Source organism: Homalodisca vitripennis, chromosome 1, assembly GCF_021130785.1.
Source record: "Homalodisca vitripennis isolate AUS2020 chromosome 1, UT_GWSS_2.1, whole genome shotgun sequence".
Classification (NCBI taxonomy): Eukaryota; Metazoa; Arthropoda; class Insecta; order Hemiptera; family Cicadellidae; genus Homalodisca; species Homalodisca vitripennis.
In genome coordinates this window covers 2,457,043-2,529,131 of record NC_060207.1, presented here as the reverse complement: position 1 = coordinate 2,529,131, position 72,089 = coordinate 2,457,043, and positions in this window count along the sequence as shown.

The following is a 72,089-nucleotide window of genomic DNA, read 5'->3' as shown; positions in this document are numbered from 1 at the left end:
AGTATGCTGACATACGAAAATTTATAAAAAGAGTTTACCAATAATTGGTTTTTTATTTCTACATGAAGAGAATACATATTGATACATAAGCCATTTGGCATTTAACCTCAAGACTGAAGACAATATCCTTCTGGTAACCCAACTTTATTCTCTTCTTTTATTCCCTTTTTTTTGTTTTTGAGTTTGTTCGCCCTACCTTATATTTTGTTATTGCATTTTGTTGTATATCTTTCTTGATAATATGAATAGTGGAAAATCCTACACAAGTTTGATGAACCAATTCAGATATATTTCAATGAAAGTGGCCAAGCTAAATTGTCATATTGCTTTTATTGGTACTTGTTTGATGTTAGGACTATGCCCGAAAGGATTTAACGTTAAATTACCTACTTCTGGATTGCCATCTACACTTCACCGTCAAGTAAACTTACTTGTCTTAAAACAGGATTTCAGTTCTCACATTTTGTGTTACAATCTTATAAGACTGTTTGCAAAGAACATTCTGAAGAACTTAGAAGCATTTACCGAGAATTGGTTACTAAGTTCAACAATAAAAACCCTGTGTTAGAAATAAACCAATTCCTGACAAAAATTTATGATTTCATGAACAAGAAGATGATAAACCTACAAAAAAAGCTTAGAGGGCTGTGGGAAAAGACAAAAGACTCGAACATTGACTTTGATATCAGACGCCGAATTATTTTAGAATTACCTCAAACCATATTACTTTCATCAGACAATACATCCGCAAATAAAACATGTGATTATCATGTTCCTGTAGAAAACCACCAGCCTGATTGTGATCCATTGTATAATTCTGGTGATTCATGCGACACAATCAACCTTGTTGAAGATAACCATGCTAACATTTAAAACCTATCTAATTATGACCTTTCTGGTGATGAAATATGTGTTTTGTCAAAAGGTCTCACTTTTTGTCCTACACCGAAATTTGATCAAATTAGTTTAGTCGAGGACACTTTAAATTTTGCGCGTAATGTACGCATTAAACATTATTTTTCAACTCACGAATCTGAACCTTCAAATCTACCTGAGTGCTTGGAAAAATTTAAAGAGCAAAGCGACTGGGAGCCTCCACCTTTATCACCTGATCATCCCGTTGAGCAATTTATTAATGTTATCCTCTCAAATTTGTCAAGCTCATCTTTCCAAAATTCGCTAAAATATAAGAATAACTTAACAAAAAATGAAATTAAAGCTATTAAATCGCTCAAAAACAATAACGATATTATTATTCTACCAGCAGACAAGGGTAACAAAATTGTAATTCAAAACATTAATGATTACTGTAACGAAGTACAGAGACAACTGGCTGATGATGAAACTTATCAACTGCTGCAGACAGATCCAACCAAAGAATTTAACGAAACCATAAAAACGTTTTTGGAACAACGAGGAAAAGACGAAGATTTATCACAGAGAACTATAAGCATACTAACACCAAAATTCCCCAGAACACCAACATTTTATACACTTCCGAAAATTCATAAGGATGTCAGACCACCACCAGGACGTCCAATTGTTGCCAGTTATGGAAGCCCGACTGAAAGAATATCAGGTTACATTGACGACCAACTGCAGCCTTTTGTAAAACTACTTCCATCTTATGTTAATAATACTAATGATTTTATTGCTAAACTCTCCCAAATTACCCAACCTTTACCAAATAATTTAATCCTAGCCACAATTGATGTCACATCACTATACACCAACATCCCCCATGATGAAGGCATAAACGCAACTAAACATTTCCTTGATACCAGATCAGTACATTCAAAGCCCTCTACTTCTTTCCTTTTAACACTAATAGAGTTTATCCTAACAATGAACTGTTTTAAATTCAAAGATGATTTCTATTTAAAAATAAAAGGTACAGCCATGGGAACACGAATGGCACCCTCTTATGCAAATCTTTTTATGGGCTTCTTTGAACAAAATTTCTTAAATACCCAAAATAAACTACCTCTGATCTGGTATCGTTACATAGATGATATTTTCTTGATATGGCAACATGGTGAAGATCTCCTTAAAGATTTTCTATATTCCCTAAACAAATTTTCAACATTAAATTTCACTTGGAAATATTCCCACACAACCATTACCTTCCTAGATGTTGATGTGTTTTTAGAAGAAGGCTTTCTTAAAACAAAAATTCACGTTAAAGATACCAACACTATGAATTACTTAAATTATACTTGTTGCCATCCTACACATGTAAAAAAAGTATTCCAAAAGTTTAGCCATTCGAGCAAAGAATTTATGTAGCAAAGAGTCTGATTTCACAAATTATATTAACAAATTAACAAACACATTCAAAAATTTAAATTATCCCGACAAACTTGTAAAAAATCAAATTAATAGGTCAAAAAATTTCACTTACAACAAATCTTTTCCCCTAGATGAACCTAAATTTACTACCAAATTCTACCCCGGACTTAACAAAATAAACCCTATAATTAAAACTGCGTTCCATATTCTACAGTCATCATCGGAAACTAAAGATAAAAAGGAAAAGGACTAAAGGAACAACTGATTGTAATTCAAATAATATAATATATCAGCTAAATTGTAATTTTTGTAATAAACACAGTAGTAACATAACGAATAAAACGTATCCAATTAAAGGAACAATTGATTGTAATTCAAATAATATAATATATCAGCTACATTGTAATTTTTGTAATAAACAATATATTGGCCAAACCTCTAACCCTCTTCGTATCAGAATGACAGGTCACCGTTACAGTATTGTTCATGGAGATGACAAGCCCCTCGCTGTACATTCCAGAGAACAAAATCAGGACAAAATTGAAAAATGTTACAAATTTAAAGGCATCAATAATGTTCCATTGCATGCCAACGAAAATGTAAATAGGTTTAATTTGAGAAGGAGCGAAACTGCTCATCAACTTGTTTTAAGGTCAAAATTTCCTTTCGGTTTGAACATTCGTTAATTTCTTAAAATTTTTTACTCTTTGGTATTTGTGATGAAACATCAGCTGTGAGGTATTTTTCCCCTGTTTATTATTCTATTTCAGTTCATTTTCTTGTTTGTATTTAGTTAGTTTCATTATTTAATTTTGTAAATATTTATACACTGTTATCTGAAGAAGTATGCTGACATACGAAAATTTATAAAAAGAGTTTACCAATAATTGGTTTTTTATTTCTACATGAAGAGAATACATATTGATATATATATATATATATACAGGGTGATTCATGAAGTTCTCCCTCCACTTCTACAGCACATTGTACTAGTAAAAATAATGAAAAAATGTCATATAAACATAGGTCCGAAAACGCTTCGTTAGCGAGTTACAGCTAGCGAAAGATTTCGCCTGAATCCCTGGGTAAAGAGTAAAATAAAGCCATACTGAACTTTTGGAAAGGTTAATAAGTAAGAAATATCGTGGATTATTATGTATTTTTACCTGATAAAGCTAATAAAATAGGTTTCAGAACTGTACCTGTAGTAGTTTTTGAGGGATTCAGGGTTAAATGCAAAAAATTGAGGCACGAAACAATGTTTTTTTAAGTTTGATGTACAATAACTTTGTTAAATTGGTAATAAATACATACAATCAACAAACATTAATTGTAGAGAATTTAATTCTGAGAAAATTGATATAATCAAAGTCTAAAATAAAACAGAAATAAGTACCAAAAAATCGATTTTATTCAGTATAATACATTACTAGCTGTAAAGAAATACGGTACGGTATTTAGTTAAAATAAAACAAAAACAAAAACAAATTGAGAAAACAAGATTAACTGTTAAATAAATTTGTTTGTAAATAAAAATATCATGTTTTATTACGTTGTATTTTTTTTAAATAATAATTTACATCAAATGTTCGAAAATAAATGAAGCAAACATTTTCCCATTATTGTTTACTAATCATCGAAATGCAGTTTTTTGTTTTATTAATTTCTAAGTTGGTAACGCACGAATAACAGCTGATCAACAATGGTATTCTGTACTGTTACGTTAGAACTGTGTATTAGTGGTGTTTTGCAAGCTACAGCAGGAGATCGGGTTCTGTGAATCGTGTTATTAAATGCAATTTTTCTGTGAGTTATAATTCGATTGTTTATTCAGCGAAAAAATGCCTTACTTATTTACATCAGAGGAATACGCTGATATGGTTTTTATTTTGGGTTACTGTAATGGTAATGCTAGAGCTGCTGTAGAAGAATATGAACTACGTTACCCTAATAGGGGGATTCCAGATACCAAAACAATTTCAGGAACTTTTCGTACTCTTCGGGAAACAGGATCACTACCAAGTACTAGAACCAATTATGAACGAGCTGTCCAACTTGATGATGATATTGTTATTAATGCTGTTCATCGCAGTCCAGGTGTAAGTACACGACGTATTTCTAGGCGGATAGGAATTTCGCAGTTAACGGTGTGGAGGTCACTTAATCGAAACAAATTTTATCCGTTTCATAAACAAAAGGTTCAACATCTACAGCTAGGGGATGGGCCGCTTCGCTTGGAGTTTTGCAACTTTTTGAATATTAATAATCAACTCTACAAGCGTATTTTGTTTACGGATGAGGCACAATTCACTCGGGATGGTGTCAATAACTTGCACAATGAACACTCATGGGCAGAAGAAAATCCACATGAGGTAGTGGAACAGAACTTTCAACACCGATTTAGCGTCAATGTCTGGTGTGGCCTTTTGCACAATCGGCTGATTGGACCTTTCATATCACCTGGACGCCTAAATGCTGAGTTCTATTTGCATTTCCTTCAAGAATAGTTGCCGCAGATGTTAGAGAATGTTCCTTTACATCTCAGACAAATTTGTACTTCCAGCATGACGGAGCACCTCCCCACTTTTCACGTGCCGTTTCTGCTTACTTAAATCATCAATTTCCTGGACACTGGATTGGTCGTGGAGGGCCTCACCCTTGGCCACCAAGATCACCAGATCTATCTCCATTGGATTATTGCATCTGGGGATGGATGAAAGACATTGTATACAAGACAAAAGTGAATTCTCGTGATGAATTAATTGCCCGTATTATGGATTCAGCTGTGCAGATACAGGGAAGTCCTGAAAAATTAAGAAACGCAACAAAAGCAATACACAAACGTGCTGCAAAATTTATTGATAATGATGGCCTCATTTTCGAACATCTATTATAAAAAGGTGCGTACGGTTGGCCCAACCTGATTAATTTTGCTTAAAACTAGTAATGTATTATACTGAATAAAATCGATTTTTTGGTACTTATTTCTGTTTTATTTTAGACTTTGATTATATCAATTTTCTCAGAATTAAATTATGTACAATTAATGTTTGTTGATTTTATGTATTTATTACCAATTTAACAAAGTTATTGTACATCAAACTTAAAAAAAACATTGTTTCGTGCCCCAATTTTTTGCATTTAACCCTGAATCCCTCAAAACCTACTACAGGTATCGTTCTGAAACCTATTTTATTAGCTTTATCAGGTAAAAATACATAAGAATCCACGATATTTCTTACTTAACCTTTCCAAAAGTTCAGTATGGCTTTATTTTACTCTTTACACAGGAATTCAGGCGAAATCTTTCGCTAGCTGTAACTCGCTAACGAAGCGTTTTCGGACCTACGTTTATATGACATTTTTTCATTATTTTTACTAGTACAATTTGCTGTAGAAGTGGGGGGAGAACTTCATGAATCATCCTGTATATATATATATATATATATATATATATAGAATCATATTAAATATAATATTATATAATATTATAATCTATAATTTCAATAAACATTGAATCACAAAATGTGAGGGCTCTGGGGTGTAATGGTAGCATATTCACCCGGCAAGTGAGAGATCCGGTTTAGAGTCCCGGCGTAGCAAGTACTTTTTGTGATACAATATTTATTGAAATTAAATTAGGCTATTGTCACTACACAAATTTAATGAACGTATATACGTACGCGGTGTAATAATAAAGAAATATTATAAAATTGCAACAAACATTATTATACAGTACATACCAAAATAAGTGTTTTCTGAAAAACTTACTCGTGTATAAGCACTTTTGTTAAAACTTTTGAGCTTGATAAATAGATCACTGCCTTTTGGAGAAATCATTTTAGTATATTTCAATGATATATAATTTAATGAACGATATATATATATATATATATATATATATATATATATATATATATATATATATATATATATATATTATATTGACTAGCAATTTCTATGATAGTTTTATTTTCATAAAGTATGTTGCTACGTAGAAAATGTATAGTACATGTTGGTTTTACATATAAGTAACTTTTTCATATATAAAAGAAATGCCGTAAACTTTTTTGCAAATGAAATAAACTTAAATATATGTTCCAGAATGAAAATCATAATTGAATCATTCTTTTTAGTCTTTTATGTAGAATTTTAGGATTTGAAGACTTTTATTATCGTCTATATATATATAGACGGTTAGTGAGTTTTCTATTGCAATTAATGTGTAACAAATTTCATATTTCGTTTTTTATATAGTATATATATATATATATATATATATATATATATATATATATATATATATATAGGATAATATAAGAATACTAAAACACTTGCATATAAAATCAAAGATATTGTGGAATTGTTCAATAATGTATTAGTAGTGTTGCTACAAATATCAACTATGTTTTTATGACACATTAAAATGTACCGTTTCATTGCTCTTGGCAAAGGCAGATCGATTCTGCAGCTTTGAAGGGAAGCGAACCTGAAATCTCGTTCATGAATATTCATTAGCGCGACGCATAGTTCATACTGTACGTAAAATAATTCTAATTGTTATGGAATTTAAAATACATTCCTCTGCACAAAACTTAAGCAAAATGTTTTAAATTTGCAGGATACTGCAATAAGAATAGTAAAATTTTTTACCGTTTAATCTACAAATTTAATTTTTTTACTGACAATTATACAACTAGGCTGTGAGAAATATGTAAGACTAGATCACTTATGTTCTGCTCAATAAATTCTTTTTTCAAGACATGTTTCAATCTTTCAATCGTTAGCTTTTTGGTCATATGGACCATTAATCAGAATGCATGATTGAATCGAAATATCTAATAAATAATAAATAACATGTTCCTAAAAGTCACAACACACAACGAATTAATAAAATCAACGATACAAAATTCAAGATATTTTACCTTAAAAAAAAGTATTTTAATAAGTGTGGTGACGATTGTACATTGATATCTCAATCCGTTTAGAATCCATACAGTGATGTATGGACTTATTTTACACCCTGTATATATATACTGCAGTTTCTCAATGCAATCCTAATGTATGAATACGCCACACAGGCTTCGCTCAAGTTAAAAGGAAAATTTCAAGTTTAAAACTCATTTCATTATGTAAAATGTTTTCCTTTTTTAAATGGCGTACAATTGTACACAGTTTGTCTACAGATATGGTTTCTGTGATTATCTTGTACCAATCAAAGTTACGCATACAAATCAGTGAAAATTTCACTAACGGTCAGCCAAATCCTATGAAGTGAAATATAACTATTGACCTCGATATTGTCTATATACGAACGATTCTTAGAAATTTGAAGTCTATAGGTAAATTCTCAGATATCATGTAAACAAACATTATTTCTTCCTTTCCATTGAGTAATAACAATGATAGATGTTTATTGCGTTCACAATTCAAGAAAAGTGTATAAAATCGCCAATATTTTTAGCTGATTACAGTTTAGAACAGAACTAAAGGATTTGAACAATTAGTTTCAAGTTTCAACTAATTTCAAATTTGATCCCAGCGGCCCATCATAAACTCTTCCATAGAGTAGAACACCCTCGACACCATAGGTTTCTCAATCAAGCATTGAATTTTATACTGTCATTAACATGTTTTACCTCATCAGGGAGCTTATTTATCAGTGTAACGCCAACCTCGGAGAGTAATAGTCTTTCCTAACACTCAGCAAAAAAGCCGTACATTGTGACTACTAAAATGAAGATGTTCATTCATCAACCATAAATAATCCCTCTTATGAGGCATATAATCCTTTGTTGAGCTAATTTTTCAAAATAACTATTATAGGATATTGCTTTTTGAATAATGCGTTCTTAAATCCAGTGAGAAAAAAATTTGGCAAAATACTTTCAAGTTAAAATTGTAGTCTATGTACCTGTTTATCATATTGTTTGCTCCCATATCTATTTTACTGGGATATAAAAATTTACTCAGTGTTCTATAAAAGTTTACTCACTCCTACTGCAACTATTATGCTAATGAAATGATAAGCTCATTATTATTAATATTGCAAAACACAAGTAAAATATGTGACAGATATAATCACGCACGTACCCACACACATACACACACAAACAAGCGCGGGCGAGTATATATATTGTTTTACTTTTGCTAATATTTCAATAAAACGTGTTAAAAAGTGTAAAGTATAACTCATTTTGTACTTGTTAATATCTTAACTTTGCTTTAGAATAGATGAATATCCATGGCAAGATTTTATAGATGTTTTGGGTGTGCAGTTTCAGACTTGGTGTTGTTGTTGGACGCACATGATATATATTCAATATATTACGGAACCAGAGTTGATATTTGTGGCAGCCTTTTCCCTTTTAAATCTCGCTTTCACAGAATTGCAGATTTTATAGATGACTTGTGTGTGCAGCAGCAGACTTGGTGTGTTGTGGGACGCTCATGAGCCGATACATATTCAATATATTACGGAACCAGAGTTGATATTTGTGGCAGCCTTTTCCCTTTTAAATCTCGCTTTCACAGAATTGCAGATTTTATAGATTACCTGTGTGTGCAGCAGCAGACTTGGTGTATTTTGGGACGCACATGAGCCGATATATATTCAATATATTACGGAACCAGAGTTGATATTTGTGGAAGCCTTTTCCCTTTTAAATCTCGCTTTCACAGAATTGCAGATTTTATAGATGACTTGTGTGTGCAACAGCAGACTTGGTGTGTTGTGGGACGCACATGAGCCGATACATATTCAATATATTACGGAACCAGAGTTGATATTTGTGGCAGCCTTTTCCCTTTTAAATCTCGCTTTCACAAAATTGCAGATTTTATAGATGACCTGTGTGTGCAGCAGCAGACTTGGTGTGTTGTGGGACGCTCATGAGCCGATACATATTCAATATATTACGGAACCAGAGTTGATATTTGTGGCAGCCTTTTCCCTTTTAAATCTCGCTTTCACAGAATTGCAGATTTTATAGATTACCTGTGTGTGCAGCAGCAGACTTGGTGTATTTTGGGACGCACATGAGCCGATACATATTCAATATATTATGGAACCAGAGTTGATATTTGTGGAAGCCTTTTCCCTTTTAAATCTCGCTTTCACAGAATTGCAGATTTTATAGATGACTTGTGTGTGCAACAGCAGACTTGGTGTGTTGTGGGACGCACATGAGCCGATACATACTCAATATATTACGGAACCAGAGTTGATATTTGTGGCAGCCTTTTCCCTTTTAAATCTCGCTTTCACAGAATTACAGATTTTATAGATGACCTGTGTGTGCAGCAGCAGACTTGGTGTATTGTGGAACGCACATGAGCCGATACATACTCAATATATTACGGAACCAGAGCTGATATTTGTGGCAGCCTTTTCCCTTTTAAATCTCGCTTTCACAGAATTGCAGATTTTATAGATGACTTGTGTGTGCAGCAGCAGACTTGGTGTGTTGTGGGACGCACATGAGCCAATACATATTCAATATATATTATGGAACCAGAGTTGATATTTGTGGCAGCCGTTGCCCTTTTAAATCTCGCTTTCACAGAATTGCAGATTTTATAGATGACTTGTGTGTGCAGCAGCAGACTTGGTGTGTTGTGGAACGCACATGAGCCGATACATATTCAATATATTATGGAACCAGAGTTGATATTTGTGGCAGCCGTTGCCCTTTTAAATCTCGCTTTCACAGAATTGCAGATTTTATAGATGACTTGTGTGTGCAGCAGCAGACTTGGTGTGTTGTGGAACGCACATGAGCCGATACATATTCAATATATTATGGAACCAGAGTTGATATTTGTGGCAGCCGTTGCCCTTTTAAATCTCGCTTTCACAGAATTACAGATTTTATAGATGACCTGTGTGTGCAGCAGCAGACTTGGTGTGTTGTGGGACGCACATGAGCCAATACATATTCAATATATTATGGAACCAGAGTTGATATTTGTGGCAGCCGTTGCCCTTTTAAATCTCGCTTTCACAGAGTTGCAGATTTTATAGATGACTTGTGTGTGCAGCAGCAGACTTGGTGTGTTGTGGAACGCACATGAGCCGATACATATTCAATATATTATGGAACCAGAGTTGATATTTGTGGCAGCCGTTTCCCTTTTAAATCTCGCTTTCACAGAATTGCAGATTTTAGAGATGACTTGTGTGTGCAGCAGCAGACTTGGTGTGTTGTGGAACGCACATGAGCCGATACATATTCAATATATTATGGAACCAGAGTTGATATTTGTGGCAGCCGTTGCCCTTTTAAATCTCGCTTTCACAGAATTGCAGATTTTATAGATGACTTGTGTGTGCAGCAGCAGACTTCGTGTGTTGTGGGACGCACATGAGCCAATACATATTCAATATATTATGGAACCAGAGTTGATATTTGAGGCAGCGGTTGTACTTTTAAATCTCCTTTTCATAGAATTGCCGATGTTTTGTGGTTTATTTTGACACTGTTGTTTCCATTTTACTAGTAACTGCTTTTAATTAGACTCTTTGTAGTAGTGTTCACATAAAAGTAAATCGCTGTTTTTGTTCATTTCAACACATATTTTGATGATGATAAAGAATAGAAGTGAAGGGAATAGAATTACAAAAATATAAATACTCAAACCACTGTTATTTTAAAGAATGTTATAAAGTTTCTTCGATATAAGCGAGCATGAAAACGTATTGAGAGTTTTCTGGCGAAACGAAGTCCATTCAATCGTTAGAGTTTGAAAACACAAGACAATAACACAAAAAACACAGGTGGTAGCTCTCTCATCTCTTGATAGTCAGAGCTTATTCATAACAACGATATAGAATGAGAGTGAAATAGTTTCTCAATTATGTTAATGTGGTGTGATGTCTAATTACAGTATAGTTCTAATCTTAATTTTTAACAATTATCTCTGCAATGATTATTTTATCATTTACTATCAATATATATTTATCAATACTGGCCTGTTACAGAATTAATAAACGTTAAATAGTAAAATTATATAAAGAGAACCTACATATATGTTGTAACAGATAAAGCTATCATATTACAAAACAATAAACTGTAAGCATTCATAATTACATCGAATCCTTTCATTTCCGTACATACCAGAGTGTACCAGATTGTGTACTATAGTTTCAAGTTTTAAAAGACCAAAACACAATAGGAGAGATTAAATTTCTTAATTAAAATTTGGTTTTAGTTGTAGTCATTTAACACTGTGCGCTATGTTCCAAAGGCTTCCCAATGAACAGTAACCTCAAGTCCTGTCAGTGAAAAATTCTCCTAACCATCTCTCTAACTAGGTTATAGTAAGTGATCGACGGTTTCAGAAATGCAAATTTTGGAGTTTATTCCGATTCTCTATTATTTATTGTGTGTATTTTGTTTTCTCGATGAGTTAAAGTTCGTTCACATACAAATTCAGTAGAATATTACGTGTAAGTTGGGATAGGTAGGTTACACTTGTAATACATTCCCTGTTAAAACCTCATGTGATTGTTCTCAGATTGCTTACAAATTTATTTGCGAACTTTCACGGAGTGAGATGCACCACAATCAGTGTTGCCTGTAAAGAAATGAAGTTTTACGCAAAATAAAGAAATCTATGTATATGTGGCAGGTTAGAAAAATAACTTTAATTATTTCACCTTTGAATTCCTGTTGTCACTCTCAACCTAGTATTAACAATATTTGTTTATTTTATGGATTGCATTGCGTGTGAACCTTTGAAATTTGTTGTACTTGGTTATGTTCGTGATTTCCCCTGGTGGAACAAACCAAAATTTGTTAACGATGTCAGAAAATGAATTTGTTAATTTTACAAGGCGTAATAAGTTTTAATATTTATGCAACAGTTATAAACGTTTTCCGTTCACAATTACCTCTAGCACTTCAGGATAACCACTCGCTTTGAAACGAATCAAATTTTAAATAATGATGTTTACATAAATAAAGGCTATAACCATCAAATCAATAAAAAATTTATTACCGCTTTTCGTACGTATTTTTCATAACTGTTATTAGAGAATTGTTAAGTATCTGATGGTATAGTTCAAGCTTCAAGCTCTCCATGTGGACTTATTGCAGTGTGCTATTTTATTAAGATATTTTAACATTTTAAATTGTTTTGCAAAAACCTCTAAGCCTTTACTTAACAACTAAACTTGTGTAAAACAGTATCTGCGTCTCTTGGTATCAGTATCTGCGTATGTTTCAAATTTAATACACATTGTAGAGATCTCGGAAACTATAGGATATACGGAAACGATTAAGTGGAAACAGATGTGTATTATAACAAGACCGACAATTAAAAAAATTGGTTAAATCAATTGTTTGTTGCGTCATTAACTCGCTGAGCTTAAAAACCTTTTTCGGTTGTTATGTTCATACTGTCACAGCTATCATATTAGCTGCTATTATGAAACTTTTTTTAATAAAAAAGCTGCATAAAATGTTCTTTCTAGCTCTTTACTATATTAATGAACAATTTTCCTATGTTAACTAACAAACAGGAAGTGTAGGGTTTGAGTAATTGTGTTTAATACAAAGACCTTGTTTCAAGTTATTAAACAAAAGTATATTTTTAATGATTTTAAATACCGGTATATGTTATATTTTCCTCTCTATTTTCGTTAATAATTTTTATAACCCCCTTTTTATGGGTATTGCAGAGAAATTCTATTTTAGCATTCGGATGGTTATTAAACCTGACTGGTATTTCACTGCACAGTATTAGAATGAGATTTTTATTGAAATATGGAACAAGTATGATAAATTCAGACCTAAATGACTGCTAATTACATTTTTAAACTAATAGTACAATAGCATGTTAGTTTGAAATAGCATAATATTACATTATATTATAAAATAAATTAAAATCTTCATATAAAATAGTAAAACGAGTTAGTTAAACTTTTAACTCAACTTAATTTATTCAAGCTATGAAATAAAAATAAAAAAGCTATTGTTTATTTTTGTAACATATATAATAATAATAATATACAAAAACTATTTTCTGTAATAGGAATTTAAACGTTAATACTGAGTATTTGATGTAGGCTATAATAAAACAAAATGAGGTCAGCAATGTTCTATCCTACAAAGATTTCAACATTGTGTAGCCTAACTCTGCGCCTGTAAATTTTGTTGTTGATATTTTCCCCAATCCTAATTTGTTTCATTTATATACTTATTTCACGGTTAAACTAATACAGTGGTAACCATGCAATATGCAGCCTTTATAATGTTACCATAAGAATTATAATGTTTATACTTTTCGCGGATATAATATATTCTATTATAAGGAAATAGGACTTGTCACAATTTTTTACCGTGCGCATATGATACTCATATAGTTTCCAAATCACCTGTATATTTTGTGATCAAAATACCTATATAAGGAATTATGTGTCTGTTTTGTCTAATGGGCCATATAAATACATATGAAATAGATATAAAATCACTAATTCAGCATTTTTCCAAAGTCTGCTGTACCTGTTCCCCAGAAAAATTAATTAAAATAGACACTCAAGTTAGAGGGTGACAATTCCTGCTATTTTTTACATTTAAGTTATTAAGAAAGTAAAATAAAGGTTCCGTCGAGTAAATCCAGCTATGGATCAAAACATAATTATAAGTTAAGAATACTATGATTATTATCACAATCGGAACTGCTTTACTTTACATCATAGATAACAGTTCCTTTCTTGTTTTAATATCATAATGAGGTTTAAAATATTTTAATTTTACAAAATTTTAGCTAAAAATGTTTGAATTGTGTGTTTTCAGTATCCCTCTTAAGAACGTATTTTAGAGTTCAGATACAAGATATTTCCGTATGACATAAATATGCCAAGCAAGTTGGCATAAAATAAAATATTTTAATTTTACAAAATTTTAGCTAAAAATGTTTGAATTGTGTGTTTTCAGTATCCCTCTTAAGAACGTATTTTAGAGTTCAGATACAAGATATTTCCGTATGACATAAATATGCCAAGCAAGTTGGCATAAAATAAAATATTTTAATTTTACAAAATTTTAGCTAAAAATGTTTGAATTGTGTGTTTTCAGTATCCCTCTTAAGAACGTATTTTAGAGTTCAGATACAAGATATTTCCGTATGACATAAATATGCCAAGCAAAAATACACAAATATGTTTAAGTTGGCATAAAATAAAATATTTTAATTTTACAAAATTTTAGCTAAAAATGTTTGAATTGTGTGTTTTCAGTATCCCTCTTAAGAACGTATTTTAGAGTTCAGATACAAGATATTTCCGTATGACATAAATATGCCAAGCAAAAATACACAAATATGTTTAAGTTGGCATAAAATAAAATATTTTAATTTTACAAAATTTTAGCTAAAAATGTTTGAATTGTGTGTTTTCAGTATCCCTCTTAAGAACGTATTTTAGAGTTCAGATACAAGATATTTCCGTATGACATAAATATGCCAAGCAAGTTGGCATAAAATAAAATTTTTTAATTTTACAAAATTTTAGCTAAAAATGTTTGAATTGTGTGTTTTCAGTATCCCTCTTAAGAACGTATTTTAGAGTTCAGATACAAGATATTTCCGTATGACATAAATATGCCAAGCAAGTTGGCATAAAATAAAATATTTTAATTTTACAAAATTTTAGCTAAAAATGTTTGAATTGTGTGTTTTCAGTATCCCTCTTAAGAACGTATTTTAGAGTTCAGATACAAGATATTTCCGTATGACATAAATATGCCAAGCAAGTTGTTGGCATAAAATAAAATATTTTAATTTTACAAAATTTTAGCTAAAAATGTTTGAATTGTGTGTTTTCAGTATCCCTCTTAAGAACGTATTTTAGAGTTCAGATACAAGATATTTCCGTACGACATAAATATGCCAAGCAAGCAAGTTGGCATAAAATAAAATATTTTAATTTTACAAAATTTTAGCTAAAAATGTTTGAATTGTGTGTTTTCAGTATCCCTCTTAAGAACGTATTTTAGAGTTCAGATACAAGATATTTCCGTATGACATAAATATGCCAAGCAAGTTGGCATAAAATAAAATATTTTGCAGTTGAAAAGTTCTACTAAATTATTATTTAGAAGTTAAGTTAAGCAATATTTTACAAACAATAAGAGGCTCGAGAAAGTTATGAGGCCTCCAGCGAAGTTTTATCATTAGCTTCTTTGTAAACGTGCAAGACTATAGAGAACATAAAGAAAATTTCTGTAAAACATACAACACAATCTGTATCCATACATACTACGATACTATACTATACTATCTGTATATGTAGCCAAAACTACGAATTATTTGTCAACATTTACGATCATTCTATAAATAAAAATTTGCTGATTTGTTATATAATATAATACTAATCAATACAACACAATCTGTATCCATACATACTACGATACTATAATATACTATCTGTATATGTAGCCAAAACTACGAATTATTTGTCAACATTTACAATTATTCTATAAATAAAAATTTGCTGATTTGTTATATAATATAATACTAATCAATAAAACACAATCTGTATCCATACATACTACGATACTATACTATACTATCTGTATATGTAGCCAAAACTACGAATTATTTGTCAACATTTACGATCATTCTATAAATAAAAATTTGCTGATTTGTTATATAATATAATACTAATCAATAAAACACAATCTGTATCCATACATACTACGATACTATACTATACTATCTGTATATGTAGCCAAAACTACGAATTATTTGTCAACATTTACAATCATTCTATAAATAAAAATTTGCTGATTTGTTATATAATATAATACTAATCAATAAAACACAATCTGTATCCATACATACTACGATACTATACTATACTATCTGTATATGTAGCCAAAACTACGAATTATTTGTCAACATTTACAATCATTCTATAAATAAAAATTTGCTGATTTGTTATATAATATAATACTAATCAATACAACACAATCTGTATCCATACATACTACGATACTATACTATACTATCTGTATATGTAGCCAAAACTACGAATTATTTGTCAACATTTACAATCATTCTATAAATAAAAATTTGCTGATTTGTTATATAATATAATACTAATCAATACAACACAATCTGTATCCATACATACTACGATACTATACTATACTATCTGTATATGTAGCCAAAACTACGAATTATTTGTCAACATTTACAATCATTCTATAAATAAAAATTTGCTGATTTGTTATATAATATAATACTAATCAATACAACACAATCTGTATCCATACATACTACGATACTATACTATACTATCTGTATATGTAGCCAAAACTACGAATTATTTGTCAACACTTACAATCATTCTATAAATAAAAATTTGCTGATTTTTTATATAATATAATACTAATCAATACAACACTATCGTTTACAGCAACAAATGTTTGTGGGTTGGTTTTGACAGTGTTAGTTTTAATATTAAGTATCATGTGCAATAGTTATAATTAAACATATTCTAGACAAGATAATCATAATGTGAAGAGTACTAAAATATGAAAACGCTATATTAATTATATTTTGAATGAATAAATGTATTCCAGAAAATGCTTCAGAATGGAATACATTTGGACCCAAAACGGAGGTCATTCTGTAAGAAATAATACTCTTCTAAGAAATGCTTGGATGAGTGGCAAGCATTTGATATAATCTCTATCATTTACTATATCTTGCCTCGTTGCGTCAATTTATATCGCCACCTAAAATACTGACCACTTCAATTAACACATTACATTTAACATCAGAATATTTGGAGTTACAAAATAAGAAATATTAGTTCTACATGCTTAATCGTATGATGCTGTAATTAAAGTATAGAAGTATTATGTAACTCTTATTCCGAATTGCAAGAGTAAGAAATCAAACAGCAAGTGAAAATGTTCCATAAATCTGGTTTCATAAAGATTGTTTTAAAAACCTCATGTTACGCTAACTTAAACAAACAGCATTTATAAAAATCTGCTAAAGGCCATTAACTATTTCAAAGTTATAAAATAAAAGAATATATAAAATATCACAGAACATAGAGATGACATGCACCTCAATGAAATATAAAACGTCAGCTCCCGTTACTTCGTACAGCAAGATGAGTGATTTGTAAGGGGAGAAATTACTGTCTTTTGAAAGCGTGACTTCTGTAAAAGCGTTTCTTTCTTCGCTTGACTGAAAACCTCCCCATCAACTGCTGACGGAAGTTCTTTGTTGACAGCAACCTTTCACGCAGTGCAGTACTTAATCCAACAAAGCACTGGAAGAATCATCTCTGTTTGCAATGCTGTTAACGACATGGTTAATCACTTAATGAGGCAATTCATCGTTATTCAACTTTTCAACATTATCCGACTAACAGAAATAAAACATACTTATCTGATACGTCTAATGAGATACAGACTGAGATTCTTTAAAAAGGCTCAATTGAAAATCCTGAATGAAATCATATGATTCTGCTCTCCACAGAGTGGGAATAGTATCGTTACTTGAACTATTGTTAGGGATTATATTTACTATTTTGTGTGTTATGTGACTACGCCACACTTGCTTCGCTATGTATCATTTGGTTCATGATAAAGAGATATTGATATAATTCGTTTAAGCTTTAAGGTTTTATTGCATGTCAAAGTACATTATTTCGACTATGTCTCTTCGGTATTGAGCGACAGGCTTTCATCGGATAAACAAACTTCTAAAAATTTAATTTTTGTAACTGTAGTAACTACAGTTTCTATGGAGTTCCAAAAGAGGAAGATAGTGTCGGTCTCTTATGAAAAAGATCACAATCTGATATACAAGGTCTTTAACATAGACAATAAACGGACTGTTGAACGTTTAGAGTGTGATGGTAATGGTCTATCTACTTTTACCTTTATTTTGGTACAAACATTTGCAGGAACAACATTAAATTGAAACCAGTATAAATCATTGCAGGGCGTTAACTATAGCTTTTTTTTACAATAAACATTAACTTCTACACCTACCGAATATTTAAAAAATAAACATTCTTAGAAAATCGGTCTTAAAAAAACATGAAACCAAAAATATTTTATTCATACATCTGAAAATACACTTAGTCTTTGAGCAAATAAAATGTTAGTTTCACGTTTTCAAGGTTAAAAATGTCATTTAGGTAATATCAAAATAGCATTTGTTAAAGATAGTTTATATATACATTATAAATATAAACTATTATATATATATATATATATATATATATATATATATATTATATATATAATATATTATATATTATATATATATATAAATATTATATAATATTTATTAAAGTTAAGTGATATATAATTGATGGTCTGACCAGACCCTTTTTTCTTTAAAACAATGATTAATTTTAATTGACAAAATCTAAATTAAGTAATACTGTAGTTTGATTACTATAAAACCTACTTCTCGGTATCCTTACATTTAAATAACAATTACATTGGAAAAGCGAATTTTTCAGAATTTATAATGTTATGTCAGCTTTGTGAACTCTTCCTACCTACATCCAATAATAATTAATTGCACAACCTATACGTCTTTTATTTTTGTAGTTCAAAGATTATTAGGGATGCACAATATGTATTTATAGATATTACTGTCCAGAGCATAAATATTTAAAAGTAATTTACCTCACTAGTATAATAAGTAGTCACTTTTCCCCAAAGGCATCAGTCTCTAAACTCCCATTTACTGATTGTTGTTGATGCTTAGAATAAGGCGTAGAACAATAAAGTATTTCTGTGTGAGTGTATATATATATATATATATATATATATATATATATATATATGTATATATGTATATATACATTAAACTGTATAAATGGCAATAGCCTTATTTAATTTCAATAAACATTGAATCACAAAAAGTACTTGCTCCGCCGGGTGTCGAACTCGGATCTCTCACTTGCCGGGTGAATGTGCTACCATTACACCACAGAGCGCTTACTTTTTCCGATTCAATTATTTTGTATTTGGCCGTATCTGTCACATGTGCGTTTAAATAAGCGAACTAACATATGATCGAAAGACTAAATAACTGTCAAACGACTTTTATTTACATTAAACTGTATAAATGGCAATAGCCTTATTATATTATATTATATCTATATACAGGGTTTGTCCGGAAAGTAATAGGACTTAGTCGATTAAAATGATGTATTGAGCAAATCGTTACAATTCTTTAAAAACTTTCAAAATAGGCTCCTTCTGCGCCGATGCACCGCTGCCAGCGCGAATTCCAAGCATTGAATGCGTCACAGAAGGCATTCACACAAGGTGCAAGCTGCTTGGATCCACTCTGTCGTCTCAAAATGCTTGCCTTTTCAGGCGAGGAAACAAAAAAAAGTCTGGGTGGCCACATCTGGGCTGTAGGGCGTCTGTGGAAGAGTTGGGATGCCGGCCTTGGTCAGGTAGCTGTTCACAAGAATGGCGGTGTGAGCCGCAATTTCTGGTCGCCAGTGAGCACTTTTGGGACCATCTTCGCACACACTTTGCTCATGTTCAAATGCTCCGTCACAATTTCATGAACCACAGATTTCGGTAAATGTAACATCTGGGCAATTAATCGAATACTTAGTCGACGGTCTGAGTTCAAAACTTTGTGCACACGAGTCACATTGTCGGTGTTTGTCGAAATCGAAAGTCTTCCAGCACGGTCTTCATCAGCGACCTCTTCCCGGTCCTCCAAAAAGGCCTGGTTCCACCGAAACACACCACTTCTTGCTAAAGCAACATCTAGGTAAGCCTGCTTGATTATATCAAATGTCTATGTCGCAGATTTACCGATTTTAACACTGAATCTAAACGTGTACCTCTTCTCTAACGAACGCTGCATTTTCGGCTTGCACCACTCACAGAAACACGTCACGTGAAAATGCCTGTCCTAACTCTTCAGGTGCTCGGAGACAACTGACCAGCCGCTTGTTCGTTAACTAGGAACGCCCTCTACCGAATCCAGTCGGTGCGCTCACGCTCTGAAGTACAGTCTCGGCGAAAGAAAATCAGTCCTATTACTTTACGGACAAACCCTGTATATATCGACCAATTGTATGTATAGCAATAATTACACATTGATCATACTGAAATAGTAGTTTTAGGTATACCGAAAAAGAATTAATGAATGAAAACTTTTAAAACTCTAATCATTAAAAACGATATTTCACTTACAACCATTTTCCTGAACATCACATGTTACAGTTATGTGCACAATATCGTGCATTAATATATGATTAGGTGGAGATATATATACAACTATGTAAAATTTATATAACAATATTACATATGATTTTACTCGAACATTATTGGCAATATTAAATAGACCCTCCGTTATATTCAATTAATTAGCTGTACCTTTTTAATTTCTCAGTTTGCATTATATGAATTTAATATGAATGGAAAACTAAAAAAAAACGCTAAACAAAGGTGTGCAGTGAAATACGTAGTAAAACATAACATTTCATAACAGTTGAGTTAAAGCGATACTGTACTTAGTGGTGTGGCACCAAGCCAGCGCCAGCTTTTCATGAATCTTACTTCCTCTTATGTTGCCTTATAAAGGTGTACAGTGAAATATGTAGTGAAACATAACTTCTGGCAACAAATGAGAAAAATATGTAGTGTTCCAAGTGGTGTGGCACCAAGCCAGCGCCCGCTTTTCCTGAATCTTACTTCCTCTTATCTTGCCTTACAAAGGTGTACAGTGAAATATGTAGTGAAACATAACTTCTGGCAACAAATGAGAAAAATATATAGTGTACCAAGTGGTGTGGCACCAGGCCAGCGCCAGCTTTTCATGAATCTTATCTTGCCTTACAAAGTTGTAAAGTGAAATATATAGTGAAGCATAACTTCTGGCCACAAACGACATGTAATTAAGCTGCAAATACAACATTAACCTCACAAAAAATACTTCAATCCGTTAAAGTAAATCTAACACTATAAAAAAGAAGGAATAATATTTTATATTTATTATATTTTGTGATTTTCCATAAAAACATTTTACTAAGTATATTTCAGCTTCCTTTGAACTTGTAATCAAATATTATTTATTTATTTGAAATAATTTATGTAAGCAACCGTATTTAAAGAGTTAAAACGATAGTATTATTTCTCAGAAACAAGATAATTTTTAAGCCTAATACGAACATACTTAAAGAGGTCTTTGAATACACAAATTCTATATACACAGGACAATTTTGCACGTGTTTAGGAAGGGGTTAATCAGTTTTAAGTCATTTTGTCGCAAACTAAAAGGCAGTGCAAAAACGCTTGTAATTTGTAATTGATATAAGCACTTTTTATAAACATATAAATGATGAAGCATCCAATAGCAATTTGTTAATTTTGCATCTTTTTACAGTTTACATCAAGGAAGTTCTTGGGTAATTATGCGTTAAAATTCAAACGTATTTCTGAGAATGATTATTTTTAATAATGTTAATAAATATGTTCTTTTTAATATAAAACCAGCTTATATTTAACTTGTCTTGTGTTATCTTTCAAATTTATATACAAACAAAATACATTAACAAAAACTTATTTGGCCGGCCTTATCAAAGGAATTAATTTGTGTCTATTCACTTATAAATATTACCTTAATTATTTCTAATCCGAGGAATCATTGAACATTTTATAAGGTAAAATATAACAAAAATACATTTTCCTACTGCATTTGTTATTAAACCAAATATTTTTAATAGTATTTTTATTTAGTTTAGCTTGTTGGGCTATCACAGAAGTCTTTTCATAAAACATATTTTCACCCTTAATGACCTGTTTCTGGATTAAACACACCGAAAAGAAACAATGTTGAAAACAGAGACCTCGGGCCTGAATAAACCATCACTGCACAATTTATATGCTAATGTCGAGAGAGAATATGAGTTTTTCTCATCGCTCATCTCAATAGTATACTATATCTTCGAAGATACATAATTTAGCACAATATTTTACTAACTCTACCAAAAACATTGTAATGTGTACAGCGTTTTAAATGTTTTAAAATACATTAAGTAAAAATAACAGCTAAGCCACAACATATTACCTTTTTTAATTTTTGTATTAATAACCTTAACATACAAAGTCAATGATATATGCAAGTGACAACCACAGAACAAAGGTTGGCTTATTTCATAAAATATCGATGTTCAGTTTAGCTAAATTTCACTTTCTTCTTGATGCAGAGTCTGAAATATGATGCTGTTATAGACTTTACTCGTGGAATCTGGAGTAATGTTTGCCAGAAGAGATTGAAAAAGTCGATGACGAAGAAGGTCAAAATGTACATAGTTTCTACGACAGAGACACACAGATTACAAAATAGAATATATATATATAGCGTAATCCATTTGTGTTTACATTCTCTTTGTCTCATCAGGTGCACACATTAGTACACTACCTTATTACTGACACGCATAGGCGTAGCGTGACCTAATAATTTGGGGGGGCACGGGGTCTCCGGGGGGGGGGGTGGTCCCGTGGAAACTTTTTTGAAAACTACCGCTTAAGAACTAAAGTAAAGTATATGTGTATTTTTGTTAAACATTGGTTTTAATCAATTTTTACTATATTGATGGATTGTAAAAAGACTCAATTTCAAATTATACAAGTTTATTCTATTCTAGACATAACTGCAAGGACATTTATAACACAAAAACAAATTTGTGTACAAGACAAAGTTTTAAGGTGAACAGAACTACAGTAATGGTTTTCAACGAACCAATTTTCGTTACTTCTAATGAAGCATTAGCCTCCTATCGGCTAGATTTGAAAATCTGTCAACTAACAGATCTAGTTTTTTATCTTTCATGTATTCAGACGTCAATTCTTGCTCAATAGACATCAGGGCAAGCCCACTTAAGCGGTCTTCTGTCATGGTGCTTCGAAGAAATGTCTTTAGCCTTCGTAGTGTAGAAAACGATCTTTCTGCGCTTGCTGTTGTGATAGGCCACGAAAGTGATATTTCTAGTAGCTGCCAAACATCTGGTGCACTGGCTTGAAGATCATTCTCAATAAAAAAATCAGCCAACTCTTGGAACGTTATTCTTGTGGTTGCTTTGTCTGTTTTGACAAAATTGTTCTTTGCATAACAGTGAAAAAACTTAAGATGTACAGAGAAACTTAAAGTTATAAAACTTTTGGATTGCCATAACAGCGTTGTTGTCAATTTCGGTCCAATTAAATAGTAACTGGGCAATGCAGTTGATTTTATCATAATCGTTCTTGGAAAAACGAGATTGCAGGTTTACAATTACTGTGTCTAAAGCAGCAAAGTAAATGCCAGTCTTGAACATCTGTTCAGGTTCAGGTTCAGGTGATTGATGAAATGCAGCATCTGAAGAGCTACTACTAGCTTCAAGTTTTTTCGGAATCTTCCGTTTGCGTGGTAGTGAAGGCCTTTCAACTGACAAACCTTTCATACCATATTTGTTACACTGTTCTTCTGACTCATTCCACATCTGAATAAAGCCATCATCATTTCTGTCCAGTTTTAAACAGTCAATGACTGATTCAAATTTTGCAAAAACCTTAGAAATGTCAAGAGATTCACTCTGCAGTTCTTTGGAGAGTATATCAGTCTGACTCAAAACGCTGTGCAATAGTTTTAAACTGAATACAAATTCAAATGTGCTGATTTGTTTGGCTAGACCATCAGCTTCGGCTGCAATTTTACGATTTGATACATCGTTTGCAATAACTTCCAAAGTTTCGTACACTTCAGGGAGCTGCTCTAGAATTACATTGATTGCTTTGTGTCGAACTGTCCATCTAGTTCGAGACAAGCTCACCAGTCTTTTCATTTTTGTTTCTCCGCTTTGCTTACATATTGATTCAAATATTGAAAACCTGTTAGCTGATGCATTAATTAAGTTATACAGGTGATTTACTATGGATAAGCAATTCCGAAGCTGTCTTATTTCTTCACAAAATCTCTGAACAGCCAGATCAAGCAAGTGGGCATGGCAGTGTGTGTACAAAGCTTTAGGCTCTTCTTCTTGGAACCTTGAGGCAACACCTTTGAATTTGCCGCTCATGTTACTAGCTCCATCATATGCCTGGCCGTGCATTTTATTTAAGCTTATACCCAACTGCTGCAGATACTGTTTAATAGTGTGATGTAAATTTTCACCAGTAGTGTCTGACACATCAACGAAGCCCAAAAACCTTTCATTGATTTTAATGTGTCCATCTATTTTAGTAATGTATCGAATGCAAATGCTAAGCTGTTCACGGGTTGAAATATCCGTAGTTTCATCACAAATAATTGAGTAGGCCAAAGCCTCACTCACCTCTTGGACAATTTGTTGAAGCATTTCACTTTTTATGCAATCTATTATCTCATTTTGTACCTGGGCACTTTTGTATGAATGGACTGGGGATTTCATTAATGTTTGGATTCCTTCCTCCATTTGAGTAGATCTCGGTTGTAGCAGTTCTATAAAGTTCCCCCTGTTAAATGAAGCAGTACTCTCATCATGTCCTCTTAAGGCAAGATTCTGTTTTCCAAGGAATAGGATGTTTTCAATTATGAATTTTAAATACCTCCTATTCATCTCAACCATTTTAGTATGTGCCGAGGACAACGAATCTGCTACCGTGTTTCCTGCTTTTCTATACTCATTGAGAAACTGTTTAGATTTTTGATGCATTTCACTATTCTCATGTTTCCTGAATTTTTCCAAAGCTTTCTTCCAATTGTTCATGCCCAGTTTAGTGAATGACTCCTCCCCGCGACCAGACTTATGTTGACAAAATAGTCGGCATGGGTAACAAAATGCAGCGTCTTTAATGGGGCTATATTCGACCCAATTAAATTCACTGTACCAGGATTCTTTGAACTGCCTCGATTTGGATTGAATCTTGCTTACCTTAAAACAATCAACAGGCTGAAATGCTCCTTTTGCAATATCTGCACTTTGTACTCCCAATGAAGGATCTCTACTTTCGCCCTGGAATGTAGCATCACGATCTGGGCGAAAACAAGATGGCGATTCATCACCAACGCTACCTCCAGTGCTACTTCCCGCTAAATGTCTATCTTCATTTACACTTTCACTTGAATTTCCAAGTTTTTTAAAGAATGTTAGTACAGAGGACTGTTTCTTAGACATGATAACAAACGAACATCCGCAAAAATTACACAAACAATAGCAGCTCAGCTAGTAACAATAAGCTTATTGAACGAATAAAACGTGGCGACCACCTACACAACACAACACACGCGCACTGAGCTGGTATGATATCCCTCCGCCAGGCGTCGTCAATGCTCGGAGGCCCTCGGCCGGCGTCGGCTGGGCTCGGGTGCATTCGATCGGCTGCTCCAGCTCGGGCGCAACCGGCCAGAGTCGGCTCACCGGCACTTGTAAATATAGTTGTAACACGCGCATACTTTACACACACAGAATCAAATTAGATGCATACAGAAAAATAGACTAACGGGGGATCTATATTAGTTATTCATTCGTAACTTTTAGTGTATACATATACGTAATTTAAAGATAATTTATATTATTTTTTTCTTTTTTTGCATAATGTTGGGGGGGGGGCACGTGCCCCCCCGTGCCTCCCCGGCCCGACGCCACTGCTGACACGATCTTTAAACACGGTGGAACAACGAAGTGCTGACACACAACATGGCTATGGTGGGAAGGGTCGATTTACTATGAATGTTGGGTTTAGCTCTAGTCCACCTTCCTTTTGCTGCTTTTGCTGCAACATATGCAATCTGATGCTAACAGCATACTTGATAACTAGAGAACCTGGAGTAATGTTCATGAGAATGAAAATATTACTGTATTCTTATTTAGAATATCTCAACAATTTTCCAGTTTATTTCAAGTAAAAAAATGATGGAGCCAGCAAATAAGAGGTCAAGAAAGAACAAGAGAAAGCTTTTCCTTCTTAATTTACCCGTCCCGGTTTGGTAAACATGATGACATCATAGGTGATATTTAGATTATTCGATATAGTCCAATTATTTCACAAATTAGTCGATACAATTTGCTTATGCAATCATATTTAATTCAACACTACACATCAGCTAATAACTTTAATGCAGGTGATGTTATGGCGAATACCTTTTCTCGAGAGACTGGCTAAACTCAATATCTCTCTGCCTGTCTGTCTGTCTGTGTCCGTAGAATATCTCGAGAACTAACAAAACATATCGATTTGAAATTTTACAATAACCTTAAGTTCTATATAAGCAACATCGTATTCGATGATAGTGCATATAATTACAAGGAATTTAGGTGAGTGTAAGCAAAACATTTTACATTGGCTTTTAAATAACTTAAACATTTTAGAATAAATACAATTTTCATTTAACTGAGAACAATAATATAATATTTTAACCAGTAACGTTTATCAATAAGGTAGAATTATATTTAATAGAGTGGAAAGTCAACGTTAAAAGTAGGCGACAAGATTTGACTTGAGCGCACTCTTTCGTTGTAGTTTCCCTCTCCCCCCCACCCACCATCACACCGGAACTCTTGTTGTAGTTTCCCTCTCCCCACCATCACACCGGAACTCTTGTTGTAGTTTCCCTCTCCCCACCATCACACCGAAACTGTTGTTGTAGTTTCCTTCTCCCCACCATCACACCGGAACTGTTGTTATAGTTTCCCTCTCCCCACCATCACACCGGAACTGTTGTTGCTTCAACATTCCTGTGAAACCTAAGGTGATACAAATTGTAATATATCACGTATCCTCGAGGAAGACTACATGACTTACATGACTGTGTAGCGGTTTAAAGCTAGATTGGTTTATTATTTTATTAAAACTGAAATTAAATTAAATTATTTTGAAAGAAATATTGGGATTTAATTTTAATTAGATTGTGGGAAATTAGGATAAAAAAACAGATACGTAATCCTTTGGCAAGTTACTGCTTGTAACTAACTTTAAAGTGCTTGTAATTTTATTAAGAAGGCGGTTCACTGCCTTGAATCGGTCAGAACTTGTCTTGTGACCTGCAGTTAAGTCAGAAATGACAAGGCTATTATTTCTCGAGTTGGAAACGGCTGGGACAATGAGAGAACACCGAGGATGTCCACCAGAATGGGGGATGGAAAGGGAACTATAAAAACTGCCAGCTCATAATTTTCGGCCTTATTTTGGTAATTATCGTGAGTTAAGTTGATGACATCGCACGCCGTATTTCCAAATTTGTTTTCCGCGAGGGATTTTGAGGAAAAATTAAATTTATAGAAATTACAGAGCAATCTGCATAATTGATTCTTGATGAACAATTAAGCACAATAGAATCAAACAAGATCCATTTGGTTCAAACTTGCAAGAAAAGTGAATTAAAATATATCTTTGTTAATAACTTTGATTAAATTTTGGAAATTTAGTAATTTATTAATATTTAACTTGAACTGTTTTATTGTGAATTATTAATTGCAAACTAATTGAACTTTAATAATTGCTTGAGAGAGTTGTATCTGAATTGCAAAGACTTGAAAGTTAAGGTACGACTAGTGGAAAGATAAGTTTGATTTTTTTATTTTTAAATTTTGAGTGAACTTGGTTAGAAGTGAAAATTTTTATTTTAGCTATTTCCAAGTGGTATTTGATTTTTATTTGAAAACTTTATTATTTTATTTCTGAGGAGAGCTCTGATTTTTTTAGTTTGAATTTTTTGAATGAAATTTGTATTTCTTGCCAGAGGACCTTTTTAATATTAATAACAGGTTTGTCAATTCTTTGTGATGAAAATTATGAAAGATTGATCTTTTTAGTTTGCCAGTTTAAAATAAATCCATTATTTTTATTTATAACTGTGATTTTTATTTAAGACAAACCAGATAATACGTAATAGTTTAAAGTCTAGTAATAAATTTTACTGAATATTCACTTGGAGCTTACTAATCACATTTTATATCGTCTTGGATGTCTGAATATTAATATCTACAATCCAAGCCGTTATACTGTGTAACATGTGTTATAGTAACAAATCGGCGTATAACATCAGTGGAATCTGCTACACGACACTTAGGGAGATGTACTCCTACATTGTGTAGTTCATTCACAAACGACCTGGTACAACATAGTAATTATCTGAGCTGTATTTAGCCTATAACTTTAATTCAGGCTGTAATATTATACACATAACCGTATTAAAGAGGTTTGTTCTATGAAATAATAGGAAAGTCTATGAAAGATTTTTCAAGCTGAAGAACATTCGTTTTTCATCTCAAAATAAGAAAGTAAATTTGAAATAATAATAAGATTTCAGAAATTAGCCAATGCTATGTTATAAAAACTACAACATGACGTTTCGAGGATTTTAATCTACACACTTCTTCTGGTGAAACATTCCAAAAGCAATAAACAATGTGACAATGGACCATCACTCATAGGTGAAATTATTAAGTAATAAGTGACGATCTGCATGAAGTCCATTCTGGAGAGAATCGACTCAAGCAATGTCACTATATAGGAGCGAAGAACCAGAACTGATAAACATGATAAAAGTCCTTCATTAGCTCCGTCAGTTGCACTGCTTAAACACTGAATCCAAGCAAATTACCGGTAATATTGTACATCAGTGTTTGGTAACTAAGAAGTATAACGTATTAAAACATCATTTTTTTTAACGGTATCATCAACTATTTATTTTTTTACAAAAAGCTAAAATAAATCGAAAAGAAAGTGTTATGAATAAGTATACCATATTTAAATCGTACAATATACTAAGTTTTATAAGGGTCATTGAAAAGCAATACGATATTCTTAAACCGTTATACACTTAGTATCTAACTGTAATATATTTTTAAGACAGTGAATATCTACGTCTTCTGCAGTTGAATAAAATTATGACACTTTTAATTAAACAATCCCTATATCCTGAAACTGAACATTAATTCATAAAATGTTTATTTTGAGGACCACAAAAGTATGGTATATCTCTTGTCTCTATGTCCGTTATAGTACAAGCTAATATGACGGAAAAGTGCTTTCTCTTTCTTAGATTATTTTTATTATCTGTTGTTCCTAAATAGCTTATTAATAATACCTTATATGTTTGATAATCGTAAAAAATCTAAAATGATATGCCGTTACTGGGGCTGGAATCAATCAGCTTGCGTAAATAATAACTATGTGACGTAATATTACTATACTCGTACAGCCTTCGTGCCAGGTCTGGTAGGATTGGTTTAGGACCCGCCTCAAGATTCACCGATAGCTTAAGTTCACGTATCACCGTGTTACCTCAAGCTTAAAACTTTATGTAAAAATTCTGCTTGAGCATATGGAAATGATATATTTTTCAATGTGAATTAAGGAATATATTTTTTTTACTTTTAGCTACTGTGGGATCAGATAATATTATAAAATGACAAACAGAGCATTGTGAAATTCATCCGTGTACGTCCCATTTATGTAATAGATAACGGTATAAAATAAATAATAGTTTCCCCCATGTCATTTGGTATATTTAAAAATCTTTTGCACCCTGTTTATTTTCCATTCTGTAATTTGAATATGAAGCTTCAGTAGTGTCCAATACTTCCCCAAACCTATTCATTTTGGCACTTTCAGGACTTGAGAAATTATTATTTACAACATATTTTTCAACCTTTCTCAAGAGTTGAATTTGTGCGGTACCCATTTAGATCACTCACTGTCCCATGATAATCCTCTCACTTCTAATAAGGACAGCTTACATGAAAGATCATGTAGATAAAATTTATTCTCAAACCGTCATTATTTTTAGTTTAATGCTTTTATAATGGAAAACAATTAGATTGTATTAATTAAGAGGGTGGTTAAACGGTTTGAATTAAGTTTCAAGTAACAAGTAAAATATGGCGTAAAAAGCAGGTAAACCATTAGTGTATGTTTAAAAAATTTCAATTCTACGTTTATAAAATAAATACTTCCTGATCTTTCACTAAAAGCTGAATGCATATTATCCAATATAAGATGAAAACAAATAATTGGAGAAAACTATAAATGTTTTACTGTACCATATTTAATACCCTGCGACATACACGGATGAATATCCTAATTTTCTGTTCGTAACCTATTATAACATTCGCTAATATGAGTGATATGCACCATTATCAAACAAACTCAATGTTACCTAGAGAGAAATTAAGATTCATAGAAGATTTGGTAGTGTCCTTCATTACAATGGATTTGGCTGAGTGTTAGCGAAAATGTTTACATTAGTCTTATTACTAAACACAAGTAGTCTATTATATTGAGCTAAACACTAGACATTTTGCGCGAAATCTCAGCAAGTTCTGTTACGCGACACATGGTGTAGTGTAACCCTATACCTTGTAATACATAACCATATAGTTTTTATAGATAATTATGACATTATGGTTTCAACATTAAAGTCTGTCACGATTTTAAAAATGTCCACTCCTTCTTTTGTGGCAGCCCTAATGCACTCCAACTTAACTTCGATTAAAAATATAGATGTATGAAATTCATTTCTCCTTCAAGTTCAATTTATAAGAGTGCAAATATTATAGAGAGCTAGAAACTGTTTCCGTATGTAAGGGTGAAAAGCAGTCGGAACAAGGGGTAAATATTTTTTATCTGAGCAGTATTCAAACATCGAAATAATGTGTCGTAAAGCAAAACAGTAACGAGAACATTAAATATGGCCCTCTCCGGAAAGTGGAAGCTAGAATAGACAGGAAAAGTTACGAGTGTTAACTAGAAAGTTTGTTTAAAAACGGTCAGAAACTTTAAGTTCACCGCGTAACTCAGTGGCTTCTCTGGAAACGTGTTATTTATGAAATGGAACAAGGTGCAAATGTACTACTATTTTATTGATGCTTTTACAATTTACATAACCAAGTCTTGTTATAAATTTTTCATATTATTAAACTGCAATAGGTATTGCACATATAGTTATTGTATTATTGCGGTTTTAAATAAGATTATGGTTTCTTATTTATTAAATAGCTTATATTAGACATGATAAAGTCTTCCTTAAGAATGTGTATTTTTCCTTGTCTCCATGTATTTTTCAACATAACAGTAAGTCCGTAAAATATTAACCTAAAAAATATTTTTTTTCATTGCGAACAACACCACAACTGCAATAAATAAAACTGAAAAAATATAGTATTAAAATTTTTAAGAGTATTTTTAGTCATCTATTGAATAACCTCAATAATGTACATGCCGTCTCAAAATTTGTGTCAAGCCAAATCCCAGAGGTATAGTACCACTAAAGATACTCAAATAACCTGAAACATGTTTTCTAATTTTATTTTAGTTTTACAGTTATTAATTTTGTGTCTTGTTTACTAAACTCTTGACTATAACAACGTTATTGGATATAGCCACGTAATAATTAAGATAGCATCTTGAATTTCTTTTCAATAATGCTTGAATGGTAGATATATCTGATGGATATAAATATGTCATTACACAATTCATTGCGATTTATAAAATATGAAATCTTCAACGATTTTAAAATCTTTGAAAAAATTACAAATACAAATCTTATTATTTTGTCTCACTCATAATTTAAAAACATGTACATATTTATCCTAAAAATGTGGTAGTGCTATCCTATTAATATCATACCTCAAATTCCACTGAAAACACGTAGCGCTGAAAATTCCTATTTTATTGGAAGATTAGAAAATTATTTAAAACGTAATAAATCGTGATTCCTGTTACTTTAATTGTTTTAGTTTTAATACACAAGTATTATTTCTGTGTAACAACACTGTAAATAAATGAATAATTTAATTAAATTAAATAATTCTACAAAATATATCCACAAAATTTACAAAGTGGTTCAACGGTACTAGGGGTTTATTTGTAGAAAAGATTTAAGTTAGACGATGCTCCAAATTTAAATAATATTTTTAATCCCAGGAAGTTCAAAGTCCAATTGAAATAACAGCGGTATTACCTACAATTTACTATGCGTACCTCGAGGAGGTCTCGCTATCTAGGAGATATGTGTGTACAGCAGGTCGCACCTCACAGGAACTGTCAGCCCTTCAGAGCTCTCAACATGTGGCAACACAAAACTTATATAATACTCCTGTATATGAAAACAGATTGCAGCATTTAAAACTCCTACCCTTAAAATGGACAGTGACACAGCAATACTGGTTTCTGGAAGATTCTGCTCCTAGATGTTTCTCGAAATCAGTCAGTTAGATACTAGACTATCGTAAAAGAAGTCGGCAAAACTGATTCATACATGTATTTTTAATTTTACTAATACGGAAAGTGAAGCCGTTATTTGTAATTTGCGAGGGACAAATATATTACACCACTTATAACAGGATTTGTTAAAGTTGCATTCGAAATTTCAAATATGTAACTGATTTCATTCTAGAGATATCCTGCGATAACGTAGAAAAAAATGAAATCATATAAAAAGAAATTGACACGAAAATTTCGCATCGTAAAAGTCACTCGTTACAAATGAAGTCTAATGCGAAATTTTAAATCTACATAATATTAATTCGTACTTGAAATATCTTGGCAAGTGATACGGCAAAATCTTTGTTCATTAAGTTGTTTTAATATCAGTGTTACTATCTAACTATTGGGAAAGTAACTCCAAGTAATTTAATATGTCACATGTTTGAATCTGTTGTAGATGGATTGATAATTACCCATTCTACTATTTTCTCGTTGCCATCATGTTCACTCATAAGGCAAATATAAGTGTATAAGGTAACGCGCAGCAATGGAATGACATACATCATCATCGAACTTGGAGTTGCTAATATAGACGTGTTACTCAGTTTCAAGTCCTAGCAAAGAATATGCCAGTTCGTTTTAGAGATATCATGCAGACATACAGGCAGAAATGAATTAATTTCTGTCTCTTGAGTGGTATAGGCACGCCAATAATAACGTTGGTTAGCATGCCAATAACTTCTCTTATGAATCACTTTGTTATAAAATTTAGCAGTAGAGGTTATAGACATATAAACCATATTATTAAGGTACCATCTTTAATTCGAGTTCTTTGTTCTATGTACATTAGACCAGAAATATCAACAGGTTACAAATTGCAGAAACATTTGTAAGTATATAACATGTCTCAGTAAAAGGCGCATTTACCTGGTAAAATAATTAGTATGAAGTTTTTACTTAGAAAATCATATTTATATCGTTCTGAACACCTGAATAAACACGTTTTTATGACTAGTGGATAAACCTCATCCATTTTAGAGATTAATAAAAATATAATTTAATTCCTCACATAACAATACATAGGTGGACATACTTAAACTTCTTCATAGACACTGTGCAATAAACATTCGGAATCGTTCTATTTTCTGGGTAGGTACTTACTTTGATCTTCCTAATCCAATAATTTATTGACATAAAACAAAACCAAAACAGTCCTGAAGTCAGCATGTTAAACTAAACGATACTATTTAAAACTACATGAGAAACAAAACATTATAATACAAAAAAAAACCTGGATATGGTAAAAACAAAGTTAAGTAGCACCTACCCAAATACAGTTGTTATTTCTTCTACCACAGCTTATCAAGAAGTATTTAGAACATTGTATTTAAAAACGTGACATCAAAAAACTTTTAAATGTAACTATTTAAATTTATTGAAACACTTATAATATAACTTTCAACATTTAATTCCAAGGGGGGTCGGCCAGGCCTATCTAGCCCATGTTAAATTCCTCTACTTAAGGTAAATTTTTCTCAAAAAGTATAAAAGATAGGTACATAACTTTTGTGTTACTAGAAACTTTGGACATTTTTGCATAGTTTGTATGGATAACTTCAAAAAATATATATATTTTGGATATTAAAATTTTTTTTCCAAACTACTTTTTTTCCAGGAATTTTTTTTATAAAATATAAATTTTTTTAAATATAGGATTTAAAAATAAGAAATTTGCTTCATACAAAATGTAAAGGAAGACCTAATAAACAAAATATAAAAAAAATTTTTTCAGATATCTTCAATAGTTTTTTAGATAAATGTACCTTTGTGTTAAAAAACTAGATTTTCGGAAAAACGTTTTTAAAGCAAAAAATATATGATAATTAAAATTAGGCCTACCTCTAGTGCATTCCTGCCCCATAAGTGGGGTTGTCGGGGTCCTCTAACCCTTCATATCTATCCTCTAGTCTTTTCTTAGCAATAGAAAGTTGTTTTCTGCACCTTTTCTCTATTTCTTGTTGCGCTTTTTCAGCTTTTTGAATTCGGCGTAGATCTTGCTGTTTAATCTCTTGCACACATCTAGAGCCAGGATTAATACCAAACTTTTCCAACACTTGGCGCTTCACTATGTTGCCCCTGTTAAAAGTTGCCACAGCCTCATGCACACCTAGTTCCAAGGTGCTTTTCATTACAAAAGTTGTTTTTGGTACTCGCGACCATATCACACTATTTAGCGATTCGCTAGAATTCTGTGTCCCACCATGAAGGCATTTCCTAAGGAGTTCTTCATTAGACAAGTCTCTGAAAATGGGTTTTATTTCATCCATAACAGACACTGGTAGGTGAGTATGGGCCTTATGGTCATAGATTATCAGCATAACAGTACTATAACAAATAAATGAACGCCTCATGCTCTCCTGGGACGAAAAAATGCGATGACATGCATTTTGAAAAATATTCATAACACGTTTAATAATTGACAGAAATTAAAAAGTGAAGTATGTTCTTAAAGCTAACAAAATTTGGAAATAAAATAAAAAATAAAAAAAAATTGAATTTTTTTAACCCAATTTGGGGCCGACCCCCCTATTTTAAAGATAATATACTTGCGCAAGTATATTACTATTTTCAACCAAAGATGATGAGGGAAAGGCTTCTGTCTGGAACGAGAGATGTTCACCTCGCCTATTCCGGAACCCAAGCGTGAATTGTTAGATTAAGCCATGTACAAATACAGGGAGTGTCAGATACAGACTAGTTTAGACCGTATTAGGTGACTTTTTATTACTTTTGTTTATGGAGTAATAGTTATAATTGTGGTTTACCTAATCATACAACAATATTTGGGAACATAAATCCATACTACTGATACGAGTAGAAATCGGTATTCGTGAAATAAAATAATAGAAATAGACACATTTTTATTAAATAATAATTTTTATTAAAATATCAGTTTGATTAATAGAAGACAGTACTACATATAATCCTATTTTAAAATACCCTTTGTGTAAATAGTTTTTGTATATTTTCATTAATTTGTGCAGTAAAGAACAGTAAACATATTTAACATTGCACACGACTACCTAAGTTTAATTTCCAAGTCGCAAGTCACCAAGACCACTTAGGAAAGTCTGGAATCAAAGATTTATCTTGACTGTAAATATGCTTGTGCAGAAACGTTTGCAGTCAAACTTTAGGATAAAATCTGTAGGTTAATTTAAATTATGTTTTCTTTACTCTCACTTCAACAATATTAAATTTAATAACAAGTTTATATACCTTAATATAGTATCACAATTCTTCATAAATTGTATTTTAAAGCAGTGCTAATTTGATTAACACCAAACATATTCTTATATGTTTAAAAAGCTATATAACAATAGTTGTCAATGTATTAATAGCGGGTGGACTGTGCAAATCGTTTGTCATCGAAATTGCCTTGCCAGAAAAAGTTCCACTAGCAGTATAATAAAACATGAGGATTTCATGAAATAATGATTTAATAACATTGTTTTTGTTATACTAGTAACCTATTTAATAATTAATAAAGCAATGTGTGTAGATTTACAAACGAAATACAAGGTTGAAAACTCAATAAATAATAATCTAACGCATCTAAATATTTTTAAATTGTAATTTTGGAAAATCTAGTACGGGATACCTAAATTACTAATAAAATTCTGTATTTACATCCAATTTTTGTGCTTCGAAACCAACAAATGTAAGCACTAATTCTGCAGAAGCTAGAGACTGTCTTGTGTACTAACGTCTATTGTGACATGTGGGGCAAATTTGTTATTTTTCCGTGTCTTGAAGCAATTAACGTAAATTTAATATCCAATTTATATTTAAATCTTTAGTTTAAAGCTGTATTGTTAAAAGCTGTTTGACCGTGTGCAATTAACAATATAGTTTTCAGAATATGTTTCACTGGAACCCTCAATATTGAGCCGGGGCTCAGTTTGGAAATTTTTTTGTCTTTTACCTTTCTCACCTCGGCCACTTTTGTCAGTCGGTGGGGGAGTCACTCCGTCAAAGTATTGATTATTTTCTGCCTGGATGGACTGATTGGTAGAGATCAGGTGGTTGACCTTGACTGATTACTGACCAGATGTTTACCGGCAGCGGCTACTGTTCGGAGCGGTCGGCCACGTTCGGCAGAAGCGACTTGATTCTCTGGCTTGACTGCTCGTCCTGATGCCCTTAGCTGGCTAATTCTACCACTTACGGCAGGTAATTGTTTTTCTCTCTCACTCTCTTAACTTAATATTGTTGGCGGTTTTTCTCTCCCACGCAGACATATATTTTCGTAGTTTAGTTAAATGTAGCTTATTTATTATTTTGTAAATTGTGTTCATTGTGTACGTTTTCGTGTCGCAAAGTGTTCTATCCTGTCTTTCGTAACGTTCTAAATTGTTATTTTTTTAACTATGCCAATTAAGTTTATTATTTTTGCACTAGTGCTTTCTAACTGATCCGTTCGGCGAACGGAAATTATTTATCCCGTGTACACACTTTGTCTTTATTTAGTGTAAGCGAGACGGTACAGACTTTGCAAATTTTGTTACCTCGTGTTTTTTGTTGCGTGCAAAATTGGGTGGCAACATTCATGGTTTCCATTTTATTGTTTAATTAATTAATTGCCTTATAGTGGCGTGAACGGATTATAATTTAATTATTGTTATTTGGGAAATAATGTACTGTTATTATTTGTAAATTACATGATTATTATTAGGCCTACCTTATAATTAATATTCTAGAATGATTAAAATACAGTGAATTATTGTTACAAGTAAATGTTACCAAGCTGAATAATTTAGTATCGCTGTTCTAGCCTATCTAAGTAAATGTTTAAATTTGTTTTGTTTGTAATATTTAATATTGTTGCCAAGTTGTGTATCTTATAATACTTGGTGTCTTGAGTTATTTTCGGTAAACAGTTTTTCAATACCAAAAAAGGTACTGTTAGTTACAGTTTGTTATTTTTAATTGTTACATGTAAATATTTTATATTTACTTTGTGACAAACATAATTATATAACATAAACATAAACTCTTCTGAATATCTACTGGTTATGTTGGCATTCAATAGGGTTCCCGTGAGTGCCGTCAGCGGGACTAGTGCGGCGAGTCTGCCCAAACAGCACTGAAACAAAAATTGAATGCCCGCGCCCTGCCAGCGCTACTGTACCGGCATCCAACTGGAGCGTCTGTATTCGTCTTGAACAAGGTTGGATCAAAAATGTTTTTCTTTCTTCTTGCACTGAACTTGAGAGGATTGGGTTGTATGGAGCGCTGCCAGATATTATATCTGGAGGAGGGCCAGTGTTAAGCTACCTAGTATGTATTTAGTTTAGGGACATGATCTGTAGGGGAGGATTCCAACTTTAATTCGGATTCGTGGAGGCAACTAAGCCCCCGCCTCTTTCGGAAATCGGCTTTAAATATTTCTTTTAATTTTTCGGCTACAAACTTGAAACAAAATTACTTTTTAAAAATAGTGGGCCTAGAAATTCTATAACCTTTTCCCTCCCCTCAGTTCATAAAAAAATTACCAGTTAAAAATTGTATATTTACTACTGCCGTACCTGAAATTTATGTTATTTATATACCAAATTTCTATTTATTATGTTATTTATATATCAAATTTCTATATTTTATTATGTTATTTATTTGTCAAATTTATAATTATTATGTTATTGTCCATATTGGAATTTTATCTATTGTTGTTATTTAGTTTGTAAGTTACGCGGTGCACCGTGGTGCTGCAGTTAATTGTATTTTGCATGAAAATGTTTGCCACCTAATAATTATAATTCATGTACTCGAAATCTTGTCTCTCTTTGTCTCTCTTCCCACTAGTGGCATATGATTGTTTTTTTATGCTTTGCTCCGAGTTTGGGAGGGGTGCACTTCCGAGACCTCCTGTCTATTTTCGCTAATTCGGGACAAAATGGTAGAATAGCGTGGTTACGTGTTTTTACCCTCTGCGGGCCCGGGGTTTTTGTTTTGCCACTGGTGGTGAGAGGGATGAGTTGAAGTTGTTAGTTCGTGACTTACTGCGCCTGTGCCGTCTCGCTGTGCTATTTTTCGCCGATCAACAGGAAGTGTGTGAACTTGTTCATTATTTCCTGTTTATTGTTACGTGTGTTTTTTTGTTATACTTTGTCATCGTTGTTTTTTTTCCTGGTTTTGTTCTGGTACGGCGTAGTGTTTTGTTGTGGTATTTTTGGATTCGCTGCCATGTTTCGTGGAGGGCAGGATATCTGGGGACCCTGCTGAGAGTGTTGTTTCACTGCGTTATTCACTTGTCGCCTTAGTTATATTGCTTTGTTAGTCGTTGACTTCGAGTCAGTGTGTTGCTTGTTAGTCTGTGTCTTTTATTTGTTATCATGCCTGTCTCTCTGGTGCCTGAGTACTTATTGAAGGAGGATCTCCATTTTGAGTTGTTGGCTCGTGGGCTTACTCCGGGTTCCGACTGCGAGTCCATGCGGAAGCAACTGTGGGATAATATGGACCTGGAAACGACCTGGCCTAGACATTTGACGTTCCAGAAGCAGAGGCCTATTTTGGAGGCTAAGTTGGAGACTTTTGAGAATAGTCAGGAGGACTGGTTGGAGTCGCCGCCTACTGGCCGAGAGAGGGCTAGGTATTTGTCCCGGCTTACCCATCTACATATGAGGCTGTCGCTACTTAGAGCCAAGCTTTCTAGTTCTGGTGATAAGGAGTGGTTGGAGGAACGCATCACCTTGGTTGACGGCCTGCTGACTGTACTCGAGAGGGACGAGGGGGCAAAGGCTCCTGAAAAAACTTTGTCTGCGGTTGACTCTGCTGCGGCTGTTAAGGGTGAATGCCGTATCCCTGGGTCAGTCGTTGGAGACTTTCATGTGGGTGTGGTGTCGGGGGTGTCTGGTGTGGACGGGGCCCGGGGGCCTGTGACCCAAATGCCTGCTGGATCTGGAGGACTGGGGACTGTGGTGACGGGATCCTTTGTTCAGTATCACAAGCTTCCAAACCCACTTACCCCGTTGCTGCAGCGACTACCAACGGTGGATGGTCTAGATACTGAAGCCTTGCTGCGGTTTCTTTCTGAGATCCTGCGACTGCATGAATGACTTGCCTGGTCTTCAGGGAGCGAGCTTCCTGCATGTCATCTTTCCGTTTTGTAGGCCACCTTTGGGTGACTGTCTGGTTCGAGTTCTCCAGAGGGGTGGTACCCTGGATGATTTTCATAGGGAGGCATTGGATTTTTTTGTTCCTGGTCCGTTGAGGGAACGTCTCCGTGTGGAGAAATTCTTTAGGCCTCAGGGCAACGGAGAGAGTTTGGCAAAGTTTGTGGCCGAGGTTAGGGACACTGATAGGGTGTTAAGGCTCGATATCCCCGAAAGTACTGTGGTCACCACCATTCTTGAAGGTCTCAATCCTGAAGAGAGGTCCGTCCGGTTTTTGCTGGTCGTCCTTCCACCTTTTCTGAACTGGACCGTCTGTGCATTGCTTCGCGCAGCGTGCAGTTTGCTGACCGGCAGAGGGCGGAGAGGAACATTCATCGTTCCATCCAGCCCTCCAGGGCTGTCACGGCCGTACAGAATCCCGTGGATGGGCCACATCACTCAGGTGGGCTTCATCCACCCATCTGCTATACCTGTGGTGAACGAGGTTATACTCGTCGGGAGTGTCCTAGGAGATATCGCACTGGTCCAAAAAACTAGATCAAAGGGAGGTTTTATCTGAAGTTCCCCCGAGGTCGAAGAAAAAATTTCAAAAAATAGTACCTGTGCGAAAAATTTGATTAATAGTTTGGACACTTTGAGCCTAGCAGAAAAGGGAAACCTACGGTTTAGGACAGCATCTTCGGTGTGCCCGTATATCAATATCTTAGTGGGAGACTCAGTGCATAAGGCCCTAGTTGATTCCGGGTAGCCTGTAGCCCCATCTCTTCCCGTCTTTTTGAAGCCATTTCAGGGTTAGGTTTGGTGAAGCACATCGAGGAGTCTTCTTTAACTTGCTGGACTGCTTCTAATTCCCTGCTTCCAATTTCGAGGAAGGCTTTAATCAAGTTTAAGGTTGAATGTTTTTCATGGGTGTGGAGCTTCCTTGTGGCCCAGGACCTGAGCATGGATTGTATTTTGGGGGCGGATTTTATTCAAAAGACTGGTTTGGTGCTGGATCTTCAGGCGGGCCAGTCTTATTTCAAATTCAATCGGCGAGTGTCAGTCCCCTTTTCTGATAATTTCAAATCGACACCGCAGGTTGGTGAGGTGGATTGTGAGGAAGGTTCTGCCCCTGGGGACCTGTTCGGTCACTTGGATGAGGAGCTAGCTGGGGTTCTCCGTGAGCTTTGCTCAAGATTTCCGGAGGTCCTCACACCCAAGCTCGGTTCTACCCATCTTATTGAATATGAAATTCGTCTGACTGACACTCAGCCAGTACGCTCCCACCCATACAAGTTGGCTCCTCCAAAGATGGAGGTTATGCGTGGTATCATCAATAATCTCTTGGATCAAGGAGTTATTGAGCCCTCAAACTCATTGTATGCCAGTCCAGCGTTCTTGGTTCCAAAGCCGAATGGAAAAAATTGTATGGTGGTCGACCTAAGAAAACTTAATGCCAAGATTGAAATAGACTCAGTGCCTCTCCCCGATCTCCATTCTGCTTTTGATTGGTTCGGTAAGGCCAAACTTTTCACTATATTTGATTTGAACCAAGCCTATCATCAGATTCCGTTGAAGAAGGAATCACGTCCTCTCACGGACTTCTGTGTTCCGTGGAATTTGTATCAGTACCGATCTGTGCCTATGGGGCTAGCTGTGGGGGCCCAAACGTTAACTAGGTTGCTTGACTCCATCTTCCACGATGTGAATTTCAGGTATGTCTTTAATTATCTTGATGATCTTCTGGTCTACAGTGAGTCTTTCACGGAACACGTTAAACATCTTGAGGAGATCTTGGTTAGGTTGGGCAGGGCTGGCCTTACAGTCAATCCGGAGAAGGTGTCTTACGCCAAGTCTGAAATATCGTTTCTCGGTCACCTCGTGTCGTCTAGAGGTGTATCTATAGATCCTGCCAGGACCCAAGGCATTCGGGATTTTCCTCCTCCAAAGGATGCCAAGGGTGTTGCCAGATTCATCGGCATGGTTAATTTCTACCGTAGGTTTATTCCTGACTTTGCCGAGGTGGCCGCCCCTCTAAACGCTTTAAGAAGGAAAGACGCAAAGTTCGTTTGGGGTGCAGATCAGGAACGAGCTTTTCAACTGCTTAGGGAGGCAATTATCCAACCTCCTGTGCTGCGAATACCGGACTTTAGTAGGCCCTTCATCTTGCAGACTGACTCCTCATCCTGTGCTGTAGGAGCTGTGCTTTCTCAAGAGTTCGACGGCGCTCGGCAACCAATAGCTTTTGCATCTATAACTTTGACCCTTCAGGAAAAGAAATCTTCTATTTATGAGCTGGAGTGTCTGGCGGTCGTTTTCGGCATGGATAAGTTTCGGAGGTTCCTAGAGCATTCCGAATTTCTGCTGGAAACTGACAATCAGGCTCTTTCCTGGCTATTGGCCCATCCTCGACAACTCGGGAAGATTGGTCGCTGGGTTGTCAAAATTGCGGCCTTTAAATTCAGGGTGTAGCACATTCGCGGCACCCAAAACGTCGTCGCCAATGCTCTTTCTAGAATGTATCATCAACCCAGCGATCCTGTTGATTCTCAAACACTGTTGTGTGGGACCTTGCTGTATTTTATATTAACTTTGTGGCAAACATAATTATATAACATAAACATAAACTCTTCTGAATATCTACTGGTTATATTAGCATTCAATAGGGTTCCCGTGAGTACCGTCAGCGGGACTGGTGCGGCGAGTCTGCTCAAACAGCACTGAAACAAAAATTGATTGCCCGCGCCCTGCCAGCGCTGCTGTACCGGCATCCAACTGAAGCGTCTGTATTCGTCTTGAACAAGGTTGGATCCAAAATGTTTTTCTTTCTTCTTGCACTGAACTTGAGAGGATTGGGTTGTATGGAGCGCTGCCAGATATTATATCTGGAGGAGGGCCAGTGTTAAGCTACCTAGTATGTATTTAGTTTAGGGACATGATCTGTAGGGGAGGATTTCACCTTTAATTCGGATTCGTGGTGGCAACTAAGCCCCCGCCTCTTTCGGAAATCGGCTTTAAATATTTCTTTTAATTTTTAGGCTACAAACTTGAAACAAAATTACTTTTTAAAAATAGTGGGCCTAGAAATTCTACAACCTTTTCCCTCCCCTCAGTTCATAAAAAATTACCAGTTAAAAATTTTATATTTACTACTGCCGTACCTGAAATTTATGTTATTTATATACCAAATTTCTATTTATTATGTTATTTATGTATCAAATTTCTATATTTTATTATGTTATTTATTTGTCAAATTTATACTTATTATGTTATTGTCCATATTTGAATTTTATCTATTGTTGTTATTTAGTTTGTAAGTTACGCGGTGCACCGTAGTGCTGCAGTTAATTGTATTTTGCATGAAAATGTTTGCCACCTAATAATTATAAATCATGTACTCGAAATCTTGTCTCTCTTTGCCTCTCTTCCCACTAGTGGCATATGATTGTTTTTTTATGCTTTGCTCCGAGCTTGGGAGGGGCGCGTTTCCGAGACCTCCTGTCTATTTTCGCTAACTCGGGACAATATAGCATGGTTCTAAATGACCGAGTATTTGGTAGGTTTAGGAACTGTACGGCTTTTTAGGCTTCTGTGAAAGTGACACTCACTAGGTTCTTACTGTAACAAAACTGTAGACTTCGTAACGATGTTGTTTTACTTAAAACAAAAAGCTGAGGAAATCCTAAGATGCACTGATTCCTACAGTTTGTGGAAGAAGTTATCTTCAGGTGAGATCCGAAGGAGGTTAGCAGGCTCTATATTCAGACATATCACCTTAGAAAAATAGCAGCCTAGAATGAGTTCTTCCACCCACTCCATAATTCAAATTGATATAAGAGTAAAGAGTAGAGTAGACTTACCAAACCAGCCTTGTATCATACAGCGTCAATAGTTCATGAACACAATTAATAGGTAAGATGAGTTCTTCAACCCACTCCATAATTTAAATCGATATAAGAGTAAAGAGTAGAGTAGACTTACCAAACCAGCCTTGTATCATACAGCGTCAATAGTTCATGAACACAATTAATAGGTAAGATGAGTTCTTCCACCCACTCCATAATTCAAATTGATATAAGAGTAAAGAGTAGAGTAGACTTACCAAACCAGCCTTGTATCATACAGCGTCAATAGTTCATGAACACAATTAATAGGTAAGATGAGTTCTTCCACCCACTTCATAATTCAAATAGATATAAGAGTAAAGAGTAGAGTAGACTTACCAAACCAGCCTCGTATCATACAGCGTCAATAGTTCATGAACACAATTAATAGGTAAGATGAGTTCTTCCACCCACTTCATAATTCAAATAGATATAAGAGTAAAGAGTAGAGTAGACTTACCAAACCAGCCTTGTATCATACAGCGTCAATAGTTCATGAACACAATTAATAGGTAAGATGAGTTCTTCCACCCACTTCATAATTCAAATAGATATAAGAGTAAAGAGTAGAGTAGACTTACCAAACCAGCCTTGTATCATACAGCGTCAATAGTTCATGAACACAATTAATAGGTAAGATGAGTTCTTCCACCCACTCCATATTCAAATCGATATAAGAGTAAAGAGTAGAGTAGACTTACCAAACCAGCCTTGTATCATGCAGCGTCAATAGTTCATGAACAAAATTAATAGGTAAGATATCAATGAGAAGATATTTTTTAAATGATAAATTCAGATGGTTACATGGACATTGGATTACATAAATGATTTTATTTTCCAGCATTTACTGTATGTTTTGTTAGTTTTCAGTGTGTTTCGGTATAAGTCGTATTCCATGTTTAAAATAATTTATAATTATAAATAATGTAGAATTTAAATGTTGAATATCACATTAAAAATTACACCACTCGAGGAACGTTTGAGACAGTTAAATCTTTAATTCTTACTTTTATCGCTTTTTTATACAACCAGTAACTATTTCCATAGTATGTTGTAATGCGGAAGCACTTTAGAAACAAATTCTACAACCTGAAATGTGCATTAAAGGGTTAGTTATAGATATAACTTTCTTACATATGAAGTAAAAACGTTTGTTTATTTTCCATTAACGCTCAAATAATTCATACCAGATATAATAACTGTATATATTATAAAATTAATATACTTTAACCAATAAAACTTTAATGTGTATAATAAAATACTAAAGTTGTTTTCTACCTTATATGACATATCAGTGTTCATCTGTAGGAACCTTAATTCTTATTTCTTTAATGATTAAGCCTTTATCCATATTCTCTCTTAACAATAACATGCAATAAGACTTTAGTAAGAACACATATAACTTGTCTTAGAGCATTTTAGAAAATAAATAAATAAATGAAGCACAGATATCGAATTGGTGTAATCAACCACGTTATTAGTAGTTACTCGAGCAATGACTAACTCATATCAATTAGTTTGGAATATAGATCCAATACATTACTCCTTGAGTAGTACTGTACCGTAAACTACAATATTAATCAATGAAACTCCATTTCATTTGGCTATGTCATCAATTAGATGATGGACGAGTTAATGAGTAATGTGGCGGAAGTATAGAAGCAAATATTACAGGACTGCACAAAAACTACACTTGTGTAAACGGTAGTTACATTATAAAGATCTGCTTACTGAAAATAAATATGGTTATTTCCACTCGAAAATAATTTAATACGATTAATAATAAAAACTATTTATTTTTATTTTGTATCCAGAATAAATAACAGTGTAAAGGATAATATATTATTAGTTAAGGTATAATATTACTCTGTTTAGTGGGAAAAGAATCTTTGGGATCACCGGGGACCCCAAGTAATTTATGTCTGTATAAATAGGCTATCATACACTTTACTATATTCTTACGAGTTAACAAATTCGGTCGAACATGGCTCATAATGTACTATGAATTAACAGTTTTGTAAGTGAATTATTCTGTAATTATTTGTTCTGTCTAAAACTAAAACTTTATAGTGAAGTAAAGTCCAAAATATAATATTACTCTTGTGACAATATTCCGTAATACAGCGAAGTCGTTTGACCTAAAACAGGAAAGCAGAATCGGTGGAAAATATGTTTGAATGTGCTTATGTTTAAAATATTCTTATAAAGGATGACAATTTAAAAGCTAGTTTCACATTACCACAGTGGTTACTGATAAAACCCACGTAAAAATAATTACTAAGGCTCAGCCAAATCGTATGAATTGACATGCATCATAATCATCATAATCATCAACCTCGACTTAGCGAAGTTAAATGCCAATGATTTCAAGTCAGTAGCCCATTTATTTACTTTGCATACCGACAGACAGATATATGGGAAATGTTTTCTAGCTTCCTGAGATACCGACTTTACAAACGATCAGCCAATTCATGCATTTATAACACATTTTTGGAATTTAAAATACAAATAAACAGTCTATTTCAAATATGTTTAAAGGAACAACAAAGTATTCCTAACATGCAAGTATATTTATTATAATACATAGTATATATATTGTTTACTTCAGTACCAATGCTTTTACTTGTGCATTAATAAGGTGTAGCGAGGTGGTAAAAATTGCTATTCTGCTGAACACAGGAAAAGTATTCACTGGAATAGTTTACTCTTAAGATTGTTTTAATTATTCATTTGCAATAGTTATGTAACTGACTAAGTATTTAGCTGTGACATTTATTAATGGAATGATTTCATGTTTTTAGTGAATGATTATAATTACATATAAATTGATTTTCTATAAAACGTGACGCATATAAACGAATATATTATTTAGAATATATTAATATATACTACCATTGTACATATTTGTGTTGTAATAAGTTTACGTTGAGAAACCATACGAATATGCATTAAATTCAGTTGTTTGTTTCTTAGTTATTTTCTTTAATCATCCTTACTAGTTTACATTAAAAGAATAAAGAATAAAGGAAGAAAATAATAAATATTCTTAATACAATGTAAACATTATAGAATTATGGATTCATTTTGTGTATTAATTGATAGAATAGCAGTATACAGTTTATCCTTTAACAAAACAATCGCTTTGAATGTGACGTGTATTACTCACAACTCTTAATTTAATCTTGGTAAAAACTAGACTAAGTAGCGGAAATGCATTAATCTAACATTGCAGAAGAAGACAAAGAATTCTATCGCTGTGAGGTAAGTATTCCTGCATCTCACAGTCTAACGTTACAATTCTACCTAGGAAAGTATTGATATATAATGGAACTAAAAATTACTATTATTCTTTGCTTTCTAAGCAAACACAACAGGAAATTTACAGGAATGTGATTGTTTTATTGACATTTGATCGATGCTTAGCATGTACTTAAATTCAAGATTTTAGAATCGCATCGTACAAGTTTAAAATGGCATTTTCTTTAAATTAATACTCAAATAAATAAGCACTTGGATTATGAGTTCCTTTACAATAATTTGATAGCAATGGGGAATATATTGTGTAGTTAACGCTGAAATGTAATATATAAATTTGTACGAACTACAAACTGTATACCTGAAAAAATGCGTGAAAAGAGCTAAGTCTAGTGTTGTAATTCTCTTGAAAATTAAAAAGTATATACAAATTCGTAGGTATTGTTTTTTTATGACAATGGTGTACAAAAAAAATACAGTTCCAGTCATTGTGATTTATCAGTCATGATGTATAATGTCTGGTTGTTATGCATAGTAATCTACAGTTCCAGTCATTGTGATTTATCAGTCATTATGATTAATGTCTGCTTGTTATGCATAGTAATCTACAGTTCCAGTCATTGTGATTTATCAGTCATGATGTATAATGTCTGGTTGTTATGCATAGTAATCTACAGTTCCAGTCATTGTGATTTATCAGTCATTATGTATAATGTCTGCTTGTTATGCATAGTAATCTACAGTTCCAGTCATTGTGATTTATAAGTCATTATGATTTATGTCTGCTTGTTATGCATAGTAATCTACAGTTCCAGTCATTGTGATTTATCAGTCATTATGTATAATGTCTGGTTGTTATGCATAGTAATCTACAGTTCCAGTCATTGTGATTTATCAGTCATTATGATTAATGTCTGGTTGTTATGCATAGTAATCTACAGTTCCAGTCATTGTGATTTATCAGTCATTATGATTAATGTCTGCTTGTTATGCATAGTAATCTACAGTTCCAGTCATTGTGATTTATCAGTCATGATGTATAATGTCTGGTTGTTATGCATAGTAATCTACAGTTCCAGTCATTGTGATTTATCAGTCATTATGTATAATGTCTGCTTGTTATGCATAGTAATCTACAGTTCCAGTCATTGTGATTTATAAGTCATTATGATTTATGTCTGCTTGTTATGCATAGTAATCTACAGTTCCAGTCATTGTGATTTATCAGTCATTATGTATAATGTCTGGTTGTTATGCATAGTAATCTACAGTTCCAGTCATTGTGATTTATCAGTCATTATGATTAATGTCTGGTTGTTATGCATAGTAATCTACAGTTCCAGTCATTGTGATTTATCAGTCATTATGATTAATGTCTGCTTGTTATGCACAGTAATCTACAGTTCCAGTCATTGTGATTTATCAGTCATGATGTATAATGTCTGGTTGTTATGCATAGTAATCTACAGTTCCAGTCATTGTGATTTATCAGTCATTATGTATAATGTCTGCTTGTTATGCATAGTAATCTACAGTTCCTGTCATTGTGATTTATCAGTCATTATGTATAATGTCTGCTTGTTATGCATAGTAATCTACAGTTCCAGTCATTGTGATTTATCAGTCATTATGTATAATGTCTGCTTGTTATGCATAGTAATCTACAGTTCCAGTCATTGTGATTTATCAGTCATTATGTATAGTCTGCTTGTCATGCATAGTAATCTACAGTTCCAGTCATTGTGATTTATCAGTCATTATGTATAATGTCTGCTTGTTATGCATAGTAATCTACAGTTCCTGTCATTGTGATTTATCAGTCATTATGATTAATGTCTGCTTGTTATGCATAGTAATCTACAGTTCCAGTCATTGTGATTTATCAGTCATTATGTATAGTCTGCTTGTCATGCATAGTGATCTACAGTTCCAGTCATTGTGATTTATCAGTCATTATGTATAATGTCTGCTTGTTATGCATAGTGATCTACAGTTCCAGTCATTGTGATTTATCAGTCATTATGTATAATGTCTGCTTGTTATGCATAGTAATCTACAGTTCCAGTCATTGTGATTTATCAGTCATTATGTATAATGTCTGCTTGTTCTGCATAGTAATCTACAGTTCCAGTCATTGTGATTTATTAGTCATTATGTATAATGTCTGCTTGTTATGCATGGTGATCAAATTTACTAGTAAATGTGATAAATAAATTACTTATAGAAAAAGCGATTTGGAAAAATTAATAATAGTGGGAAAATAATACCTTTGTCCAGACAGTAACAATAATACGCTTAAGTGATGTGAGCATGAATTAAGGAACTATCTCGATGGATATTTTTTCGCCATTGAGGCCCACACTTTTTTATGACCGGCTTTAGGCATTTATGATATGTATCCTTCTTATATATTTATTTAACGAAATAAAAACACGCGAAAGTACTGATTGGAAGTACCCAGGGCAGAAGTTTGGTCTTCGGTGGCATCTTCGATAACACCCCACACTTGTGTTGTCAGATGGGAATACAACCCTCGAGATAGTATATATATATATATATATATATATATATATATATATATATATATATATGTATATATTATTTGTAGTAAATTACTTTACAATTAAAACAAAGTGTTTTTAAAACATTGGCACTATATTTCGGTGAAAACCGTCTTCAGGTGCAAAAATTGTATAAAATATAAAAATATAAAAGAAAACAGTACAAACGAAAGTAAATAAACAGTGAATAAGTAATAATAATAAATACAGATGACATGAACTAAACAATTGTTCCATATGTTGATTTCAAATTTAGACGTTTTTGGCTAAGTTATCTGATGTTGAGTCCATGTGGAATTTTGCTCTTTAAAACCAATTGGTGTGCTTGTTCTAATGTTCTGAGGTAAATTGGGTTTGAATTTGTATGTACTTGCCGAATAGGTTTGACTAAATAAGTATTTTCAAAAGTTTAATTGTGATTTATACCATGAGTCACGACAGTTTTCTTTAAATCTTGGTGTTTATAATCAAATCGGTGTCCTGTCATTCTTGTCCTCAAGGTATTTGTTGTTGAGCCCATATAATCTGCTGGACATTTTTTACATTGAATTTGGTAAATCACATTTTTAGATTCACAAGACAAGTTGCCGATGATAGGATATGTCTTGCGTGTTTTTTTACTAGTGAATTTTGAAGAATTTGGTAACATTTTACAAATCAAACATCTTGGTTTATTACACGGATGTGATCCTTTTTGTTTTGGTATTGATTTTTCATTGGTGTTTGTCATTGGTAATTTAGGTTTGACCAATATATCTTTAAGAATAGGACGTCTTTTAAAGATTACTCTAGGAGTTGTTATATATATTGAAGCTCAGATTAAGTAGGCGGTGCAGTAAATTGGTAAATTCCCCCTCAAAACCATTTGCCTTTATAATTAGTAAGTACCGATAAAATAATAACTTAACCATAATTGATCACTTAGACCATCTTTATTCAGATAATATGTACAATGACATGATAAAAAATACATAAAAAACGATTAATAAAATCAAACTACTTCAGTTACACAATATTTAGAATATATTTTCAGAATAAGGTGATAGATAAATAGGCCATTAATAATTACTTTGCCCTGAAGCTTTATAGATAATGACTAGTTTAATATATAATAACAGGGTTACTTTCGCTGTGACATACATAATATTAGCATCAGTTATATAAATTTGAACCTTTTTGCATAATAAGTTCATAATAGTTTTCAATAGCCCAGTCCCAGATAGTTAGCTGTTATGGAACAGGGCCGAACAAAATGTAAACACATCTGTCGGAAATAAATAGTGGGGTAACTTAAATGTGGAGTTTTCGTCGGGAATTAAATCTGTCTGACAATTAAAGATTTATGAAAACTTGTCAATATACTGAATGTTTTTATTTTATAAAAGAAATGTGAAAGTAATAATTCTTTGTAAATAACGTACAACACACTGAGAGCGTTCCGCTGCAATGACGTCATATAATATAATTGGTCAATGATTATACCTCAATGTAAGCATGAACGCATAATGCAAAAAAGTACTATGAATAAAGTATAAATTGTAAAATGTTTAAAATGAACTATTCCAAATTAATGACAAATGAGTACATCAGAAATGACACAAAGACGTGCTTGGTTATTGAATTTACAGCAATTGAGCCTTGATGTATTCACTGTCACCCACGCCACTGTCACTATCGTCAATTACATTTGACCAAAATTAATTTACTTAGACAACACGGGCCTAATTGCCTTTGTATTGTCTAGTGCGCACAATAGTAGACACAGTCGACATACCTCTGGTCAACATGAGACGTTCTATTACAATTTGCTACTTCATATTTTGCATATAACTATAGGCCTACTATTATACTGGCTTTGAATACAAAAAGTATTAAATACGAGTAGTTGCAATTGCAATATTATCGTATAACGATTATTTAACAACTATTTGCATTAGATTATTAGTAATTAATTAAATAATCAACTAAAAAATTAAACTTAGATAATACTGGAATAGAAAATATGTAATAACGAAATACACTTTCAATAGTTACATAACTCCTTATTCTATTAGTAACAATTCTATTTATATGTCCTGTTAAATACCTTTCTTGTAAGGAAGAAATAGTCTTGTACTTACATTAAGATTCCAAGCTTATCTCTGATGGCATGTTTAATCAAGACAGCAATTCCGTGAAATTGAATGTCCCTAGGAACAAAGAGCAAGATGTTGTCCTGTTCCGTTACATCTCCTGATATCGTCATTTGTTCTAAACCTGATACCGGACTGCTGGAGGTGTATTACAAGTTGTTCCACGTAAACTTATAATCTTATCCAGTTTAAATTTGGTGAATACTTTAGTTCAAAAACTATTCAGGACATAATTAGAATAGGTGTACAAAATAGTTACTAGTAGACTATAGAAAGGAAATAGGAAGAGAATGCACAAGCGGATAAACTTATGCTCAACAAATCAAACGAGTGTGAAATTTTAAAAACTATAATATTTTCGTTATAAAATCAACATGCAATAAAATTTTGACATAAAGGTAATGGTTTTTTTAACGTATTTAAATACTAAGATCAACTAAGAGATTGAAAGATTCTATTGGTAACCATGTGATTTTAAATTAGTTGAGTAACTGTTTATGCCTTCAATCGCTAACTGCAGAAATTAAACAGCCACGTGCAAAAGTCGTATTGAAATATCAGATTCGAAGTACGTTAAAATTTAAGGCACTCCCTGTTTGTATTTATTCACTCATACTTTTGAGTGTTATATTAAGAACCATCATACAATTTTAAAAATCTATCTTTGATATGATTTTAATTTGTATGTCAAACATATTTCAGGACACCAAGAAAATGATGAGAGCTTGTTATCGATTTCTCATGAATTATTTAGTTTCTTATTGGTTGGTATTACGTATTATATAAAGGCATTTTTTTAATTGTGACATTATATACATTTATTCTTCAACGCAATTATTAAATCCTACTATAGTCCCAAAATATTCTAATTTTTATTTTATTTTTTCAGGTAAGAAAAGAATAATTTTAATAGAAGAATATTAATCAATAGTACTGAGTTTAATATTAAGTGACTATCCAATCATTTCTTTCATATTATATAGTGTCTTATAACAATTATAATATTGTAAAAAATAACAATAGTAATAAACTTCCGTAAAATCGTATATATATTTATATATATACATATAGAAAGAAGATTTGCTGAAATTTGGTTGCTCAGAATCCCAAAGCTGTTTGTTCACTTGACAACTTAACCACCTCAGCGAGTAAAGGCCAACACACAAATAGCATTGTATGTCTCTCTTCTTTTAACTTCTAACTTGCTGGTTTTACCTGAATTTGCACTCCAAATAGCTGGTGATATTCTATTCGTCTTCTGTTAAAAGCTATACATCCCACAATAATTTTATGTAATTATCTCTTACAGTAGATATTTAATGTAAAATGCAGGATTAGGAAATTATAAAGGATAATACAAATTTAAATAGATTATATGCGTAATTCTAATGTTGTTATTATTAGCTTTCCGTATACCATAGTTTTTTACGTTACCAATAATGTACTTTATCAACAGTTTTTGTGTCTAGATGAATAATTCAGTATTTGCAATCTTGTTAAATCATTATGGCACTTCTGACGTAATTTTTGCACTAAAAATATTTAACCAATTAGGCTGAATATAAAATGTTTGCTATATAATCATTAACTACAATTTTAATAATTGTGCTATTCTTATGATTATGAAACCGGTACTAACAACAATAACTAAGTATTTATTTCATAAGATACGTTATATCGATAACATGTGACATTGCATATTGAACTGCCATAACACAAAGAAATATGAAAGTAGGAGCCAATGAAAAGATAACGATATGAGACGTGCTTGTAGCGTTACGTATGTTATTTTACTCAAATGTTCGCAGAATCTATATGAAACATTTGTTAGAATACTTGACGGCATGCTTCAAGTACCGATATATAAATAAACACATTCATAGCTTAGTTAAAAATGTTTGCAGCAAATACTAAGCTTCTACATTATGTATATAGAATGTAAATATGATGAAATGAAGAAGTTACGTATAAAGTACAGTCATGCATTTCCCTAAGCCCCGTCAAATAAGGGCAGAATATAATAATATTAATTAGCACGCTCTATATTCAAAACGTCAATATATTCTATTGGATATTGTTACTGTAGCAAAACTTCCCCTCATTTAGTGTGTCTTCTGTTCCAATGTTATAGACTATTCTGATAAACTTTACGCAATTTTGCAATAAAAATTTTATATCTGTTAGTTTTTAAAGGTATTTACTAAACTCTGTTTCCTTTTAAAACACCAAAGATTTTATTACTGACATTTTAAGGTTTTGAAGAAGAAAAGTAAATATTTGAATCTACAAAAAAGTTATATATTTATCTTCCGTATCACCCCACAGTACCAAATGCTGCTACATACTCTTTGATTACTATGAACATTCTGTCTAATCTTACGTACATTGAATAAAATTATGTTTATTTAATTTAAATAAGTTACACTATCAAATTTACAAATTCGAAAACCTAATATGTGGACGCTAATAACATTCCAGGAGCCAAGAGCAAATTTGCAATGCAAATTTCATTATCTTTGCTTATTAAATACAACAATGCATATGATCTCATTTAAGTCGTAAAGAAATAAATGATTAGTTCTTTTTAAAATTTGTTAAAAATATGCTTTTACACTTACGGAGATTTAACTTTCATTTACGGTTTAATAGTTTCAAAATAAATAAATAAGATTAAATGTAATTTAGCTTTTAATATTTGTACTTGGAGATTAAGATTTAATAGTTTATCGCATATTTAACATTGACCATGAGATCCTATATTTATAAACTAATAATGAAGACCTATTATAATTCACGAGAAAATAGAAGGATATTGGTAACAAGAAGGTCCCAAAGAAGGACTGAATATAGAAACCCTTTACTTCTTCACTAGAAAAACACCACGAAAACGGGTTGTTTTAAATTACCGAGTTTAAAACCACTTCCTGGAGACCTAGAACACCAATATTGTTTTCAACTTCGTATTTCTAACTAAGTGGTTTTCTGGTTTTGTATATGGACTTATATAACTATGTGTTAAAACATGTATAATCATGTTAAAACACTGTCTATTTAATACAAAAACTTAGATAAAGTAACAGGTTCCAAGTGATATTATGTTAGTGACTACTGATGTGCAATCACTGTCACCAACATTCCTTGTAGTGAAGTTAACAGTATGTAATATTTGCAAATGACAATTTAGTTAAATTAGTGAAAAATAAGAAGAAGAGAAGTTTTTTTGCCATATAGCTACATAAAAACGAAATTTTTGTAAAGAAAATAAATACCATGCATTACTTATACTAGTAAAAGTTACCATTATGTTCACAATTAACGCCTATACCTATAGACCAGTTCACCCAAGAACGTCTGTTATTTTCTAAGAAATCGAATTCGTATAATTTTATTGAAACATTACCTAAAGCATTTGATGATAGTAAATACCTTTCAAAGATTATTATAAATAAAACTCATAAGTCTAAAAATAATAACATAATAGTATTGCCATAAATCTTATACATATGATCTAATATTGGCTACATAAATTATGTAAGATGAACTACATACATTAATATAACAAAAGTGATTTAAAACATTTTATAATGATCTAGCTTGACATATATTATACAAATATAAATTACGTTACGTTTGTCATTGCAAGAATGGGAACATAAAATTTGTTTATTAGCATCTTATTTTGTAATTTGGTGGAGCAAAAATGTAGATTTTCCAAAACAAAAATATTGCACAAGTAGACCTTGCGCCCTTTGCGGACAGGGCTCTGATTGGTCGAGAGGGGGTCACGTGATCCAAGATGGCGGCTAAGCTCCGCCCCCTGCGGGAGAAATTCCCACATGTGCGGGAGAAATTCCCTCATGCGCGGGAGAAATTCCCTCCTCACACTCTTATCCTAGTGTTTTGGGGTGATTTTGGGTGTCAAAATTGTTGTTTTTCGGTAAAATCGGTGATTTGTTGGGTCCGGTGAGGGAGAAACGAGGGACGGAGGGAATTCCAACATGGCTGCGCCCATGTATCACGTGATCAAAAAAAAAAAAAACCATTATGGCCGCGCCCACGTAAACAAACCTCACTTTTCTCGGCGGGGATTTCAAATAAAACGACTCAGTAAAGATAAGCTATTTATTGCTACATAATCAGTGGTCACCGTGGTCAGCCTCCGGGTCCCTTGCGGTTACCTGTAAAAAAAACCAGACATGTAACGACTGCAACCGCAAACTTCCTATTGGTCGGAATAAACGCGTCTCTGATTGGTCTAAAATAGCCGCCAAGCACTCTGATTGGTCGGTGTTCTACACAGTCGGTAGAGATTTCCCTGTCTCGCCAGTCTGGAGGTGAACGTCAAAGAGGTAAGACCTATGTCGCTCTGTTCCTTGATATTGCACAACATTGTGTAAAATTATCAAGACAAGTAAACCTCGCTAATTACTAATATAAAATAAATAAGACAGTGCTTACCTACCTAGTTACCCAGATATTATTTTTTAATATATTACTGTTGCAATGGAATCTCAACCTATTGAAGTGGGTCCAGAGTCTCGTATGGAACTGGATCCTGTAAAAGTACTAGGAAAATACGAGACGTATGTAAAAAGATACAGAGTTTACGGTACCAAGACCACCTTCAAATTTAATACAGTACCAGATAACGTAAGTGAAATAGACTGGATAAAAACCGGATTTTCCAAATTAGTCGATGAAATGAAATCAAACTGTTCAGATTCAGACTACCTGGGATTTACACTTCACAGTTTAAATTTGAAAACCAAAGAGCCAGGTTATGTAGCGTTTCGGCCGGCTCATCAAGTCAAAAGTGATGTTTTATTCGAAATTTTTGGTGGCATAATTCAAAGTAATGCCGATTCCGTAAAGTCAGCTGATACGTTTAGAGTAGAGTGTACTAGAATTAATCTTCCTGTAGGTAGTGCTAGAGTAAGACCAGGTTTTTATAATAACTTTAAAGAAGAATGTAAAGCACGTAGAGGTATCGTAGTCATTAAGAATAGCGATAGTCTGTGTCTGCCCCGAGCTATAGTGGTAGCAAAGGCCAATGCTAAAAAAGATCCCGAGTATGAATTGATAAAAAAAGACAGATGTCAGAGACAAACAACAAAGGCGAAAAAATTGATGGCGAAAGCCCGAGTTCAAATACCGAAAGAGGGAGCGGGGGTCCCCGAACTTAATAAATTCCAAGACCACCTCAAAAAATATAATATTACAGTTTATAACTACAACCGTAAAGGCCGAGAAGTGTATTTTAATGGTAATAATGAAAGTGCTTTGTACAAAATTAACTTGTTGTATCAAGAAAACCATTATAATGTAATAACTAGCCTAACTGCAGCTTTTGCGTGCCGTTTCTATTGTGAAGCATGCCATGTCCCTTACGACCACAAAGGTGTACATAGGTGTTCAAATATCTGTCCTGCATGTCAATCCGTTTCTCCGCCTTGTAAAGAGGAGCATGGGGGAATTTTGTGCCCTGACTGTAACATGACCATGAAAAATCAGATCTGTTTCGCAGCCCACAAGAGTGAACGTTGTAAGTCGGTAAAAAAATGCTTACAGTGCCAAAGACTTGTGTTTTTGAACAATCGTAAGTCAAAACATGTGTGCGGTGAAGTGTTTTGTAAAATCTGTAACGAGTTCATGGCCCCAAACCACCAGTGCTACATGCGGGTCGACACAGGAAAACCCAAAACCAAAGACTTTCTTTTCATTTTCTTTGATTTAGAGACCCGTCAAGATGAAATTTTAACGGAAGAATCTAGAGTTCATAAAGTTAACCTTTGTGTTTCTCAACAATTTTGTTGGAAATGCATTGGTGGGGAAAATTGCCAAAATTGTACCTCCCGCACTCGTGTGTTTAGACAAGACCCTGTAGTAAGATTCATGGATTACGTAATGGAGGAGAGAAAAAAATTCAAAAACGTATGTGTAATGGCTCATAACGGTCAGGGTTTCGACTTTCAATTTCTGTTAAAGTACGTTCTCGAACAATCAAAATTCACTCCAGAGCTAATTATGCGTGGCACTAAAGTCATTCTTATGGAACTAGATAACGTCAGATTTATCGATTCGCTAAACTATTTCCCCATGGCCCTCTCTGCACTACCCAAAGCCTTTGATCTCCCCCCGGAGAAGAAGAAGGGTTACTTCCCTCATCTTTTCAACACTTTGGCAAACCAAAATTATGTAGGCCCCATACCACCCAAGGAGTACTATTGCCCTGAATCAATGTTTGAGAAGTCTTACAAAGATTTTGAAAATTGGCACAACGATCAACTTAAACAAAATGTAGTTTTTTACTTTCAAAAAGAGTTGGTCGAGTACTGTATCTCCGATGTGGAGATACTGGCGCAAGCGTGTATTAAGTTTAGAAACATGTTTTTGAAAGAATGTAACGTAGACCCGTTCATGGAAGCCGTCACCATAGCCAGCGCCTGTAATTTGGTTTTTAGACGGAATTTTCTCAAAGCCAACACTATTGGTCTAGTCCCAAAGAACGGATACCGTATGGTTGATAACCAATCGCCTATTGCTTTACAATGGCTTACTTGGGAGGAAGACCAACGCGGTATTAGGATCCAACACGCAGGACGGGAAAGAGAAGTAAAAATTGACGGTATGAAAGTAGACGGTTTTGACGGGGAGCGCGTATACGAATTTCAGGGCTGTTATTTCCATGGGTGCCCAAAATGTTTCAGATACGATAGGGAAGCATCCTTGCCCGATGATCCCTCAGACTCCCTGCACTTAAGGTTCGAGAGAACCAAATCCAAAATAGATAAACTCCAAAATTCCGGATACGAAGTTATTGAAATGTGGGAGTGTGAATTCAATAAAATAAAGAAAGAACAAAAATTGGATTATCTAAATTCTCTCCCCATTCTAAACACACTCCCACTCAATCCCAGAGATGCCTTCTTCGGGGGAAGGACAGGTAATGCTAAAACCTTCCACAAGTGCGAGGACGGGGAAACAATTCAGTATGTAGACGTTTGCTCCTTGTACCCGTTTGTCAATAAGTTTTTGCCTTATGTTTTATCCCATCCAAAAATCTTTGTAGGTGACAAGGAGTGTAGAGAAAGAGGCATGGAGGCCGAAGGACTCCTAAAATGTAAAGTATCGCCTCCGCTAAATTTGTACCACCCCGTCCTCCCTACACGTATGAATGGTAAATTAATGTTTGTTTTATGCCGTACATGTGGTCTAGAAATGCTAAACACGGACTGTAATCATAGCACCGAAGAAAGAGCATTGACAGGGACATGGACAATGCAGGAAATACGCAAGGCTGTAGAAAAAGGATACAAAATTTTAGAAATGTACGAGCTTTGGGATTATAAAATCATTACTTACGAAGACGGTGGCCTTTTTACCGATTTTGTAAATAAGTTTCTAAAAATTAAACAGGAGGCATCGGGCTACCCCTCCTGGTGCCTCACAGAAGAGGATAAAGCCGTGTATATTCAAAATTATTATAAACACGAAGGTGTCAGACTTGACCCTTCCAAAATTGAAAAAAACGGGGGTCTTCGCTCTCTCGCAAAATTGATGCTAAATTCGTTTTGGGGAAAATTTGGACAGAGGGAGAACCAAACTAAAACTTCCATCATTAGAGAACCCGACGAGTTTTTTAAATTACTAACAAGTCCCGGGACACAAGTAAACGTCATTCAAGAAATTAACGAAGAGGTCCTCCTTGTTAACTGGCAGAACATAGACGAAGTCGGTGAATCCCTGCGAACCGTAAATGTTGTGCTCGCGGCCTTCACCACCGCACACGCTAGACTTAAGCTGTACAGTTACTTAGATCGAATAGGCAAACAAGTACTTTACTATGATACCGATAGTGTATTGTACATACGTAAGGAAGGTTCGTACAGTGTCCCCACAGGGGACTACTTGGGCGAAATGACCGACGAGTTGGCCGACTATGGTCCAGGGTCATACATAGTAGAATTTGTTTCCGGAGGCCCCAAGACTTATGCCTATCTTGTTTGGTCCACTAATAAAAACGCACTAGTTGAAGTTTGTAAAATAAAAGGCCTTACTCTAAATTTAAAAACTAGTGAAAAACTAAATTTTTCTAAATTAAAAGAAATGGTACTTTCTGAAAGCAAGCAATCATTAGAGATCACTGAGAACCGCATTAGGCGTACTAAAGACAGAAACATAATTACCGTAGAAGAGACTAAAATGTTTAAAGTGACTGGACCAAAACGCAAACACGAAGGTAAGTATGAAACTCTACCATTCGGTTACAGTAAAAGGCTAAAAACTTACAAGTAACTACACTCTGATCCCATTAGTCGATTCGCTCGCATCTCCTCTGCTATTCTAAGTACACTCCTCCGATCCTCCGTAAGTTCACAGACCCGCCTTCCGCATATCAGTGAACTTTTTCAAAGTCAAGGTAATAACTCTTTGTTCATCTGACATGTTGACACTAACTAACTAACTAACTGACTGACTTATAAAGACGCACGAGCCTCATACTCCCCACTATCACCGTCACCAATCGCAAGCGTGAGTCCTGTTCCATATATTGATTTTTTAAAGACTTGCACATGACAAGGCTATGCCCCGGACAGCTTCAGGGGTTCTGGAAGCGCGAGTGAATGAGACCTCTAAGGCCGGCGTAAAACCTGTAAGCCCTGGGGTCACGAATGAAGGTCACTGGCGCGGCCTAACAGCCCGTAAACCTGAATGTTGTGTGTGAATGAGACCTCTAAGGCCGGCGTAAAACCCGTAAGCCCTGGGGTCACGAATGAAGGTCTCTAAGGCAGGCCTAAACTCTGTAAGCCCTGGGACCTGAATGTTGTGCGTACGACAGAACCCCTGGAGGTACCCCACTGGCACGGCCTGACCTAGAGAGAGACTATCTTAAGGACTTACCTACAGCCTCCAAGTATTTCAAGAACATTGCATTGTCCTCCTCTTCGTCGGAGTACCACCCGACGTCGTAGTCTTCTATAGGTCCCTCGAAAGGGACACGAGACCCTGATGCTGAAAAAAATCCGATACTCTGAGTATCTATCTGATTGAAAATCATTAGTAAACTTTTGAAACAAGTATTACGTACCTTTAGCGGTCGGCGATGGAGGCGGTGGCGGAGGAGGCGGTGGCGGTGGAGGCGGTGGCGGTGGAGGCGGTGGCGGAGGAGGCGGTGGCGGTGGAGGCGGTAGCTCCTTGGCGAGGTACTGCCACAATACCACCAGCACCGTTGCCAACATTGTAACTGACTGACTGCGTTACAGAACGCGAGAGCTTTATGGAAGGGAGAGGTCACATGACCTCAAGTCAATGTCACCGGGGAGGTGCGAGTGTTTCATTCTAACTCAAACCATGGCCGAGTCTAGAGCATTCCGGCCACACTCCCTGTTTGACCTCGCTAAAAAAAACCGTGGTCAAACAGTTCTCTAACAATGGGAGTGCCCTTATGAGTTTAGAAGTACCGCTGACGGTCAGGGACGCTCTCATCGAAGAGCACATTGAAACCGACTGTTTTCAAGTGATGTGTACACTCTACGTACCACTCGGTTCGCAAAACATCTACTGTGGCATCCCGTGTTTGAGAAGTGATATGGATATAGAGCCCGAAGTTGAAATATATATTACATATGAAACCCCCCACTGTACCATCTTGTTTTTGAAAAGAGAGCCTGGAATAGAACCCGATATCTGGTACTGTGTGGAACGTGTTGTTTACCATGAGTTATCAAGAGAGGATTTCCTATATGTAAAAAGAACATTTCGTTGTATAGTCTGCGATAGGACCCTTGCCGGTGCTGGGTGGAGGGGTTTTTGTGGATGCTTCCGCTGTCCAGTGTGTCATAAGCAAATCTTAGACCTCCCGACACAGTTCTACAGGAGGTCTACAGGGGGTTATTGTGAGTGCCTTCGTTAGGCCGTCTAAGTACAAAGAGACGGGGCATTATTGGGGTCGTGGAGTGACAACCAGTTCAGACTGGACAGACTCCTATACCCCAATAATGCTTAACCTGGGTACTGTGTTTCACACACAGTACGAGTGTTCCGCAACCACACTCAGCTTAGACGGCTATAAATACCGGTGATATACAGATTAAAAATGTATAAACTTGTATATAGTGTTGATATCACTGTAAAATTGTAAATACTCTTGTAAACACTTATATTTGTGCAAAGTGTGAGGTCTCAGTGGGGGAGTCGGTGGTGGTGGGAGAGTAATCGTGGAGACAGTGGTGGTGGTAGTGGGAGAGCACTTCATTCTCAATCATGGCGTGGAACCCAAAGAGCCTCTATGATCTTTGTCTACGGCAAATTGCCCGACACCGTATTGACTTCTTACGACATATCCAGATCCCCGAATCCATCCGTCGGGAAATTAAATCTAAACATCGCGAATACTGCTTTGAATTGATAGTCAGATACAAAGAAGTTTACGACGGACGCAGACTACGCAGACTTTGTCATATGTGTGCTCGTGACCTTTTACCTGTTCTTTGGCAAGAAGGATTGATGTCCACGTATTACTTCACGGAAGATACATTTTACACAATGCGTAGTTTATGGGAGTGCGCATTGTGTAAAACTCACCTCTTTTACTATACGACCGGGCGTTGCATGTGCGATCATTCCATTGTCTAAGCAACAAGGGATGGGACAGTATTTGATCACCGGGCGACAACCAGTTACTTCTGGACTGGTCCTCAAAATCAAATACTGTTTAACCTGGGCATCGAGCATGCTAGTGTTCGATGTGGGTGTTCCAAACCACACCACTTAGACGAATATAAATACCGGTATACAGATTATTTTTTCTTCATTTACAAAATGGACGCGATAGCGAAAGAACTGCACAAACCGGCTAGGCGTAATTACCCCAGACGCAGGGTTACGCTGAAAGGAATTAATGACCTGTATCAAGCCGACCTTGTAGAGATGATACCTTACTCGAGAGTAAACAGAGGTTACAAGTATATACTGACGATGCTAAACTGTTTCTCAAAATTTGCGTTTGCCGTTCCTATAAAGAACAAGACCGGCGCTGAAGTCGCGCATGCACTAGAACCTATACTGTCTAAACACAAGATGAAAAACTTTCAAACGGACCACGGTAAAGAATGGTACAACAGTCACGTTAAAAAACTTTTAAACAAACACAGCATTAACCATTACTCTACCCAATCACATTTGAAAAGTTCTATTGTGGAACGTCTAAACAGAACCCTGAAAGAAAAAATGTACGAGAGATTTACGGCACACGGTAGCTACGAGTGGCTAAGTATTTTACCAGACATAGTCAAGGAGTACAACAGTAGTGTGCACAGGACAATCGGTATGAAACCAAAAGATGTTAGACGAAAACACGTAAAACAGATTCTCGCCCGCATAAATAAACATAATAAAGTGGTTAAAACAAAAAATCCCAAATTCCGTGTAAGCGATCAGGTTAGAATTAGCAAATACAAAGGTGTATTTAAAAAAGGATATCTACCCAACTGGTCAAATGAAATATTTACAATATTTGCGATAAAACCTACAAAACCTGTAACGTATATATTACAAGACATAAGAGGTGATATTTTGCAAGGCGGTTTCTATGAACAGGAACTGATAAGAACTGCAACAGGAAATGCCTATCTCGTTGATAAAGTACTCCGGCGGAAAGGCTCCAAGGTCTTGGTGCGGTGGCGCGGTTTTGACGATACTCACAATAGCTGGGTAAACTCCAAAGATATTATTAAACCTAAAAAAAAAGAAAGTAAATTATAAAACATGATGCAATACCGTGGAACCGTCATTACCAAAATGAAGCTCGTAAAGCAAGCCACGACGTTTAACGTCCACAACATGGACGAGTATATAGGTAGCGGTTTAAGTCGCAAAAACAAAAACGGTCCGCTTTTACCAGACTCGATAAGAGGTTTAATTGTAGGTCCTTCAAACTGTGGTAAAACAAACGTGTTATTCAATCTGATCACCGATCCGAACGGATTACGATTCGAGAATGTGTACGTATTTTCAAAGTCATTGTACCAACCAAAGTATCAATTACTGGCTAAAATGATACCGAAGGAAGTAGGGTATTTCGCGTACGACGATAGCTCCCTGGTCATTAAACCGGACGAGGCTAAGGAAAACTCTTTGATGATTTTTGACGATATAGCTTGCGAAAAGCACGGCAATATCCGCAGTTACTTTGCTATGGGGAGGCACAAGAACGTAGATACATTCTATCTCGGTCAAACCTACAGTCACGTACCGAAACAGCTGGTCAGAGACAATGCAAATTTCATAATACTCTTCAAACAGGATGATATGAATCTACACCACGCTTACAGTGATCACGTCAATACCGATATGAGATTTGAAAAATTCAAACAGTTGTGCAGTATGGCGTGGAAGGACAAACACGGTTTTATCGTCATTAGCAAGGACGATGACATTGATAAAGGGAGGTACCGAGTAGGTATAGACAGTTTTGTTCAAGATCTATAATGGTGAGGATCTACACTTATAACGACATCAGAGGGTTCTCGGACCAGAGACTTCACAAAGTCAACTCAAATCTGTGTACGTGGTACTACCCGGACAAGAAAAAATTTTGCGGTAATTACTGTAGCAGACGACCACCACACGGTTTCCTTTTCAATAGAAGGTGTTGGAGACACAAACGCCAAGGACAGTACAGTGCAACCATTCCTCCTGTAATTCTGTTAATGATTTCGTCCAGCGAACGGTTTTATAACCGCGATATCTGGATAGAATTTTTGAAAAAGAGCCAGGAGAAAGGTGTACCGTTTGAACTCGTTGTATACCACGAAGACATGTTAAAGTGTACTGTGCGGGAATCGCAGAACCTCTTGTCCCGATTCAGACCGTTTCCAGACCAATTCGGTAAGCTTGTACCGTTGAGAAACGCACACGGCGGTATATACTTTGCCCAAGTCTGTATAAAGATGTTGGAGTACGCTTGTAAAGTCCCACACACCTCACGTTGCATCATTCTCACGGAGCGAACTATACCTATTAGGAAACCCGTTACAATCTACAGACAAGTATTGGCCTCGAAATGCTACAGCGACATCAGCTATAACGTGGCGTACGGGCCGGTCCCACGTGGACTACCGAGAGGCGAGAGAAACAAAGAGTTTGCGGCTGTAAATAATCTGTGCCAGAGCCTCTTTACTTCAGAATTTCTAAAGGTGGCCTTACCAACTGTCCCTATGTACTGTGAAATGTTCGGAATAAGTCTGATGGACGGAGTGTATAGTATTACAAACCGTGATCAGTTTGAGGCGTGGAGGAGATTTACAGGAGCCAATCCTTGTGAGTTCTGGCTACTCAACTCATACCTGATCCATATACACGGTAGGGTGAGGAACCCTATCGCTCGGTTAAAAGAGTACATGGATAAGACGGTAGAGAATGACAAGTACACGGTGGCTGAGATCCCGCAGTGGAGAGACGGATGGAAGAGAACGTTTGTATTTAGATCACGAGCGCAAGTGCAAATACCGAGATCAGTCTACTTCAGGAAACTGGGTACGGTAGCGTCACTTGGTGACATTATACACTACCTTAGAAAACACAAGAAACGCGCAATGTTTTTCAGACAAGTCGAACTACCGTAGTTTAAAAGTGTCAACTCAACACGGACACGGTCAGTGTGCAATATGGAGCCAAACAAGAAGAAGGTAAGATTTGACGACAGAGTGAAGGTTCATTTCGTTCCAAGATACGATGAGTGCAGAGGTATTGATGTATCACATGTTTTTGAGCAAATGAGGAAAGCGTATATAAATGTTAAACGGACAGATGGTGACATCATTGATAAAAATGGAGCGGAACGAGAAACAGCTTACAGCCGAGATATCAAAGTTGAGAACGGCCATCAGGCGAAAGTATAAGGAGTTTAAACAAGGGACTCTGTCTACCGAGATACGTCTGGAAAACCAGTACAAACCACTCCTGTCTGAACTGCGAAAGAAAACCAAGAATTCCGAAAATATAAAAATCGAACCTGAGGAAGAGCAGCAGGAGATAAAAGAGGAACTCTTCTCTCCCGCTGTAACATCATCTCCGAGAGTACCCGCTTACTTACAGGACGACGAAGTGCTGGAGACTAGTGATCCACCTTTACCCGAAGCAAGCGATATCCTTTCCACCGCTAAAGGACAACTAGAGGCTTCACAATGGGTGGAAAACACATTCCAAAATGCACTTACAGTCAAGTACATGAAGTCACTGATGAAGGACATTCCCAGTCAAAGAAAGATTGATTCCATATACGGACCACGCTATGATAACGGCACACTAATGATTGGAAACAAAGTGTTAAATTTCGATAGTAACGGCAGTATAGTCATAGATGATGTGTACTACAAACCTACGAAAGGTCTGTACGAATTGGTCTTTAAACGCGCACCGTTACATTACGATGAAACTGATTTGGTCACTTACAAGGATATATTGAACAGGACACACGCTCACAAAAGAGGTTACAATTATAAAAGTACCATAAACCGTAACAAATCGACAAAATACGAACTTGTCATTTCAAAACTATTTCCCAAAGCTTACTCGGGCAAAGGCTTCAAGGACATGTCAAACCCTGATCCCGTGTATTACGACGATCCGAATGAATTGTGTGAGAGATTAAAGGTTTTAATAGGTTCAGCTGAGGCGGGTAATACGGGTCATAAAAACGAAATTATAAACATCGTGGAAGAGTTGAGGGAGTTGAAACTCATTCGTGGTAGAGGAAATTCCAGGTATAGAGCATTGGTATAAAAAGTAAAGGATGTTCTCTTAGATTACAGTTTCAAAATGAGCGTGGACAAGTTTGGTCGCACCGGTGGCGAGACCGGTAAAAGAGGCCCTCCTGGGGTCGGGTTTCGCATAACGGTAGACGGTGATTACGATATCAAGGGCAAGCGGTTATGTAACGTGGCCGACGCCCAGCAGAGTCTAGACGCTATAAACCTGCAGACCTTGGACAAGAAATTAAATGGCACTAAAACGGATATGACCCGGTCTATGCTCAAGACACTCAAACTCGATGCCAGAAATAACAGAATACCTAACGTAGCTAACCCTACGAACGAAGCGGATGCCGTCAATTTGCGAACGCTAAATAAAAGAACATTAACGTTCGATACTGAGATAATAGACGCTAAAAAGAGAAGAATAATCAACCTGAGCGATGGTGAAGGATTAAACGACGCTGTCACTCTGTCACAACTACTTACTCTTACACCTATGAAGAGTATCAGAGATTCTACCGTTACTTTCAATAATTTCAGACTGCGCAGCGTTGGATGGCCTGTCGAGCCTAAGGACGCTACGACTAAACGGTATGTAGATAGTCGTATACCCCAAATGGGCAAAGACGGGCATTGGAGTTTTGGACATAAGCGTCTGAGCGAGATTGAAGAGCCTCTATACGAGGGTGAAGCTGTTAATCTCAAATACTTTCAAAAACACGCCATGACCAGAGCGGTGCAAGATTGGAACGCGCAAACCGGTAAAATCACTAATCTGAGAGATCCTACCGACATGAGTGACGCGGTGACCGTGAATTACCTAGTGAGAGTACTGAGCGAAGTCTATTACGGTATGTACAAACTACTGGCTCCGACGCTGGACGCTATACACTTAACCGATAAAGACGAGTGGATCAGGTTCAACATTGTCAACCCATACTTTAGAGACCCGGTGAGCAGGGTGGTGAGATCGAGATATAAGTAGGTTGTTGACATTTTTACCGTCAGTTTACTTTAGAACCTGGCGAGATGCGGTTCTCGGTATTAATTCTGTGTGTAGCTCCTCTGATAGCTGCTAATAAAACTTTGTTGTACTTGGAGAAATACGGCTATCTCAACAGCAACGAAACATCGCTGACTAACAATATTAAGGACGCCATTACGAGGTTTCAGGAGACGTTCGGACTACAGGTGACCGGATATGAAAACGAGGAGACGCTGAAGCTGATGGACACACCCAGATGCGGTAACTCGGACGAAGGCATAGCCCCGTTTTCCGTGAACCCATTAGTTAAATGGAACTCAACTCGGGTCACGTGGAACATGATTGGCTCTGGCATCCAGTATGCCAACATCGTTGAGAGAGCGTTTTCCTTGTACTCCAAGCACTCTGCTCTCGAATTCCGTAGAAGTTACAGTAATCCCACTATAATGGTAGTGATTTCCCCTAAGAAACACGTGGCGTACTACCTTAAAAGCACTTGCAGTTACGATTTTGACGGTCCGGGCGGTGTTCTCGGCCACGCTTTTCTCCCTCGACCGTGGCTGAACCAATCGGATATACACCTTGATTTCGAAGAGGACTGGGACTTTACAATGAATATACCCGCACCGGAGAAGACTTCGTTCTTTACAGTGATGGTCCACGAAATAGGCCATGCTCTCGGTCTTCAGCATTCGTCTGTGTTACGATCCGTAATGTTTCCGTCCTATTACCAGCCATCGGGTATCAACAACTTGTACGAATTTGATTTGGACAGAGACGATCAGCTTGCAATTCAGGTTTTGTACGGACCGCCTGTCCCCTCCTCCTCCTCCTCCTCCTCCACGTCCACTACAACATCCACTACAACATCCACTACTACTACGACAACAACAACATCAACTACCACTAGGCCTACCACGCCTACACCTACAGAATTGGACATTTGTAATTTACGGCACAAACTCAACACGTTCTTAGTAGTGAGAAACAGACTGTACGCGTTTTACGGTAAATACGTTTGGATACTCAGCCTGAACGAAGCCCATAGAACGCGTGAAGAGTTTACCAATCCTCTGATAATTACAGAGTGGTTGACGTTCTTACCGTCGAACTTTAATAATGTCTCAGCCGTGTACCAGAGACCGGACGGAGACGTAGTCATGATTGTGGACAGGACTTTATACGTTATAGATTACCCGTCACTTAGACTGTCCAATCAAAGACCCATTAGCAGAATCGTACATAACAGAATTAAGAAAGTCAATGCAGCGTTAAACAGTAATATGGGTAAGACCTACTTCTTTGTCGATGACAAGTTTGTCGTAGAGTTGAACGAATGCACCCTCACAGGCACCATGTTAGGGATGACCTCAAGCGTACTCCCAGGTGTTCCAGGATCTATAAAGGGTGGATTCAGGTATATAAACGGTCGTATTTACTTTATAACAGACAGTTACGTGCTGGAGTTTGACGAGTTTACCGGTACTGTCACGAAATCCGAGGCGGACATCTTCGACGTACTGCAGATTACTTGTGTGCGTGAATCGCTACTCAAACAGTTGTATAAAGTGATACGGTATATAAATGGCGAATCACAAGCGTAAATCAAACAGAGTGAAACGAGCTGTCAAGCGGGGCAGAGGTATAGTGACCAGCGCGCTGAGAAACGCACTGCCCGCTGTAGGCACCATAATAAATCGTGCTGTTGACGCTTTACCAGTTGAGTTACACCTCCCCGGGGGTTTTCGGTACTGTGGGCCAGGCACCAGGTTGTCTGAGAGACTTGCACGTGGCGATAAGGGTATTAATAAGTTGGACGAATTCTGTAGAATCCACGATATAGCGTACTCGAAATATACGGATTTGGAACACCGGCGAGAGGCCGACAAAGAATTGGCCAGAAGAGCTTGGCAAAGGGTGAAATCAGGAGACGCTAGTGTAGGAGAAAAGGCTGCGGCCTTAGCAGTGACTGCGGCCATGAAAGCTAAAACAGCGTTTGGGGGTGGGAGAAAGAAAAAAACAAAGACAAAGCGAGGGAGGGGTAAGTCAAAAGGGCGAGGTCTCTACCTGAAACCTTACCCAAAGAGGGGAGGTGGTGGTGGGGTGAGGAAAAGGAAGAGGTGTTGTAAAAAAAAAACAACAATCTCGATACCGATAAAACCTCTAACAAACCACGAATTGATCCGTTACGCGAGGTTACTCGATATTCCGAACTTTCGAGGTGTATACATGAGGGACACACTGCCCAAGACCCCGCGGCTGTACGAGTCGGCCATAGTAAATCTGGACAGTTCACGAGGTGAAGGAACGCACTGGGTCTGTTATAAGAAACTAGGAAATAGAGTGTACTACTTTGACAGTTTTGGTAATCTGAGACCGCCGGTAGAACTCGTATCTTACTTTGGGTCCGGTGTCAGTGTACAGTATAACTATGAGCGTAAACAGTCTGATGACTCAGTAGTCTGCGGACACTTGTGTTTGAAGTTTCTAGCAAATAATGTTTTCACTTAGCGGTGTGGCCCCGCACGTATCTTGTGAGGTCTTTCCACCAATGGATTTGAGCGATGGGGAGTACGAAATCGGCCTAATTGACCTGTCCACGTACTATACAATTCCGAACATTGAAAAGGGTGTAAATGACAAGTTTCACTACGGAAACGGTAAAGAGATAGTAATAGATGAAGGGTCGTACGAAATTGAAAACATCGAAGAATATATCAAGTCGCACATTGACGGAGGCGTGACGTTCAGTCTTAAGGCAAACAATAACACTCTAAGGTCCGAAGTATCGTGCAGTGAAGCGATACATTTCGAAATATCGGGATCCCTAGCTCCTGTACTAGGTTTCACCGCGAAAATGCTCGAGCCTAATAGAGTCCACATGTCCGACCTCCCCGTCAGTATTATGACGGTAAACACGATACGTGTTGAGTGTAATATCGCCCGAGGATCCTTTCAAAACGGTGTAGAAGGACACGTGCTGCATGAGTTTTACCCTGAAGTCGCTCCAGGGTATAAAATAGTCGAGAAACCGAGCACAGTCATCTATTTACCTGTGAACGTCCGTAGGGTGAACAATATAGCTGTCTCTCTCAAAGACCAGACCGGTGAATTGATAAACTTTAGAAACGAACCGTTATCGTTACGTATACACATAAGGAAACGGCAATGGGCCTAGTATTTAGAGAAGTGCCGTACACCGTTCCCCTCATTCGATCACAAAAGACCGCGGTGTTAACACCTAAGAACATCAAGTTTATTAGATCGCTGGGTTTTAAGTATGGCTCTGCTATCGATAGAATCGGCCGTCGAGTACGATGAGGCGATAACCGGTTGGGAGTTTCACTCTCACAAACCGTACGCCTCGTCAACTCTAAAGAATAACGACGAAATCAGGATTCCAATCAGTCAACAGGATATAATTACAGCACCGTTCGAAAGCAGTTTACACATCAGCGGAAAAGTGCGTGCCAAGAAGGCAGATGGGGCCGCGGCCAGTGTTACATTAATAAACAACGCTATTGCATTTTTATTCGACGATATAAGGTACGAGATCGGTGGTATAGAGGTTGACAGGGTGAAAAATGTAGGTATTACAAGTACAATCAAAGGACTGATTTCCATCAGGAAAGAGGAGGAGGCTGGTCTCTTGAATGCATGTTGGCTAGGTCCGGGTGAAACCGGTCAGGCCAGTGAATTTACATATTCAGTGCCTCTAAAACTGTTGCTGGGTTTTGCCGAGGATTATAAAAAGATCGTGGTCAATGTCAGACAGGAACTGATTATCTTGAGGTCGGCTACCGACATTAATGCGGTCAAAAGCACGGATGCGGTTAACCTCGACTTTGAAATAACCTCGCTCTACTGGCGTGTTCCACACATTACTGTATCCGACAGTTACAAATTGAAATTATTGCGTGTTATTGAGAAAGATACTCTGATTCACCTGCCGTTTCGGTCCTGGGAAATTCACGAATACCCCTCTTTACCACAAACGACTCGTCAGAGTTGGACGATAAAAACGAGCTCTCAAATTGAGAAACCCCGCTACGTTGTTTTGGCATTTCAGACAGGAAGAAAAAATGATCTGAAAAAGGATGCGTCTTCTTTTGACCGTTGCGACCTGACAAATGTAAGACTGTATTTGAATTCGCAATATTATCCTTACGACAATGTCCACGGTGACTTGTGCATTTTTTACGAGATGTTTACAAGATTCCAAAGCTCGTACTATCAGAAACCGGGAGCGCCTACCGTTGATTTTGAAAAATTCAAGTCCCGCGCACCGCTCTATGTGATTGATTGTTCTAAACAGAACGATTCGATCAAGTCGGGACCAGTAGACGTGAGATTGGAATTTGAGGCGAAAAATAATTTTCCGGCAAACACGACGGGGTACTGTCTCCTCCTGCATGACTCCCACATGGCGTACACCCTGCTTACCGGTAACGTAAAACGTATGATGTAATAGTGGTGGTGGTGGTGGTGGTGGTGTTGGTGGTGGGGATCGTTAGGTATAAATTGAGCGACTCCTACGCCGATGTACATTACCTACCCAGTGTTGAACACTCTCGCAACGATGGCGCGGTTATACATTCGCGGTTATAAGGAAGAAGAAGAGAGGAAAATATTGGGACACCTCGACTGTACTAATTTTACATCCTATACCGACTTTTACGATGTTAAGGACTTTACCAAAATTGAACTTCGTTTTGAGGTAAACGATGAGCCCGAGGTCTACGACACGGATGATGAGAATAGTCCTATTAAACAGGCTCTAAATAGGTATAGGCAGGGTATAAAAGCCGGAGTGTACACTTCCTTGTGGAAGCACGGCAAGATGAAGATATGTAAATACCTCGACTGTGCTAATTTCACACCTAATAGCGCGTTG